Raw genomic sequence first — 72089 nt, forward strand, 5'->3', positions numbered from 1 at the left:
TTGGACCAGTCAATTTGTAAACCTCATCCTGGAGTCTTTCATGTATCAAGATGAAAAACTGCCCACAAGAACAAGAGAGAAAAAAATTGAATTATTATAAGAAGAGGCCAAACCCTAAAACATATCAGCAATACAAATAAGCAGGAAGCATATACATACATACATCATACTACTTCAGGTATGTATATCTGAAGCATACCTGGAGAGGGTTTATGGGGTTCTACTACTCCCTGAGCTAGGACCCAAGTGAGAGAAGAGGCAGAACAATTTTGAGGGGGAGATGGCAGATAAATGTAAAACAGAACCAAGACTTAAACATTCATTAACCCTTGCACTGTGCATAGTTATGTGGTAGATTGATAATGCAATTTTTTTTAATTACTAATATTTTAATGTTTTTTTAAAGGAAATACAATTCATGCTCTCTTCCGTATACTCTATAGGACTAAGTTCACTGTGCAAAATCTAAAATTCAACCTGTCACAAATGACATTTACCAGCAGAACTTGAAAGTAAAGTAATTTCACCATAATTGCAATTTACTGTCACATCCCAGCCACTTAACATGTATGAACTGTGTTGGCGTTTCTCCTTTCTCAGTAGTTGATTACGTATTATTTTTTTTTCAATTGCAACGGGTGGCTTCTTCCTTGCTACATCACAACAATTTTGCTTCTAATCTGCTACTCTTAATATTAATTTTCTTGTTAAACATTTGAAATAGTCCACAGACTGCATAGTGGAACAACATTGGGCACAAGTATACTGTCCACTGTGACAACACAGGTCAGCCAAATACCACCTTCAGTCATACAGATTTAAAAAAAAAAAAAAACACTTGGCATTACTGGAGACAACAGAGCTAGTTTGCATAGCAGATACAGATGTAAAACAGGGACTTTAGAGGCCATTCATAAGACTGAGTGTTTGCCAGTCGAATGTTTGTAAGTAAAGGACTAGTGTATTTGTATTCATGACAGAAGACGGATAGGAAACTTAACACTCGGTGTGAGGTCATCGTCATGTGTTGAACATCTAGTAAAATGGGATCAATTGATAATTCATGTTTTATGTCAGTATTTGAATACTGATGTTGCCAATATTGTTCCAATAGCTCAATGGTGACTCCCACTAGTCATGGGAGGCCCCTAAAATAATTTGGAGTTCGATGTAATTCAGCTCCTGGTCTCCCATGGTATGATACAGAAGGCACACAGTAACCATAATTCAGCAGCTGCAATGTCAGGATCTCCATGATGATACAAGAATTTGATCAACTATGAACCATTTATTTACCAGAGCCAATATAACAGTGAACTGAGGGCCAGCTCAGAAATGGTGTTGCACCCAAAGAGTTAAGATCCCACCCGAGTGTGGCCAAGAATTCATCAGGTTACTGTAATATTTATATCGTTCCAATATTGTTAAAGCACACAGTACTTAGTTATAAGCTCACTAAATCAACATACCTGTGCATTAGTGGGCATATTTCCTGCTGCAGTCACTGGCATGGATACTGGACCTTGATGCATCATTAAATCTGCAATCATGAGCGTAGGTTTGAATATTTTAAGTTCTTGTGTTGTAAACTACCAAACTCTGTAACACTAAATCTCTCGACATGTAATTTTATGAACCAATTATTTGGGCAACATTTAATTCCCTACCTGCAAATTTTCCTTTGTTTCTCAGCTATGCCATCCGATGGCAAATGAACAGACTTAATACGAATATGTATATAATATGGAAAATTTAAGAATTTGGCTCATGTCGAAATGCTCAGTTATACTAGAAAAATTTATGAAACAGGTTTGTGAAGAACATTAACAGAGTCAACAGAAATATGCACATATGTTCTTTGAACAAGAACACTGCCAGGATAATCCCTCCAAAATAATTACTATACAAATTAAACTGTTCACCTAACTACTTGAAAGAGGTATGCCAGTTTCACAGAAAATTTGTCAGGAGAATATATCGGTGACTAGGCAATAGCTACTACAATCTTATGATATGACATACCCTAAGTAATCTACAGCTGCCTCACATACAACATGTGTGCACCACATTACACATCATTCAGTGCAAGGAGAGGATATCTGAAAGTATGGTAATAATGTACTTATAATCTACTGACCACATTTACCCATAGAAACTTGCCTTGACAAAACTTAATACAGTAGTCACACAGTTTCACAAAAACCAAGAGTGCTTAACTAATTTATTTAATTAATTTATTATATATATATATATATATATATATATATACAGTATATATATACAGTATATATATACAGTATATATATACAGTATATATATACAGTATATATATACAGTATATATATACAGTATATATATACAGTATATATATACAGTATATATATACAGTATATATATACAGTATATATATACAGTATATATATATATATATATATACAGTATATATATACAGTATATATATACAGTATATATATATATATATATATATATATATATATATATATATATAAATATTTATAATTATAATTATAAAAAAAATAAAAGCCTGGAGCATGTTTCTATCTGATGAAAAAGTTCATGCTCACTGTCCTAATTATTTTTTATTATAATGATCCATACCAATCAACTCCCATGAGTGATTACAGTCACATCCAATATATATTTTGTACTTATAAACTTTAAGGTTACAGGAATAAATGAAATGAGCTGACCCTTGGTCGGTCTAAGTACCGACACTACTCATTCATGCCAAAGCAGAATACTCAACCTGTAGAACCAGAGGGCAGGCAGATGACTGTTTTCACTTATGGCATACATTTGTTTGAATTCCAAGGAATGTCATTTGGACTAAGGACTGTCTCCTCCACTTTCCAGTCAATTGTTAATTTAAGTCCTGTCCTTGGTAAACATGCCTTGGCTTACCTTCATGATAATATAGTCTACCAAAAGCATACAGGATCACCTTAGGTATTTACAATAGTAAGGCCAGATTCAAATTAAATGCTCAGAAATGTGTTTTTGCTTCTCAAAGTTTTAAATTCCTTGGTTTTCATCAAAGTAATGATGAAATTTGGCCAGATCATGAGACTTATCTTCCTATCAAAGAAAGGCCTTTGCCATGTTCAGTAGGATATATTTTTAAATTTAATGGGGCATGTGGTTACTTCAGACTGCACATTCCTAATTTAGCTGAGAATTCTGCACCACTGACTGCCTTGCCTCAAAAATACTAAGTTTGTTTGGACTCCCAACCATGAGGAAGCCTTTAGTAAAGTTAAAGTAATCTTAACCCAGTACCCTGTTTTGAGAGTCCCGCCTTCAATAAAGCTTAAAATTCACAGTTACACTTATAATATTGCTGTCGGTGCTCGTTTGATGTCCTGATGTCCACATCAGGGAGAATGTGGCCCATGCAATAGGTTATTTCAGCAGGAAGCTAAAATGTGCTAAGCGAAGGTATTTAATCACTGATAAGGAAGCTCTAGTAGTTGTGTCGGCTGTTACGTATTTTGAACCCTATATTTTCCAGAGCATTATTTAACACTTTACACTGACCACCAACCTCTTTGTTCCTTTCCTGAAAATGTACACAAGTGTAATAGGATGTCTCGGTGAGAAAACGAATTCAGATCATAGTTTTTAACTGCAGCAGCTCACCATGTTCCAGACACTGAGTTATAACGTTGCCCAGATTAGTGTTAATTTAAATATAGAAAATTTAGATAAGGATCAATTACGAGTGTTTCAGGTGAAGGAGCAGTCATGAGTAAAAGTCACTGACTATTTGGAAGGTAATGATCTCCTACTTATAAGAAAGTACAGTAATACACCAATTGCAGAACTCGAAGTTGTGGATGGAGTGTTGTACCAGATCATGGAAACTTCAAGAAAATCTGTGTACCAACTAGTTACTGCTGATGCTTTAAAAATATGCTGCTCTTAAATTGATGCACATTTCCTAAAGTGCAGGTCACCCGGACATTTATAGGTCTTGGAATGATTGATTGGCGTGCATATATTTCCTTGGTCTGCTGTCCCATACAGCAAAGTATGTGAAGCAGTGAAAGCATTGTCACGGCAGAAACGTAGTACTCAGATTGATGCCCAATCCCCAGCTGTCTCCAGATTCACGAGTCATTAGATTGTGCTGGGGCCGACTTAATTGATCTACACAATAGTTATACCGGGAATAGGTATGTATCAGTATTAGTGGACTATTTGTCCAGGTTCACAACACTTATTTCTCTAAAGAGAAAGGACCTGAAGACAGTGGTCAAAGCATTTCCTAACAAATTTGTGTCATTGGCCCACCCAAAGTACTGGCAACAGATTGTGGCTCAAAATTTATAAATAATTTAATGGTCCATGTATATCTACTACTGTTCCAAAGCAATTCTGCTTTAACAATCCCTTTTAATCCCCAAGCCAATGGTTTTATGGAACGTACGACCCGTCCTTATGAATCGTACGAATCAAGGATACCTTGGCCATTTTGCATAATACTACTGACCCAATGAGTTGGGTGTTTCGTTTTCCCTTTGTCCAATTGGCCATTAACACTGCCATCCATAAGAGTATTAACATTCAGCCTATGTTGTTGTTCACTAGACATTCTTCTAATTTCACTTCTGGCTTGATAAATATAGCAGTCATCAGATTCAATATGGGGAAGATTATCCCTCCTAAGTTTTAATAAAGGTGCAGATTGCTTGATATGCAGCTGCTGAAGCTTCTAAACAGACTTGGGAAAAGTATGCCTATTACTATGATAGGCATGTGAAGCCAGCGAAAATACACGAAGGTTTCATTGTGTTGTTATTATCTGAAGGCAAACCACCAGAGCCCTGTGGGATAGACGGAAAGGACCTTACAGGGTGATTCCGAAAACTGGTCCTGTAAATGTCTTTATAACTCATATATGACATGGAACAAAAGTTAACAAATTAAAGCTATTCTATCCTAAGGAAGAATTACACTTGCCCCAAGCTAATGTAAGTAGTAATGAAAGTGTTGAGGATATAGAGGGTGAAGATCCTGCGTTAGAGTTGAGTGGATATGTTTAACCTATATTTCAAGATCTAGAAGACTAGATCTCAAACTAGGTTTCACCCTTCCTAGATTTCCAACTTTCTGCTCTACATCTTTTTATTGCTGTGTATATTACAGTATTTTTATTATTTTAGTCCTTGTTCTACCTGCTACTGTAAATCCCCCTTGGAGGATGACTATCATAATTTTAACTATGTATGTACATTCCACTTACGTTGTCTTGACCTTCAACAGTGTTGGTACCTAACTTCGGACATGTCATAGTCTGGAGAATCTGCGGCGGATCAACATGTAGAACACGTTGCTGGTAGCACCAGAGCAGCCACACAGACACGTCGGACAGAATAGACCATAATTGGAGGTCAAGGAGAGGTACTGCAAGTCTTTGGAAAAGGACAGACATTAAGAAAAAGCAGAAAGAGAGACGAAGAAAACTAGTAATACTGCAGAGGTAACTACAAGTTGAAGAAACCAAGAAAAGGTATAGTAGTTGGCCATTATTGTAATGTACCACAGAATACTGAGATTCAAGAGCTAGGATGTTTACCTATTGAGTTCCCTTTTGGTTGTCTCGTAGACACTCAAGTAATTTGTCTGGGTTGACTTTGTTTCCCTGGAGACCATGGTAGTAGTCAAAATCAATAGGAGACTAGTTCAAGTAACATTTCATCTTGTGGCAGTAGTTTTCCCCTTAGCAGCAGTCATGCCTTGTCTTGCAATTCTAGTTAACAAGATATCTTAAAACTAATTCTGAAATCTTGGATCCAAAGAGGAAGACCCTCTTATTGTTGACCTGCATATATGCCTGTAATTCAAGACCTTGAGACCCTACAATCAAACATACCTCATCCACCAAGCATTTCAATGTTTTCCTGGTTTTACATCTTGTCTTGTTTTGTTTAGAACTGGTTTTATACATTTAATACTTATATTTTCTTCCTGATTTGTAATGACAATGTACTTGGAATTGTTTATTATATACTGCCACTATTATGTACTTCTTGAAGTAACAGTACACCCAGGTAAAATATACTACCAAACATGTGCAGAGGTGGCTGCTGAACTGGCAGCAGTTTTGAAAATGTATTTACAAGCTCATTACAAAGGTCCCTTCCTTACACAAATGCAGAGAGAAATCACATTGTGTAAAACCTCTATTTGGAATCTGCTTGATGCCTCGAGAACCCTTTGTGGATTCAGATGCAGGTTCGAATCCTCATGGTACCAAACTATTTTCTTCCGAGACAATGCAGTTTGGACAATAAGATGCAAGTCTTTTTTCCATTTAGTGCTCACGAGTTAAGTGTGTGGCGAAAATGCAAAGCAGCCATTTATAACACTCAACCAACAATCACCCGAATGGTAGTGAACTACAGTACAGTGTAAATGACAGGGTAGAAATCCGAGTGAGGAAGTTGCTATCAGAAGACCGGTAGATACTAATGGCCTCATTAGCAGTGATATGTGCGAGATCGTTTGAGAAAACACTAATATGGCTGAGGACTTTTATCTGCTAAAGATGAAGAGCCAGTAATGGATTTCAACCTTTACAGGATGGGAAGGGTTAGAGAGACTCGAGGGCTATGAGGGCACTGCTGGAGTCTACCACAATAACAAAAGACCCAAGCCATAAAAGTGCTTATCTCTGGAGGAAGATGGCAGTATAAGTGTTATCAGGAAAAATAACAGAAGTCAATGCCATCAGCAGACTCTGAGCCATCTATACACAAAGCAGTAGAGCGTGTTATTGAAAATATTCATAGAAGAAGCAGTTCATGACTATAGAAAGTTATAAGCCTTCACCACATGGGTTAAGGCCTTACAAACCTTCACAAGACCCTCCAAGGTTGCAAGGATGAACAGGTGGGGGGAACACTTAGCTGGGGTGGACCAAGAGAGAATCCTGTAAACACGCTATGCTGGCAGTAAAAAAACAAAAGGGAATAAAAAGCTGGCTCACAACAGGTGCAGCAGGTAAGGCACAACACAAATGGGAATAAGAATAATTACCTGTGTAATTACACCTATTCCCGTTTATGCCACGTGTTGAAGGAACCGTGTTTAGCATTGAAGGCATTATTTATCATGATGAGCATGCATGGATGGAACATCGGTTTCCACATATAAACTCTGGACTTGAGAATAGGAAAGGCAACAGACCTACAGTCCAGGACCAGGATGCACGCAGTAGTTACGCAAGTCCTTACGAACGTGTACATCTTACCTCAATCTTTGAGGACTTTGGTGGTTACATTTATTAAACAGTTTACAAGCATGAAACTTCCCAATCAACTGTTGTTATTGTTATAATCAGCCTCCTGGTGCTTTGGAGCTCATTACCGTTTAATAAAGTAATTGTAAACAAAGCAGCCAAATATCGAGAAAAGATGTACAGGTTCGTAAGTGCTTGCGTAACTGCTTCATGAATCTGGACCCAGGTTAGACAGTATTGCCTACACTTGATAATTTAAATCATATGAGGCCCACACTTATTTAAGTTAGCCAAACATTTGACTTAAACTTCATTCTTGGAATGTCATCAAATTAGGAACTTCGCAAATATTTTGTATTACAACCAATATAATTCATACAACTCTGTTTACCTGGCTATTCCTGCCATTTACTCTAAAATGATGCATATAACCTTTTAACCCAAGTTCCTATTTGGGTTAAAAAGTAAAAAATTTGAATGCAAATTTATTTGGGTTATTGGAATTCAGATTACCAAGCTTTTACAGTACTAGGGACAAAAGAGTGGAAAAAAAAAAAAAAAAAAAAAAAAAAAAAAAAAAAAAAAAAAAAAGTGCTCATCAATCAGTTCCACAGAAGGTATGTGACAGGACCTTTAGTAAGGAAAGGGCCTTAAAACACAAAGAATCACCAAGGTAAACAAGTGTCAAAAGATCAGCTATCAAAAGCTTCACACTATTACTTCACACCACTACAAAGATCAGCCATCGAGAGCTTCACTTCATGACATCTTGTTCAAAAACAAGAGGTCATATATTTAAATTAAACAAAGCTGCCAAAGAAATACAAGAAAATTCACTTGCGCAAACAATGGTAAACGGTTGGAACAATTTAGGTGAGAAGGTGGTAGAGGCCAAGACCGTCAGTAATTCAAAGCGTTATATGACAGTGCTGGGAAGAGAGGACACCATGAGCATAGGTCTCATCCTGTAACTACACTTAGGTAATTACTATATAACCAAGGTGACTCCCATAAAGCAACACAGGAGAATGAGAAATGATCTGATGTCTAGGAAAAGGCATAGCACAAGTCTTCACCGGAGGAAACCAGAGGCCATGCCTGGTAGACCAGGACAAACGGTTATCAATCACAAGCTGGAGACAGCACTGAACTAAAACAGGAGTCACCACCACTACAACAAATGGTGAGGTTGCCCATATAAAACACAAGGGTAAATTCCAGACAAGAGGGAGGGATGCCATTAAGGGCAACAAGAAAAAATATGAATGCATTTACCCTGGAAAATGCATTCACATTAGCGATAAGACAGAGAGAAGTCCCAAGGCTAACTTAAAACAAATGTCTGGAGAGAGCTTTGCAGGAATAATGGCAAATTGCTACAGAGATCTAAAGAATGCATTTTTTTATATATATTATATCTCCAAGCCATGTTGAACTCTTTTTCTCTAAATCAAAATGTACAGCCAGAACAATTATTAGTGGAAAAGACATGATGGATATACAGTATGCCTCCAAACCTATAAGATTCGTATGTGTTGCACACTTGCTAAAGCCAACTTGAGAGACAGACAATGCTTACATTCCAAAAATATTAAGATGAGTTAATCATTAACTTCAGTCAAGGAAGAGAAATGAGAGCTGGCCAGCCTGGAAGATAACCATGACTTTACAACTGCAGTAAAATGTAAACACGAGGTACATGCATGGAAGTTAGCACAAGATACATTAAGCTATAAAAGCAATGAAAGAGCAGTGGCCCAGCATGATACTAAACATTCCAGGAATGGTCAATACCACTTATCTGAAAATTAAAAGTGAGCCAAGGAGAGCAGTGTGTCTCGGATCATGCACCAGGCTTGTGGATGGGCTGGCTCTCTGGTTGGTTGGCCGAGACCCCAGGTTGCTTGGGCTGGCTGGCTGGCCGAGGCCCCAGGTTGCTTGGGCTGGCTGGTTGGCCAAGACCCCAGGTTGCTTGGGCTGGCTGGCTGGCTGGTTGGCCAAGACCCCAGGTTGTTTGGGCTGGCTGGCTGGCTAGTTGGTTGGTTGGTTGGTTGGTTGGCAGAGACCCCAGGTTGCTTGGGCTGGCTGGTTGGTTGGCAGAGACCCCAGGTTGCTTGGGCTGGCTGGTTGGTTGGTAGAGACCCCAGGTTGCTTGGGCTGGCTGGTTGGTTGGCAGAGACCCCAGGTTGCTTGGGCTGGCTGGCTGATTGGCCAAGACCCCCAGGTTGCTTGTACTGCCATCTGGCGGGGTGCAGGAATATGGCGAGAACTTCTCCACCGTAATGATTGCATGCATTATTTTTAAATATCAGGTCTTCAAATTTGCCCAAAGATGATGCGAGTTTTTATAGCACCATTTAGCTTTCTGGTGTCTTTGAACAGGCCAGATGCTGTTCTTGATCCCCACCCAAATAGGTGTTCATGGGTCTAGGGACCAAGGTTGTAGCATCACGGCACTGCTGAGAGAGCCCTCTTAGAAAAGAACGTACTGTAATTGGCTTTTGCAAAAATTCCTAGGGCATAATTTGCAACAGAGTTGCAAATGTGACATCAGGGAAGCACTGTAGAAATTTGCATATGGATATGTTTATAGTGGAACCTCAATTAACGAATTTAATCCGTTCCAACACCGAGCTCGTCTTTCGAAACAAATTTCCCCATTTAAAATAATGGAAATAAAATTAATCGATAAAAACATCAATATGACATAGTATTCGATTTTTTAAATAATGGAGCAGCCTACCTGACATACTGAACAAACCTTTATGACATTTTTATTTTTTCAAATTTGTTCAATTCTTTTTAGTTTTCATTATTTAATAGAAAAATGTTCATTCAATTTATGTCAGGTAGGCTGCTCCATTTTGTAAAAAAAAAAAAAAAAAAAAAAAAAAAAAAAAAAAATTGAATTTGAAAAAAAGTCATAAAGGTCCGTTCAGTGTTTGTCAGGTAGGATGCTCCACTATGACATTTTTTCCATGTTTCATATTTGTTCAATTTGGTTTGTATTTTTCATTTTTTGTCAATAATGGAGCAGCCTACCTGGCACACACTGAACGAACCTTTATGACATTTTCCTTTTTCAAATTTGTTATTTTTTTTTTTTATGCAAAAATGGAGCTGCCTACCTGACAATCACTAAATGAACCTTTATGACATTTTTCTCTTTTTTTTTCATATTTCAATTTTTATTTTTCATTTTTTTTTTTTTAGAAAATATAGCAGCCTACCTGACATTCACTGAACGAACCTTTCTGACATTTGTTCTTTCCAAATATTTTTTTTTCTAATTTTGTCTAAAACACAAAAATCAATGCTTTGCAGCATTACAGCAGTCACCCCTTTACATCCCAGCATCATTAGCATCTTTAAAACAAAAACAAAAATTTATTTGCATCGTCGAAGGTGTCCGAAAATTTACAAGAACCAGCGGGAATACTAGGAAGCACCATGTGCTTTTCTTGTTAATCGAGCAAAAGCTCGTCAATCGAGATAAATTTTCACCGAGTGGCGCGCTCATTATTCAAAATGCTCGTACATTGAGGCGCTCGTCACTCGAGTTTCCACTGTATTTGTTTTCTAGATTTAGTGCAATGTCTCCTCCCTTCAAGTTTGTTTTTTAAATTGCTCTAGAACCTGACAAGACTGTTACAGACATAGCCATAACAATGGTGATTTTCATTACACCATTCAAATAAGTCTTGAAAATTTCAAGCAGATATGCAAAAGCATTCTCCCATATCACACTAACACAAAAAAAAATAAATCTTGGTAGTAAACCAACCAGAAGATATCACTAATTTGAATACCTAACTGCTTATTAGGCATTTATGTCATTATCAATAGAAGAAGAGCAAAGATCAGGCAGACCATTGTTCTGCTATAAAACATCCTGCAATATGCCAAGCCATAAAAATATGACTCGCAAGACATTTCCTTATGTTAATGCTCATACATAATATAAATTCCCCATCAAATTACATAAAAAACCTATATGGAATATTTCATAATTTTTACCACTACTAACCTTGTCTGCTATCATTATTAAAGCTTGACAAGTTACATGGTACAGTACTCTCAACGTCTAAGGGTTTAAGAATACACAACGCACAAATATTAAAACATTTAAACAAGGTGAACATGCAGAGGCTCAGGGAGAGCTCTAGAGCGAGAACCTTACTTTAGCCAAGGAGCCAGTTTCTTAAAAGACCTCTATTAACAACAATTACCTTTTTTTACCTTTTCTTAGAATGTAGTTGCAGTGAAGAGATCAGGACATGCAAGGAGAGCAAGAGTAAGACTTGTAAGTGACAAGAATTATTTATTGCTGATAAAATCAGTATCAACACATGTCATTTTAAGCATTACAGCCACTTCAGAGGGTAATGTAAAACAATTGACTGTGTGTGTCTTTTCAACCCTGGCTGGACTACATATACAGGTATGGGGTTTTCCTGTACGTTGCACTTAATGGATATGCTGCAAAACCGAGCATTTGAAACAAGTAAAATAACTTGTGGAAAGACAGCCACAGTCAAGGACAACTGGAAACGAGACTCCATGAATGTTGCTAGAATTTTCAGAGTAAATGGTAGGAATTGATACCATACTCATTCATTTGGTAAATATAATTGACCTTGGCAGGGGGACGAGTTAACTCGGTACAATCTTTAGCACCAAAAAATTTGAAAACTTTAGCAGCCAGTTAATATAAAATATAATTTTTTACACGCACAAAGGATTACAGTATTGTAAATTCTTGTGTTGGAATACTACCTACAAAATGGGTTTGCGTGTTTTTTGGACTACATATTTGAATTTTTAGATTGTGGCCACTTGCAAACATTATACTTTGCCTGAAGATACCTACCATCAACAATTGAAAGGTCATGTGTTTGTGTGTATGTTGTTAAGGAACAAATTTACTTTATCAGCATATGAGACTAGAAAGTGAGGTCGTACTTAAGTAATATTCATGTAGATGTTTACTAAAGTGGAAATGATTAGTTCCGGTGATGCAGCGGTAACACACTCATCCTGCACTTCGTAAGCGATTTGGCCTATGTTTGTATCCTGGTGCTTTACCACTGCACCACAAGTTGTGCAGCATGCTGGCATCTAGCAGCTTTAACTAATACTCAGCTTGACTGTTTTCATGTAACCATATAATTCATTACAATGCTAGATAATTGTCATTTCCTCTCCAAACTGTCACAACATTTGCTTTGTATTATTTCAGATATGTAGTTAAAGGAGTCCAGTAAAGCTTGGATATAGCAGCTAAGTGTTTGAATTATTTTGCCACAAAATAATGTTGTACATATTTAAAAGTAAGCAATTATCAAAAAGAAAGGCACCAAACCGGGAAGGTTATGTAATACAAGGTTTGCCTGACATGCATCTTGCCCAGAGTGAGTGCCTACTGTACCATGCTTATTTCATCATTCTTTTACTTCCAAATATTGCATTCACTTTATCATACAATTCCATTCTAGCAATACACCCAGTACGAACTATTACCTATATTGATACCTAAGCATTTCATTGTCTTAAATTTTCCTAACTTATATTGTTCTCTTCCAAATACACAATTTTCAGTAGACTTCTTTACATTAATTACAGTACAAAATTATTAAATAAAAATATTGTATTTAATACATTGCCTTTCCCATCTTCCTCTACTTATAAATTTTAAAGGAATAATTGCCTGTGGTTAAACTGGCTTACTATTTGTGACCTAGTTTATGAGGTTCCAAGAGGTCCACAAACCTGAACCAGAATGGTGTCCACGGAGAGATGACAACAGATGGCCAGAAACTGCACTACAGTTTCTAGATCTCTTGTAGCTCTCCTGTCTCTAGTGAAATGTTGAACACACTAGTTAATGGGTAACACAAGAACTCTGCCGGTTCCTTCAGTAATCATGGTGACATCTTGTCTGGTACTACTACTTATGCTACATACAGTTCCTCCAGTTATCTTTTTTTTTCTCTTCTAATATAAATTCTGTACTTCGCCTAGTTGTACTCGCCGTGTTATGCTTGCGGGTGTTGGGCTCTGGATCTTTGGTCCCGCCTCTACTGTCAATCAACTGGTGTACAGATTCCCGAGCCTACTGGGCTCGATCATATCTACATTTCAAACTGTGTATGGAGTCTACCTCTACCATATCACTGCCTAATGTATTCCATGTGTTAACTGACACTGAAAAAGTAATTTCTAACATCCCTGTGGCTCATTTGGGTACTCGGTTTCCACTTGTGTCCCCTTGTTCGGGTACCACCCTTGTAGTGCAGTTTTTGGCCATCTGTTGTCATCTCTTAAATCTTAAATCTTAAATCTAACAACCATTTGTTCGACCATTCCTGCAGCTTGTCCAGGTCTTCTTGAAGCCTTAAGCTGTCCTCTGTCTTAATCCTACTCATAATTTTGGCGTCGTCAGCAAACATTGAGAGGAATGAGTCTATGCCCTCTGGGAGATCATTTATATATATCAGAAACAGGATAGGTCCGAGGACAGAGCCCTGTGGGACTCCACTGGTGACTTCATGCCAATCTGAGGTCTCGCCTCTCACTAACTCTCTGCTTCCTATTGCTTAGGTACCCCTTTATCCACTGGAGCGCCCTACCAGTTACTCCCGGTAGTGTATATACTACTGTGTGTAGTATATACACAGGAGTATGTTACTCCTGCGTGCCAACCAGGTATATAACCAGACCATGACAACAGTCAATCGATGGAGTCCTATGCCTACCAGGGACCACGAGCCAGAACCTGGGCCCCTCAGTGAGGCACAAGGAGCGAACAAGCATGCATTGAGGTGCTCCAAGTTGCCCACCCAAGGTAAACCTGAACGACCATAGTCAACTCCCTGCCACTCAAGTGTGCGGGTCCGACAACACATGCCATATGACCTTGCCAAGTTACAGAAAGACCTTGACAAACCTGGAGTGGACAAACTAATAGGTGCTAAAATTAAATCCTAACACATGTATGGTAATGAAGATGTGAAAGAAATAAAGGCGACAAGGAAGTATTTACACCATAAGGGGAAGGCAATGACAGAAATCAAAAGAAATATCTGACGGTGAATATAATTACAACACTAACACCAGGAAGCACAAAAATCGGGTAAATTCAGCTATACATTGGAAGCTGGCAAACATTAGAATACAATTTAAAAACTTGAATAAGGACTCTTATGCCAATCTCCACAGCCTATGTTAGATCAATAATGGAATATGCAGAACCAACCTGGAATTCACTTATTGTGAAAAAACTAAATTAAAGGAATGCAGAGGTATGCAACAAGATTAACGCAAGGAAATACTTGTATGGGTGGCTAAGAATTGGAATCCACTAAAGAGTTGAAGCCACCTCCAACTAGATGGTCCAATAAACAAGGTATTTTCACAATGTATATACAAGTAGTTTTCACCTTGAATATTTGGCACTTTGGGTAGACAAAGTGACCTGCATGAATTACAAAGATTTTAACCAAGTTGCATAACCAGCGTACTCTAACAACAGGTATGATGCTAGTCGCTATAATCACTGGATATGAAAACAAATCCTTCAGAGTACATTAGAAAAATACATTTATTAAATTGTTAAGCATTCTATTATTAACAAATATAATGTTTCTTAAACATAAATTAAAGGAATGCATCATTTAAAATAAATTATCCTGCTGAGCACAGCAGGTGTGAACAAAATGCAGCAACAACACTTAAATCACATATGACAAAAGAGCTAAGTACAGAAAATCTTTTGGCTAGTTTGGCTAAACAAATGTTAAGCCATTTTTAGCAACACTAGTGGTAATGATGACACCTAACAAAGTTTCAAATCATCCAGCTATCCAAAATGTTTATGGTTGTAATGCCATTTTTGTTAGTGATAACACATCTATGCAGCACAGCTGCCAGTGCCTCTTGCCCAAAATGGGCTTGGGTATAAAAATGCACTCAACATATAACATTTAATACTTTTCATACAGTATAATGACATTTATGCGATTGTTATAATACTTCCTGTGACCCTTTGATTAATTTATGCTCGAGATGAATACTATAGCTAATTGGTGTACTTTTCTACTGCTATGGGAGAGGAGAGGGGAACAATACAAGTACTTCATAGACAGGAAATACAAATTTTGGACAAAATGTAAAGTTTTAGTGTTGAAATGTACACAAGATTTTATGACTTGCCACCCATGACACTCCAGATAGACCAGAGATATACCCAGAGAGTAAATAAATAGCCAATCTCTTAAAATGAACATACTGAAATAAAAAAGCTCCTAGACAGGTCTTCCATTAAAGAAAAAAAATTATCCTGGACCCTTAAGAATTTATTACAGGTCAATAATTCACAAAGTGAATTACATTTAACAACAGTACAATAAAAATCACTGTATACAAGTCTGGAGGCATAGGAAAAGTTGCCATGCACACAACCCACCAACGTCTTGTTGCCACTCCATTCTCTCTCATACACAGTACAGTATAATTACTACCAACCACACAGATGAAAATGAGCTAAATCTGCATACAAAATATCAAGGCAAGTTGTCTTAACAAAATGTTGTGGTACATTATTAAAGTTCAGCAAACAAAGTGAATGTTGTGGGGAGGGGGGTCCTAGATATTGCACTAAGAGAAGCACTTGTTCAGCTTCAATGCCAACTGTGCAGCAAGAAGCTGACACTTTTTGTCTTTATCTTCTTTCAAAGTTATTGCTAACCACTGCTGCAAGTCAAGTAACTCTCCTGGAACACATGACAACAATACAGAATTGGGTACACACCCCAAGCCTGCACCAAGGGCTTCTAAACATGACGCACGAACTTCAGAGTCACTATGTGTGCGTAATAACCATGTCAGCTCCAAGAGACATGCAGCCATCTTCAGAGTCATTTCACACTGCCCAGTTACCTTAACAATCACACCAAGGGTCCTCAAAAGTTCACACAGAAGAGAGCGATCGGTGTCCATCAAATCAAGATATGGTCGTGGCTCAGTAAGGCCATGCACAAGTGGAAAGAAAAAGCAACCAGCAACATTTTTCATTTCATTAACTTTCAAAACATTATGTTTATCTTTACTAGTAGTTACAAGATTACCATGTAGAAATGATGATGTAGATGAATCATCACCTGATAATTCAATTGCAGCTCTATGAAGAGAATGTATAATATCTATCCTCTTTTTCATATTATAGTTCCTTTCGTAAAATTCCCCACCAAGGTATAGTGCACACTTGCTAGGGTGCGAGACAGTCAGAGCAATGAGAGTTCTTAAACGATTTTCTTCAAAATCTTGAGTACTATAATTATCTTCTAAACTAAGGACTACCTTTGCCAACTCTACAGAGAGTTCAGAATCCATCCTCTTTGATTCCCGCCGTACAATCTTCTCCGATACCTCTAGAGCTGCTGCCACCTTTTCTGCCTCGCCTTCAATTAGTATAGTCTAGCACTTCTTGAGGATATGATGGTAGCCTAACTTTTGTCTTGGGAGTATCATGCGACATATCATATGGTTGAAATTCATCATCGTCACTGTCCAGTACTTCAGAACTATTTGACCCCATTTGTTCACTGCAAAAATCTGTATTTACTAAACATTGTTTTTTCTTTTCTATATTTTCAGTTTTCAAAGCTTCATCTTTTTCTTGGGAAATGGTGTTTGAACTCTTGGGTATCATACCCAAATCTTGTAACTCCAACTTAAAGTCCTCCAGCCACCATTTATTTTCACAAATGCTGTCAATCATACCATCATCCACTTTTGCTACATCATCTGAAGTTTCACATACATTATCCTTTTTTTTGTGACATACTAAACTCTTTAAGTCAAGGGTAAGTTTATCATCTTCGTATTCAAATTTGAGTTGTGGGGCATCTGAACATAGGACTCTTGTTAACTCTTCAGCTGTAACCATTCCCACTAGCTTCATCTGATGATTTGGGCTGTCAAGGTGATGACCAACTCCATGAAGCATCTTTTCAATAACTTTATCTCTACAATGGTCAATATCTGTTGCAGTGAAATGAGCAAGACAAACCATAAGACCTCTCGTAATGTTTGTGTGATATTCAAATGATCCATGAGCCATGATGCTCTTATCACACCAAGTATCTAACAACTTTTGAAAAGTAGCTCTAAGAACCTTGTGGCTACTCTCTGAAGCTGCCAAATACCCAATAATGGTAGGAACCGATACATAATTTGAAATCTGTCTGGTAATAAGAAACTTTTCCGTAAGAAGGTATCTTGTCTTCGGACAAATTATGCCCGAATCACCCAGCAGCACATACAGAGTATTGTGGTCAACTTCCATCTTTAACAAGGTTGCAATGACTCTTTCTTTGGCCATTGGCGAGATATGTTGGAATAGTCTGTGTGTGATTCTCACAACTACGTGGTTTTTGCTCGACCACCTTTTCACCCAGTGGACAAAAGGAGTGAGCACAGCTTGTGCATCACTAACATAACACAACTGACCAAGAAGTTTACCAATGGCCTCAATGTTACTAGGAATATGATGGATGAGCCCATCAGCTATAAAATATATAGCCTGCAGAATGTGATAGGCCACAACTTTGCCATATATTCTTGGTATAAAGGTTTTGGGAATTTTGTTCTGGAGTTTATTTGCAACTTTTTCTGGCAAGGAAGTGAGAAGTCTAACAGTTTCCTCCCACACAGCTAATTGCCTTTCCTTTTTCACAAAGAGCGAGCACTGTCTCAGCAGACAGAATAAATAGGCATCTGATAATATCACTCTCTCCAACAAATCTCCTACAACTGTTGCTTTTTCCAAGTTTTTCTCATTTAGTATGATCAGTAATGCACCAACACTTTCTTCTAGATAACAAGTTTCCAAAAAGTTGTAAAACAATTTCTTGCATTCATAATTTTTCTTAAGGACTCCATTATTCAAAAAATTTTGTACTACCATGGCAACATTTGTGGCACAGATATATTTATAAAACACCTGTGCCTGTTGACTAGGTTGGTCCAAACCTGCATACTGCTGTGGGGTCAATTCTCCAGGTAGGAAGTTAATAACTGTCTCCAGAGAAGCCACAATCAAAGAGGGATTTGGGTCAGATTTTGCCAGCTCCTCTTCCAGGCATCTTAAAATAGTTTTCTGCCTACCAAGGATAGGTTTTACATCTTGAATCTTAACCTCATCTTCTCCACTTATTACTTCTTCCTCAGTCTTTGTAATCCTTTTTTCGTTTATCTTCTCTCACATTATCAAGGTTGCTTTCCTGGCTTCTTGATGCTGAAAATTGAAAAAGCTCTATTTTGGCTAGTAAATTTTAAATTATTAAACTATTCATGCCAGTAACCACAAGCTAATATAAATAGGGTACTTCTAAGTTTAAATATCTTCAGCACGAAAACGTTTAGGAGGAAACGGTCAAATTCTAATACAAAATACTCAAACCCCATCATTGTGTGTGAGCATGATGCAACACCAAGAGTCACAACCTTGTCTCCAACCTCAGTTTTCAAGATGTAATCTATGGCTTTGTTAGAATGAACCATTTATACATCAAAATTATTGCAAATTGCATTGTAATGTCTTAATATATTTAAATGAATAAATAAATACCGTACCAGTAAAGTTACTGCCAATATTTTTTAACACTTACAAATCTCCCTCCAATCCCTGCACCACCTCCATTCTATTTCCATACCCTCTCCCATCCTTGCCCCCCCCCCCTCCTATCCCTGCACATCCCTCTCCCATTCTCGCACACCCCCCTCCTTCCCTCCCTCCCCATACGTACGTACGTACGCACGCACGCAAGCACTCACACGCACTCTCTCACTCTCATGCTTCCACACCCCTTTCCTCCTATCCCTGCATTACTTGAGTATGCAGCAATCCCATGGAACCCACACCTTGAGAAGCATAAACAAATTTGAGACAGTTCACAGATTTGTAACTAGATTAGTTTCAAAACTAAGAGGCCTTTAGCTATGAGGACAGGTTGAGAGAATTCACCCTCGCAACCTTAGAGAGAAGAAACAGATAGGATATGACAACTAAATACAAGATTTTGAAGGGAATAAACAGAAGTGGATAAAGGATAGAGGATGTTCTTGTTTCCTGTACGGGTGGCTGGCAAGTGGAATGCACTGAAGAGGTTGTTGAAGCCAATTCCATTCATAACACAGACAAAGTATGATAAAAATGTTAATGTTGAGAGATAATTAGTACACTAGGTATAAACAGCTAGGTGGTGGGGCATAAAAAGCTAACTCTCACATTCCTGTAGTCACTGATACCTCACCTTTTACAGAGGATACCTAATATGTAATACAAGCAAGCAGAAGGGCGCACACAAGTTAAAGTAAGCATACTCCTCTCTTTTTTCCTATCCATGTATACCCCCTCCTTTACTTTCACCAACCATCCCCATCCCTTCCTTCTCCCCATACACTCATTTCCTGCATGGTAATAATACCATATTGGTTTGGTTGTGAAACTTGCCCATTTGTCAAGGTAAATCTCTAAAAGCATATATACAATACAAAGAGATGGGTACACAGATTCATCGAAATACATAAGATTGATAAATACCTCTCATGGGCAAATTCATTCAGAGACAGACTTTCTGCCTGTATGTATGACCAATTGCAAGTCTGCTACACAACAAAAAAGGCAGGGGAATAGGTGAAGAAAAAACAAAGGAATCACAGAGATGGTCACCAGCCAGGAATACCACGAATCATCATGGAAAACAACAACAACCTTCCCACCGTCTGCAAGCTTTGTGCCAATGCTTACTTGTGAGCCTTCCTTGCTTTATTACAAGTTTGGAAGAAAATATCACTTAACTGAATCTGCCAGTTTAGAAGACACAGAGGGATCACGGTACTGTATTGGCAAAATAAACAAATCTTTCTATTGCCTCGTTACAATTACTGTACAGTACTTAAATCTTGGATAAAACAAAACAGTGGTTACATGGATATACAAACATTCCAAGCTGCCATTAGCATCTTTATCTCATATACTAACTCACTCTGTGCTGGTTTTACACATGCACAGCCAAGTGGGACACTCCCATGTTGGAATATTTTCCCCACTTATAGCAGTGACTATGGGAAATCTGGCTTATGAACTTCTACTAAGTTCTACTACATTTCCTTTTACGAAGTTGGGGACTGTAAATTCCTATAACTGTCTGCATCCTTAAACAAAAATTTATATACGTGCCCTCCAAAGTTTTCCATGCAAATAAGTATCTTCATATAATATGAAGAAAATGAGAAACGATCGCAGTCATGTAGTCAACAATGATTTGTCTCGTGTTTGTGGCACTTATACAAGTGGTGGACAACGCTGACTACTCTTGTTCATTCACTATCAAGAAGTGATAGTAATGAGATATCTAATGTTCTTCACTTTTATCTTGCCCTTCTTAGGCCTAACTTAAATTATGCAGTTCAGTTTTGGTCTCAATAATATATAACAAATAAAAGTATTTATATCATGCCCAGAGAAGGATGACAGTTAATTCTGATAATTAGGAACCTTCCCATTGGAAAATTAAGCAAAAGCTTAATTTCCATTTTCTAAAAAAACAAAAAAATAATAAAGAACATCACTGCAATATATAAACAAATGAAATGTGGATATAGAAAAGGTACTATATTTACAACTCACAATAGATGACAAAACAGATGAAAAATTTAATAACCTAAAATTTAGGTCAAAACTGGGTCAAAACTGGCTTAAGAGGATTTGGATTTATGGAAGAGGTTACCAGGCAAGATAACCTGTGTGTGAGTGTTGGACTGCTTCAAGCTAAGGTTGCATAATCTTCACACTTCACACTGGGTGGGGATGTGGTTGGATACAAACAGGAGCTACTATCCAATTCATATATTCTCAGATGTAAGCATTTGCCACGAAGAATAATGCATTTCAAACCATTAATAAATATTTGTATTTGTTAAAATACAAAATATGTTTTGCTTTCAATGTCTTGATTTACAAAACATTAGCAAGGAAGACCCCATGTCCCTGCATCATCTTTGACATGAATATTTAGACTTAAAGCCTGAATAAATTACCTTACAAATAAAGACAAATACTGCATAGAGAAACAAGTGTGTTAATGACAAAACAAGAATTATTTTTAAAGTTGTCTTTACTAATCAAGGTATTAGTGGTGTGGGGTTATGGAAAGATAATAATCTGGGTGGAGGTCCTTTGTGAGGGATGCTGGATGCTGTTACTTAATAGGATCTTTGTATTCTATTGTCAGACATATCCTAAATTTTGATATTTAAACAGTGCAATTTATATTTGGGTAAATGCAGTAATAAGTGATGACCAAAACATGAGGTAAATATCATCCATGTTACCACCTAACATGGTATTTAATTTTTTAAAATCAAATACTGTACCAAGATAACACCTATAATATTTGCTGAAGATAACTACTTGGATATATTATTCTCACAGTAAGTGAACTAAAGACTTGACCTATTAGCATAAAATTCAAACTTAGCCTGCATAGTATTATATTATGATCATTATAATATTTGATAATAATACTATATGGGGGAAGCTAAAATTACAGCACCAGTGAAGTCAAAAGCGTGGGAGACAAGGCAAATAATAAGGGCAACAGTGATAAATGCTGTTAGATCAAAGCAGGTAGTGAACAGCATCAAACAAGAAATAGAAAGGGGTGCAATTAGTTATCATTAACAACCTGACAGAACCAGGTGGTGGTCCACATGGAAGGAGAGATAAGATCAAAACTGAGAAGATGCAAGGAATCCTCATCAAAGTATTTGCTGAGGATTCCTAATATTTGGGAATTTTAAATAGTGAAATAGATTGGTCAACAAAGGATTCTCATGGTGATGAAGATATTGGAGGGGAGACGGGATGGGCAAGACTTGTGAACACTACACACACTTCCTGTGGCACCATAACACTGTAGAACAAGCGGCAGGAACAGAATAAAGAGCACGAAATATAGAAGAAGGGACCACAGGAGGGTTAGCTCTTATCTGTAAGATGGGAGACTGAAATGGAAGGAAAATCAGCAAATGAAATGAAATTCATGACAGAAATAGAAAGAAGCAACAGAATAGTTCATTTCTTTCAGGAGGGAAGTGAATGAAAGGAGAATGCAAGCCGATGGTTCAACAGTGTAAGGAGAAAAAGGAGAAGGCAAGAAAGGAATGGAAAAGTATAGGAACATAGATACAGAGGCAAATAGGGAAGACACTAAATAGGGGCCAGAAATGAGAATACCAGAATCAGGAGAGCAGCAGTTAAAAAATGGCACTGCAGCAAAAGCAAAGAGCTGCACGAAGCTGTTGCACACACAGAGGTAAACAATGGTACAAGACTGTAATTACACTGAGGACAGGGAGGTACATTCTTCGAGAATGACAAAGAAGTGCACGAAATCATTATGAGTTTCCAGAGGTCTATAAACCAGAGCCAGATTGATGTCCAAGGAGAGGTGACAACAGACAGCCAGAAATAACACTAGGCTATCAAGTTAATGAAGAAGAAGAGGTAAAAAGATACCTGGAGAAACTGGATGCAGCAAAAGTAGTAGGACCAGACCAAACATCACCATGGTTACTGAAGGAAGCGGCAGGGATCTTGTGTTACTCATTGACATACTGTAAATTTATAGCTCTTGAAATAGAACATTCTTTGTATCTAGCTGACATTGTAATTTTAAGGTATGAAGGATAGAAGAAATTATTAATGTAATAATCTGTTGAGGTCTGATAAAGAAAGACCTGTTCTGCACTCTGTAATCCTTATGGTGCTACCACTCACAGGATGAGTATGGGGTGCACAATAAACTTGCCGCCTCTGGTGGCAACAATCAATCATTAACTAGTGTTCAACATTACACTTGAGATGGGAGAGCTACTGGAAAAACACAAATGTAGTTCCAATATTCAGGAAAGGAGAGACAGACAAACATGAAACACCAAATTCTGGATCAGTGTCATTAACATGCATTCCATCCAAAATACTGGAGAAAGTCACCAAGAAAACAATTGTAGAACATTTGGAGAGAGCAAATTTTATAAAAGTCACAACATTGCTTCAGAGAGGGGAAATTATACTTTATAAACTTGATTGAATTTTATGACAGGGTTACCCAAGATAAAGCAATAGATAGAAGGATGCATAGACCATATCTTTGTAGACTGCCAGAATGCTTTTGTCAAAATTTCACACAAAAAACTAGTAAACAAGATGGAGAGAGAAGTGTGGATAACAGGAAAGGAACTGGAATGGGTACGCGAGTACTTGACGGACATGAAACAAAGGATCACAATAAGAGAAGATAGGTCAGGATGGAGAGAAGAGGAAAGTGGTGCTCCACAGGGCTCTGTCTCAAGACCATTGCTCTTTTCAATTTATGTAAATGAACAAATGTTATGTAAATGACATCACAGACGGAATGAACTCGTATGTCAATGTTTGCAGAATATGCAAAGTTAATGAGGATAGTAAGAATTTAGGAGGACTACAGAATACTGCAAAAAGACCTTGATGAACTTCAAGAGTGTACAGATAAATGGCTGCTGGAATTCAATTCAAATAAATGTAAAGCACTGTAATGAAAAGGGGTATTGGGATAGGATACCTGCACTTAACTATAAGGGGAAGGCAATTACAAGAAACAATAAGAGAAAAACACCTGGTAGTAGACATAATACCAATGTTAACACCAGAAGCTCATATGAACAACATAACATCAGTAACATATGGCAAGTTAGTAAACATAAGAATGTCATTTAAAAATCTAAATAAGGAGGCTTTCTAGTCTAGACACATTGTCTATGTGAGACTACTACTTGAGTATGCAGCACCAGCATGAAACCCACACTTTGTAAGCACAAAAAGAAACTTGAGAAAGTTCAGATGTTTGCAACTAGATTAGTACCAGAACTGAGAGAGGTTTGACTATGAGGACAAGTTGAGGAACTTTCCCTCTCAACCTTAGGAGAGAAGAAATAGAAGGCATATGGTCACTACATGCAAGATCCTGAGAGGAAAAGACAAAGTGGACAAAGGAAGCCTATTTAAATTAAGAGGAGGTAGGACAAAGGAATGTCAGTGGAAGCCGGATATGCAATCAGGTCGAAATATAAGGAAGCTCCCGTTTCCTCTATGAGTGGTCGGCAAGTGGAATGCACTGTAGGAAGAGGCCGTCGAAGCCAAAAATATGATGAAAATGTTGACAGAGGTAATTAGCACTCCAAATATAAACGGCTAAGAGAAAAGGCATAAGGAGCTAAATCTCATTCCCTGCAATCGCTGGTAGGTAACAGGTATATCAAGGTCACAAAAATCTAAAATAGGCAGCAAAAAATATGGGAAAACTTCAATGAGCAAGCCGTAACAATCTGATTTAGCGTTAAATAAAATATAATTAGCTTTTTCAATTTGTCCAATACTTAACACACCAGTAAATAAAGACAAAGCATAAAAAGCATATCCAACAAAAGCAGTCACTTAGAAAAAAATCAAATAATAACTTACAAATGAACTTACTTGGCATAGCTGGCGTCATGGGGGCAGCAGCTGTTGGCGAGAGTGTAAGTCCTGCAAGCCCGCCTACAAATGCTCCCATATCAGTGTTAGTAGCACCAGTTGAGGGAATCATAGCTGCTGATGGGGTAGAGTGGGTGGAAGATGTGGCAGGTCCTAAAATACCTTGCAAAAGGTCCATGTTATTACTGGAGGGAACACTTGCTGCCCCAGATACTGCAGGGGTAGTTGAGGAAGAAGCACAGGCAGCTGGAGTGGGGGTCATTCCCATCAGTAAGGAAGCATTTGAGGAGCCACCTACGGGAACGGGAGAGACGCTAATTATGCCGAGAATCTACACAACTGATAGCACTAGTATACCTCTTTAGCAGGTTAAGTTGTACTTCTGTAGAAACTAATTATGCTGTGGTCAGACTGTGGGTTGGTTAAGTATCAACCCATAGTATATACTCCATATATACTCCATATATACGAGTATATACTCCACAATGCATCAAAGAACAAAATATAATTTATCTAATTAGTCAAAACTTCAAATATGAAATTAACAGTAGCTATGGATAATTATTTGTCATGCATTTATTTGACTGACAGAGACTAAACTGTGCACTGTGTAGTCACACTCAGTAGTGTCATTTCAAATGGAATATGGAGTTTGCAGGTTATCTTCAGTTTAATATATCCATTATATGCACTACTCTCACCAACAACATTACTTAGAGCACCACACATAGTGCAGTGAGAGCAGTTTAGCAGCAAACTGATGTGCCCTGATAAGCCGTCTCATAATGGTCACCACTTCACTAGGCTATTCTTTCCCTTAAATTCAATACCGACATAAGAGTCTTACCAGTAGCAACTGTTCTTGCCGATTCATGAGGAAACGAGGAAAAGTCTGCAAAATCATCATTCCTGAAAAGGAGAAAAGAAATCGATTATCAGATGCAAAATACTGATTTGACTAAATAGAAAGACCCTCATTTTCATCAACATCACTAGCTAATCAACATAAGCCCCAGAAGACAGTCGAGTAGATATTTCAGCATAAATGTTTGTGATAACTGATCTTAAAAGGGTATAATATTCCTTTACTATATGCCCACATTAAGGGCATTAAACATTTTACAAAATTATTGTAGTAGAACTTAATTTCTTTGATCAAAGAAGACACCAAAAAAGTTAAAAAAGTAGGTAGTTTTATATAAAAGATTTGCATTCATCATTAAATGGAACAAGGCTAGTATGTATTCCGAATGGAATGTCATTTAACATATCTACTGATAGTAAGCTTTTAAACTAATGAAGCACAAGCTAATGTACTTACCCTGAAGCCTCTGCTGCATTATTTGTAAAAGCAACACTAAAGTCACCAAAATCAGCCTTGTTGTTTAAACTGCCAGCTTCACCTGCTCTGGGATCAAAATCATCTTCAGCACCGCTTGGGGAGGTTTTGGCTGGACTAGATGTACCATTGCTGGTCGCATTTCCAAACAAGTCGTCCAATAGGTCATTACTTTGTGATTGTGTTGCAGGTGCTTGTGACTACAAAGCAAACAGTATGACTTGTCACAAATAGGATATTTACTACCATGTACATTGCATGTCATAATTGCTGAGGACCATCAAAGAATACTGATATAAACATTATACAGTATAACTAGAGACTACTGAACATTTAATGATATAACTTAGACTAATAGTTTGTATGTCCACCCGATTTAAGGACATCTTTTTTAGCGTTCAGCCAGTTATAAAGACCGACTTTGAGGCCAGCATCTGGAGCTTCATATACAGGTCTGGTAGTCACTAAAACCATAGGCTGGTATTTGGTTTGTTTTGGCATCAGTACACCCTCACATGGTAAATGGCCACTGACCTCGACCATTACATGTTGTTAATTAAATCTTAAATATTTTTAAAATTACTGTACACATTTTAGTAAAGCAAATTACAAATTATTAAGAAAATTATTAAGAAACAATTGTTATTAAGAAAAATTCTATAATTAGTCTTGCCAAACAGAAAATTATTAGAATATGGAAATAGGCAACAGACTAGGTAATGATGATCAAAGAAATTAGATTTATCACTGGAAAAATCCATGCCAAATATAATAATACTGGTAACAGAGTCCCGGATTTTCGAAATGCAGATTACAAGTACAGTAGTTACAACAGGAGCTCAAAGACAAAGTTACAAAGAATGCATAAAAAACTGCCTCGTCCAAGATATAATGTTTTTAGGTCCCGAATCGTTTCCTCTGAACCCTTTTCCACCAGGACAGAACCCTTTTCCACCAGGACACACTCACTTAGCAATGAACTCATATAATCTTGCCTTGCTGCGTTTTAATATTTGATATGGCAACAGTACCAATTAAAAACCCTTTTGCTAGCCTCTCAACTCCCCACCCCAGCTACAATCAAATGTCATATCAAATCAGCCTTCTTGCTCATCGGAAGAAATTGGCTCCACCGTGACACTTCCTTTAACTTCAACCCAGTGTCAGATACACTAATTCCGTCTTTTATTGCCTCAGTTACCCCAGCCTGCTGTTCAACCTTGTAAATCAACTTTTTGTTGAAGAAAGTGGCTTTTTCGGCAGTCTAGGAACATTTAATCCACCCATCCTTGATATTTCAGGCATCATCAGAATGGTGGAGGGAGGGAGGGAGGGAGAATGAGGGAGGGGAATTGTGGAGGGAGGGGAGGGAGGGAGAGGAATGGTGGAGGGAGGGGAGGGAGGGAGAGGAATGGTGGAGGGAGGGAGAGGATGGTGGAAGGTGAGGATGTTTACCTATCACTGACTACGGGAAAGTGAGGTCTAGCTATTTATGCCCCACCTACTAGCATTTGTGCATGTATGACTATTAATTTTCAAGATAATTTTTATTATTGGAGATTATTAAAACCACAATACAGTCAAAATAGTTTAAATATCTGCCACCAGGGGCTAAATAATTCAAATAAGAGTAGGGGTCTTCCTTGTACAGTACTATTATTTGTGTCTTGAAAATTTTAAACCAATTCACAAATCATTTCCCACAACCCAGTAATGGCTCATTATTCCGAGTTTGAAGAACACTGCTAAAAGACACCCCCCAATTAGGGACATCTATTTCTTAGGGAAATTTGGACTCAATTTAGTATGCACCTGTGATTGTGAAGCATCCTTCCCAAAAGTTGCAGCTGCTCCTAAATCCACCATCTTTGAGGGTTTAGAAGATTTTTTGGCAGGAGGAGCTGTTGAGGCTTTGGTGATGGATGTGATGGGGGTGGCAGTGACTGATGTTCTGCCAGATTTGGGACTCATCTCCTCATCACGATATTCATTTACAGGATCTGCAGTATCTTCCACTTCATCACCACTGCAAGTTTTAATGTAATACATACATCATCACTAACAATGTTAAATAATAATAATAATAATAATAATAATAGTAATAATAATAATAATTTATGATCTTCAATCCTATTCCTCACCATTAATTACTTTTTATTTTTATAAACAAATGCTATACAGTATTTATAATTGACTGTCAATGGATGGAACCTTTGTGAAGACTAAGTAAAAAAAAAATCATTGAGGGTCAAAGTAGATAACTGGACCTTTTTTTTTTTTTAACCTTCATGTGAAAATCTGAGCTATGAATTTTCACGACTACTCTCTGATGAACACACACAATTCCCATGTATCTTGTACGAAGATAAAAAGTACAGGAAGAAGAAAGGTAATAAAATTATCAGAAATGAAATAAAATACGAGGAAAGTAAGAGAAAATGACACTAGTAGTAGTAGTACAGTAATTTCAAAACAGTAACAAGTTTTATATAACTCCAGAATTGTTTATAGAATTGCAGACATCTTCAACCTATATAAGCTGCAAAATATTTTAAGAACATTTAATAAAGCAAAAAAAATTAAAAATTAAAATATGTTTAACTAGAGCTGCAAGTCAAAAATAATAACAAAATTATTAAATGTTTATTTAACAAGAGCTGCAAAAAAGCCACACCTTTCCCAACTGCTTATGTTTCTTCCTCTACTTAAATGTATATCGGCATTTCTTTGCATAACACTAGAATCACCTTTGAGTATAGGATAACACTTCTTTGGTCACGCCAAGTCTTAATTTCTGGACTTGCCCCTAAGTATTGTATCTTTTCAGTGCACAAAGCTCTTGTACCACAGAGACAAGACACTACCAGGCCCCTGGACTTGCACAGATATACTGAAAACCAAGATCAGAATTCTGATACACTCATCGAGGTATATCTGGTACAGTGGGGCCTCGACTTACGATGGTAATCCTTTCCCAGAGATGGATCGTAAGTCAAAATATCCTAAGTCGAAGCTATTTTTCCCATAAGAAATAGAGGGAATTGAATTAATCCATTCTCCACCCATCCAAAATATTAACTTACAAATACATTTTATACTGAATACAATGTTTTTTCTAACTACAATACAGTGCATATGTTTATCTTACCTTTATGGAGGACTCATGATGTGTATGGAAGATGGTGAGGAGGGGGGAGGAGCAGAGGTGTTACTGTTTGGAAGGAGAGTCCCCCTTCCATTATAACATCAGGCAGTGATGACTTCCCTGGGGGTACACTCTCTCTTACGTTTTGCCTGCATACCACTAGGACCTGGTTGTGATTCACTGCTCGTTTGTCTCACTTAAAACGTTTCCAGAGATTTTTGTTTTTCCATGCGTTTTAATTTTTGTAGCGAGACATCACAGTGTCATTAAAAAGGTTAAGGCAACGACCTACTGCACCGTGATTTGGGCGAGTCGTTTCAGCAAAAGTTTGCAATTCTTCCCACATAAGTTATGCCCACAAAATGTCAAGTCATCAGACATAATTATTCACAGATCCATTACATGTAATTTCCTTCTATAAGTAGATCTGATTGTCTTGCATCCTGTATATATTTCATTTAGTTTCTTTATTTCTACTACACACAAGTACCTGGAATTTATCACTGTTGAACATCATGTTATTTTCTGTTTGATAAAACTTTATTGATATTGGGTTGTAGTTTTTCAGTGTCTTCTACATTAGTAACTTTCATGCTGACTTTTGTTATCACCTATAAAGGATGACACGAAGCCATGACTTGCACTTCTGTCTCTACCAGATAAGAGAATGAAAAAACAGTGATGCAAGGACTGTGCCCTGGTTTTAAATCTGTATTCAGAGTGCGCAAGGAGGAGATACATAATAATTTACACTTGGAAAATACTAGAAGGACTGGTTCCAAATCTGCACTCCGAAATCACACCCAACAATACCAGAAGGCATGGCAGGACGTGCAAAAGAGCCCCACTGAAAAGCAGAGATGCAATAGGTATGCTGAGACAACTCTATCAACATCAAAGGTCCAAGACTGTTCAACACACCCCGTCTACACATATGGGGCATAACTGGCTGGTCTCGTTGTAGTGTTAAAAAAAAAAAAAAAAAAAAAAACGAACGTGATAAAACACCTTCTAAGGATACCTGATCAACCATGCTGTGACTTTTATGTAAGACTGCGAGCAGCATCGAACAGCCTGATTAACCAGACCACCAACCAGAAGGCCTGGTCAGAGACTGGACCATGGGGACATTGATCCCGAGAATCGTCATCAAGTATTGGTATAGAGCTTTTCACTGTGCTTGGACTTTATTTGACTGTTATTCTTTGCACTTTGTTTGGTAAAAAAATTTAAATCCACTTCCCTATTTTACCTGTTAATTTCTACTGATCTCATTCTATGGGTTATCACTCTATGCTCACATTTATCAAATTTTTTGCAAAGTCCGTGCATACATCAGCATTTTGTTTTTCTTCAAGTGCTTCGGCGATTTTCTCTTGGGGATCACCGTGAAAACTGTGATCAACCCAAAACTGAGAAAACCACCCAGAGGGTACAGACAACACAAAGCTACAATTTACAGGAAATGAAAGGCAAACTAAATTTGGTCATGGGTAAACCAACCCCATTTTCAATTCACCCTTAAGCCACCGAGTAACAACTCAGGCCACCCAAAGGTTACGACTGACTTACACACGCCACAATGCTCATGCTATTTTGTGTGTAAAAGGTGACTGCTGAAAATGAATGTGGATAAATAGAAAATAATAGTGGAGAGTGAAGGTAAGTAAAAATAAAGGCAAATGAAGTAATGAAAACTGAGGAATCTGTACAAGTACAAGATGGAGCCGAGTGGTTGGGGCAATAAAAAGCCTTGGGTAGGAAAAAGGATGTAAGAAGAGATACAGAGAGATAACTGCACAGGTGGTACCAACATTTCAAATAAGTACAAAATTGGTATTGTACAGGCATAAAAAATAAAGTTATTGAACTAAAGACGAGCAATTCAAAGAGTGTGTGGTGTTCAGGGTATGGAAAAAAAAAAAATTAGGAGGAATGCCAAGAATAATAAAACACAGACCAAGTTTATGTAGGGCACAAAAAAACAGTCTGAATCAAGGAGTGAAAGCAATTTGTTGAATGTGTGACTTTTTCTATACAACTTACAAGTACTTTAAATCTAGTCCAGGAAGCAGAAATGCTGCTGTTGATTTTCTGGAGTTCAGTGGTGGTGGTTCTCAGTGATGATGTCGAGCAAGGAGGGGTATGGAGAATGGATGGGTGTCATTTGGAATATCTTTTAGCATTTCTCTATGCGGCTCTCTTATCCTCTCTGGGCAAATGACTCTTGCCAAATGATGGAAGACATGGTGACAAAGATGGTGGTAATTACAATGAAGAGTGAATGAAAACAAAAATAAAGTACAATTATAAAAGTGCCCTGCCACATCATTCTCAGGACAGTAGTTTAATTTACCTACTTGAAACAAATGTGCATTGCATTCAACATTCAATACTATATATCTCCTAAAATGATATTAGGAATTTCAAAATGCCTACAAGTCATACTGATCCATTTCCACTGATATAATAAAAGACACACACCTGGCATTAGGTGAATCTTCAAAGCGTGATGATCCTAATTCAGATTCATCTTGTTTTCTTCGACTGCTTCCCCAATTGTCCCAATCACCTGTAATTACCACATATATTGTAATTCTCATTTTCAAAAAATGACAATAAAAACATTTCCCTTGGCTAGCTGATCTTCATGTGAATGTTATAGGTTGTTACTGTATTAAGAAATAGCACCACTTTGCTGTTCACTGGCAGGAGCATAAGAATTAAGGGAACTGCAGAATGTCTTTTGGCCCATGCATGTCACCTTGTATTTATGTACAGTATATCTAACTAAATCAAGGAACTACAGGATTACTGGCCTTCACAACTGTACAGGGCACACACACACACACATCAACAAGCTCTAGGAAAACCCAATGCTCTTAGTATTGTAAAACAGGTTGATGACCGAGTGGTGTTCCAGGAAACAAAAGTATAATTAACTTTAAATTCAGACAAATCACAATAACGTGACATATATATCAATGAGAAACTCAACAGGAGCTTTGAGGCAACTCGAACCCACGACCGAGAGAATTCTAGTTGCTGACGCTAACCACTGCACAGCCCGACTTGGTATACAAGGGGAAAGTATATCAGATTAAAATAACTCGATTCAAGGCTATAGTGACCTTTACATTAGCGAGGCCATAACAAATTTTTAATTTCTCCTATAGTATTTTGGCTATCTTAAATTACAATATAGTACATCTTTAGCCATCAGGGACTGCCAGTCTTCAGATCAATGACAGCAAAAATGTCATAATTTAATACATATAAATTAGGGCATTTCCATTAAAAAGCATTTGTAATTTTTTATGAAGAAGGAAAACTAAATAAAATAATTTGAACAGAAAAGTCACATCACACTTTTGTTAATTTCATGTAACAAGATTTCCGTACATACAGGCATTGAATTGGCAATTTTGGCCAACAAATTTGCACTTGTAAGGCAGGGCTATATATTTTGAATTTTCCACCTAACCTTCCACTTGCGTTACTTTGGTGTCGCCAAAGTAACTTTACTGTATTTAGTTCTCACATTTTATTGTCTTTCACATAATTTCTTAGTAAAATATCTTCTTAGTTATCTTTATTACAGTCACACTTTACCAAGGCATATATGGAACTTGACCATCTAAAGCTGCCATAAATAAATAAATGAAAATGTATTTATTCTTGATATTTCAAACCCAATACCCTCTCTCTCTCTCTCTCTCTCCCCCCCCCATTCATCATAACTTCAGTATACTTTCACCTACTTTGATTAGAGCCACGGAATCCCATGGAGTCCGAGGAAACACCAACATATTTGTCCTTGTTCTTCTTGGCCTTCTTGCGCTCCTCCCGCAACCTGTTGTCATCTTGAATGAAGTCAATTAGATCCTTTGCCTTCACCCTGAAAGGAAGCAAGAAAAATCAATACTACTAAAGACCAATAAAAATGTAACAACATGATCACTTATTCAACAAAAGCAATTTATCAACTCCAGAGGTTTGTTGCCTCTGGAATCTTTCCTTATTAAGGATGCCTTATAGTACAGAGTTAGAGCTATTGCCTCAACGGTTTGAGTCTCCTAGTGCCCAAGTGAATGAAATGTTATATATAAATATTATGTTATTTATATATAACATAATATTTATATATATGTTATATATATACATACACACACACACATACAGTGGAACCTCATGTGATGAGCGCCTCAATTTATAAGCATTTTGAATAACGAGCATGCCGATCGCCGACAATTTGTCTCGATTAACGAGAAAACTACATGGTGCATTCCTGCTGGTTCTCGCACATATTCGGACGCCTCCGACGATGCAAAAAAAAATATTTTTTTGTTTCTTTAAAGATGCTAATGATGTTGGGATGTAAAGGGGTGACTGCTGTGATGTTGCAAAGCATTGATTTATTTTTGTAGAAGATAAAATTAAAATTTTGAAAAACAAATGTCAAAAAGATTCGTTCGGTGTTTGTCAGGTAGGCTGCTCCATGTTTCAAAAAAGAAAAAAAAAAACGGACAAATGCCATAAAGGTTCATTCAGCGTTTGTTGGGTAGGCTGCTCCATTATTAATAAATAAATGAAAAATTCAAAACAAATTGAACACGTTTGAAACAAAGAAAGATTGTCACTATGGAGCATCCTACCCGACAAACACTGAACGAAACTTAATGGCATTTGTCCGTTTTTCAATTTTTTTCAATTTTTTTTTTTATTTTTATTATTTTTTTTTCAACCCTTGGGCCGCTAAGGGTCATTTTGCCTTTAACACACACAGGCACAACAAAAAAAATCCAAAAATTCTTTCGTTTTATGAAAGTGTTTATTTGTGTTCCCTGTTCACGGAATAAAAAATAAATTGTAGGTGGCATATTTTGGGCGTAATAGGGCAGGGAAGTCTGACAAAAAAAGAGACATTGACAGAGCAATCGCTAGACGAGGTCTGCTCCGCCTGAGCTTAGTGATTCAATTATTATGTTCATAAAACAAACAAATAGTTTTGCTGTTATTACACTATATACACATGTTATATATATGTATCAGCATGTTTTGTTCACCATAACGAACCATTAAGTTGGTATTGTGATGTTGTCTACATAATGATCTACCAGTTGGTATACAGAATTATATGAACATGTTTGCTGATTATGGTAAGATAATAGGAAGGATAAGAAACTTAGATGATTGTCATGCCCTTCAAGAAGACCTGGACAAAATAAGTATATGGAGCACCACTTTGCAAATGGAATTTAATGTGAATAAATGCCATGTTATGGAATGTGGAATAGGAGAACATAGACCCCACACAACCTATATATTATGTGAGAAATCTCTAAAAAATTCTGATAAAGAAAGATCTAGGGATGGTTCTAGATAGAAAACTATCACTTGAGGACCACATAAAGAACGTTGTGCGAGGAGCCTATGCCACGCTTTCCAACTTCAGAATTGCTTTTAAATACATGGATGGCGATATACTAAAGAAATTGTTCACAACTTTTGTTAGGCCAAAGCTAGAATATGCAGCGGTTGTGTGGTGCCCATATCTTAAGAAGCACATCAACAAACTGGAAAAGGTGCAAAGACATGCTTTTAAGTGGCTCCCAGAATTAAAGGGCAAGAGCTACGAGGAGAGGTTAGAGGCATTAAATATGCCAAAACTAGAAGACAAGAAAAAGAGGTGATATGATCACTACGTACAAAATAGTAACAGGAATTGATAAAATGGATAGGGAAGATTTCCTGAGACCTGGAACTTCAAGAACAAGAAGTCATAGATTTAAACTAACTAAACAAAGATGTCGAAGAAATACAAGAAAATTCACTTTCACAGAGTGGTAGACGGTTGGAACAAGTTAAGTGATAAGGTGGTGTAGGCGAAAACTGTCCGTAGCTTCAAAGCGTTATATGACAGAGTGCTGGGTAGATGGGACACCACGAGCGTAGCTCTCATCCTGTAACTACACTTAGGTAATTACTTACACACACAGTATATAATATTACAGTACATATATAATATACATTTATTGCTTGCTTGCTTGCTTTCTTTCTATAATAGCCGTACCTAATAGTTACCCCTAACTATTATAGTTATGGGTAACTATTATATTTTTTTATTATTTCACACCACCAGGCATCTCCCACAAGTAGACCACCCATATGCCAGTGGGAGGATATTATATTATTTTGATTAGAGACAGATACTGAAAAGATAGATACAGAGATATGCCTGCAGAGTGAGTGGGTCAACCAGAGCAAAGACAGACAGGAAAAGAAACAGGCAACACACACACAGACAGACAGAGAAAGAGAGAGAAGGAAGGAGAAGGGGAATACAGTATTTGAAGAGAGGGAAGGAGAGAGGGGGAGGAGAAGACTGGGAGAAAGTGGAATGGAGAACAGTTAACACTTTCGCGCTCTCAGCGCTCAAAAAAAAAAATACCCCAGATGCTTTCGGCACTTCGCGCACCTACGCGGTAAGACCGAAAAAGTGTACACTCTTTTGACTGTCCTGACAATAATTGAAGGTGCACGTATTTAAATTTGGTATCACTGTGTTCGCAATGAAATTGTCTATAAGAGCATACCTATAAAATGCCGCCCAAGCATAAGGAGTATCAACACCAACTAAAAAACTATGTAGATCACTCGCCGAGAGCGCCAAACAGCAACAAAATGTTTCCACTCTCTTAATGGTTGCGAAGCCTACAGTTGTCCTACATCGCTAATTTTGGTATCATTGGAATCTCAATAAAATTCTCTACACGGACATATGCATATGAATGTTTAATATAGGTAATTGCCCACCCGCAAGAGTGTGTGAAGTGGAGAGTAGTTAGCCGCGAGCGCACTAGCGAAAACACAGGGGGGAAATCATGCTTGGAAAGTTTATACGTTTCCTGACCCTACTTTTCTATGTACGTATTTCTTTTTTTACCAATGTGTTCGCAATAAAATTTTCTATAAGATGAACTGTATAACATTTGTACAAAGCATGTGTAAGAGAAGCGCCAAATATAGAACCACGTCGCTCAGTATGCGTTCGCGGCAGAAACGAACGCATTGTTTTCGTTCGTTTGATGTTTGTCATGTTTATACTTGTTGAAACATTTTATAATTTGTATGACAGTGATCGCAGTAAAATTCCCTACACAGACATATACATAACACATACAAATATTTCCCACGTGTTGGATATATCAACGGCTAAAGGGAACCCACTGCCACACGCTCGCCACACCCCCAAACATACTTTGTGTATTTTTTTTTTTACTCATAGAAGTTTATGTGATATAATATTCATTCTGGTACCAAAAAATTTGCAAATAAATTCTCTACAAAACAAACGTATCCCCATCCATTTCGGTTAAAAAATGGAATTTATAGAAATATTTTTTCGATTGACGAGAAAAGTAGGCAGTTATGCGGAATCGTAAGAAAAACCAGTGACGAGTTATCTCTAATCGAAAGCGCGAAAGTGTTAAGAGGTTTGATTGGGGGAGAGTAGGGGGAGAAAGATGTAGAGGGTGGGAAAGGAGTGAGAGGAAGAAGTTGGTGAGGGGAAAGATGGGAAAAAGAGAGGAGGAATAAGTAAAGTTAGGTAGCCTCCTTACCCCCCCCCCCTTTAGTATGTTACATACATAGACAAGATTATAAGGAATGTCAAAGTAAGTGTGTCAAGAAGGGTATGAACCTAGTACTGTATGTATATAAAGATGACATACAGGAGGATTACATAAAATAAAATTTATGCCGAGATTTACGTAAACAAATTAAAAATTTTACCTTAAATTAATGTGGGTAAAAGTATAGTTATGGAAGTGAAGGGAAAGAAATTCTGTTCTAGATAAAGCTAAATGGTGAAGTGCTGGAAGTGGTTGATCATATTCAATTTGTGCATTAAATGTTAAGAAGAGGGAAGGACATTTGAATGAATTTAACCGCCAGCTAACACCCACTGCTGGATTTGACAGCCAGGATTTAAAATCTTGTGTGGTACTTTAAAATTTCCCCAACTGTGTTGGGCAGTATATATATAACTAGCAAGGTCAACCCCCTGGCTGTGTCATGCAGTGGAAGGGTTAAGCTAGGATCTGCAGCAAAATTTAGAGCAGGTCAGAACCACCTTCCATACTCCCACCTCATTCTATGGGGCCTAACATACTTTATGGAACAAACCAAAAATAAATTAATGACAAATGGAAACACCATGTTAAACTTCTACAATGCTACAATATTATCTCCGACTCACCTAATGTTCAATCCTTGATCTTTGCCATGCTCATCTATGTACTTAAAGTTTTCTAGTGTCCTTAGATCATAAATATGTTCTCGAGCAGATGTGACTACCCTCTCAGAGCCATTACGAACTAGGTAATTGAGAAGCAGTAGAGACTTGTAAGTGCGTCGCCATGCTGCTCGGTTTTCTTGCAGCATGCGCTTCCACAGCATGCCCATAACTTCGGGAAACTGTTCATAATAAAATGTTGACTGTGCTAACTCTTGCATCTGGGGTCCTAGTAAAAAGATACATACGCATTAGTGATCAGATACGTAAATTTGTGTAGAATACAATTATTTGTTAATACGGTATTATGACTATCAGTACTGTATTTGTAAAACTACTGATATTTCGTAAGTGCTACTTGCCACTGGCAAAAACCAAGAAATTTACACAAAAGGCCTTTATATATTTAATAGCCTTGATGTCAATGTACATTATAATATGTTCAGAAAGACTGAACATTAAAATGTAGTAATGGAAGTTCTTAATCAAATTTGTTTTCTATAATATTATTTTTTAGTTATTCCCTTTTAATTTATGTATCCCATGGTTTACTATAAGCGCTATCACTGGTACTCTGTCCAATTCCTGATTACATCCCACCCTACCCATAACTTCAGGGATCTGTCTTGGCTCACCTTTCCCCCCACCTGTGGCATTGGGGAACTGGCTTACCACTTCCCACCTATAGTTCTCGGATCGGGTTAGGCTCAGCTCCTCACTACCCATTGCTTTGGGGGACGTTTGGTTTGTCACCCCCTGCCCCTAGCCTTGGGGACCTGGCTTGCTCCACTTAACTTTGCTGACCAAGCTTGGCTTCCCCTCAACTATAACTGTTAGAACCTGGCTTGCATACACAGCATTTGGGAACCTGGCTCTCCCACTCTTTTCCTGCCAACCTGTCGCTTTGGGAAACTGGTGGCTTCCCCCTCGTGTTTTAGGACCTGCCTCAGCCTTGCTCAGTTCTGAAATTGGCACTTCTTATTGCAAATTCAATTTAACCAAAGCAAATCCATTTAAGCATTACTGTGTATGTCAATGCCCTCGTACACAGCCGCATTTGCCTATTCTCCTGTAAACATTATCACGATATGCTATGCCAATATCAAATAATACATTGGGTTTTCTTGATCTTCTCCCAGTTGTCACACACTGAACCACATTTTTCCTTTTGATTTCTCACAAACATTTTGCATTAATGGATTTGGGATTACATTCCTACATCCAGCAGCTTTAATGCATGCAAAAGTATTTATTAAACATAGTAACATTTTATTGAGAAGTGGAAGTTTTAAGTTTCTGGAACCAAAATCTTATTTTTTGTTTTCACATAAAATTTAGCACATCCAGTGCAAGATTTTTCCAGCAACAAAACCCTTGTGCAAACAAGGAGGAGGAGGAACAGAAGATACTATTTATCAAATATATTTTTCAGTTACAGTATATGGATGAAAATTAAGCGGGCCTTAAAAGTTATTACAAGTACAATACCATAATACGGTACTACTATATAGCAGCACAGAAAGTGACCCCTTCTACTACTACTTCAGGATTCTCCTCTTTGACAACATACAGTCTGCACCACCACCTGGCTGTCTGCTACACTCTCCATAGCCCATATTAATATCACCTTCAGTATAAATTCTGTTTCTCAGTTTTATTTTTTCCATTGTTGTGCCTTTTCATCATTGCTTGCCTTTTTTTTTGGGGGGGGGCGCTTCTAAATTTTTGTATGACCTCCTTCCCAAAAGGTTGTTCAATCAGCCTGCCCTCTCCTGTTGCCACGATGGGAAGAAAATTGTGTACTAAAACATTTAAACCTAACCTAGCTCAGTAATCCAAGCAGTGAAAATGTGAATGTTTGTTACCCAATATAATTCATAGTGCATCATATTTTCTGTTAGGGCATTTGATGTCAAAATGTGATGTGATGAAGAATTACAAAATAAATAATGTAGCTGCAAATTACTATAAACTTAATCAGGTAATAGTCAATTTTAATTTATTATGCCTATTTGATATATTTTTTATTCATTCCCAACAAGTAATAAAATTTTGTTTGAATAAGCTGGTCACAAAATTATTTACAAAACATGTTAAAAAAAAAAGAAAAAAAAAGAGAATTTACATTTTTGTGAAGTGTACAAAATAAAGTTCACTGATAAGGGTTCACATGTGTTCTCTCATATCAGATTAGATAAGTAGCCTACTACAGCAATGTTGATGAGTATTCTGACTATAATAAAACAATAATATATGACAACAGCCAACATGCTGAGCAACACTCGATGCAATCATTCACTACTGATGAAACAAATTATTTTATCCAAAATATATCTAATGTAAAGCAAGATTCATTTTACCATTCATTGAAAAAGAATTATTTAATGAATGGCAAGCAAAAGCTATAAAAAATGAACCACCACACACAAACAAGAAAATGGGTACAATATAGGAAGAAGCCTAACCCTCTTACAGCATACAGCACTGTAAGCAAGCAAGAAACAAATACACAGCAGTGAAGAGAGAGGCAAAAAGGAACTTTGAGAAAGGGGTAGTGGACAAATGTAAGAGATTTGTAAAACAGCCTTTTCTATAAATTCATTAAAAGCAAGCTGCATGTAAAGGATAAAATCTGGAGATTAAGAATGGGGAACAGGTTCCCAGAAAATGGAAAAAGAAATGTGTGAAACATTAAATGGACAGTTCCAAAGTGTATTTGTGCAAAATGAGGTTCAGAGAACCAGACAACACCAATTCTAGAAAACACCACAGAGGGCATAGAAGGCGAGACAAAGTGGAAAAATTTACTCATGGGCGCTAGGAAGAAATAAAGCTGTTGGACCAGATTGAGTGTGTCCCTTGGGTGCTGAGAGAATGTGCAACTGAGCTAAGCATTCCAGTTCAATTGATATTCCAAAAATCATTGTGCACAGGAACCTCAGCAGACATATGGAAATAGGCAAACATAGTTCCAATCAACAAAAATGATGGCAGAGAAGACCCTCTAAATTATAGACCCGTATCATTAACAAGCGTGGTTGTCAAAACACTAGAAAAAATAGTTAAAACCAAATGGGTAGAACACCTGGAGAGTAATACAGTACCTTAATAATTACCCTTAACATTTATTATGTACAACATTAAACAATCTGAAAGACCCACCCTTGCCGTGAATACTCCCCAACAGCTTAGCTCATGGGACGTACGAGAACCAAGTGTCCACAAACTCTTAAATATTAACTAGCCAAAGGATAACTATAAGGCCACTAATTGATGTTAACTGATGCTGCCGCCACTCAGTTATAGTAAGTAATTAGGCTAATTAGGTAGTTAGGTAGGCAATAATGAATTGAGAGAGCCTGGTGTTGGAGACCTCAATCTACCCAGTTTAAGATGGAGAATGGCAAATAATAATATCATAGCAGGAAGCCAACCTGGAAATAATCAACTGCAGTCAGAGAGCTGTTGAGATTGTGACAAATTCTCACTCAACCAACAAATTACAGAACCAACTAGGAACAAAAACACCACACCTGATCTTCACAAACAATGATGAACTAATCAGTGACATTACAATCTCAGATACTACATACTCAGACCACAAGGACACTGAAGTGCAAACTAACATTAATAATAGTAGTAGGTTCAAGTGAGAAGGGGTTATTCAATCAATTCAATTTCAACAATAAGAGGATCGACTGGGAAAAAATCAACATAGACTTTACAAACATTCAATGGGAGACTGCCTTAAGGAACAAAACTCCTACACAGGAGATAACTAAAATGACAGCTAAAGCATACAAGATCTGCTTGAAGCACATGCCTGTGAGGAGGGTCAGAAAGAGGTCCACTCTAGAAAGAGAACACAGATGACTGTACAGAAGGAAAAATAATAACGGAAATGCTTAAGCAGACACGATTATCACAAGAATGGAAAATAAACCTAAACAGGGAGATAGAAGAAATAGAGCAAACACTGAGGTGATGATACCAGTCTGAGGAAATGGAATTGGAACAGAAAGCTATACAAGAGATAAAGAAAAATACAAAAATATTTTTTCACACATGCAAAATAAAAATAAAAAACCTCCGCCAGTATTGGACTTAAAATTACAATCAAAAGTACATACAGTACACAGAAGACAACAAAGAAATTAGTGAAATTCTAAGAAGCCAAAGCCAGTATGAGGCTATGTTTAGCACACCAATAAACAACATGAAAGATGAAGAGCCAGACAGCCGCTTTATGAATGACATCCATCTTGCAGATAATATAACGGATATTAACATGAACTCGGAAGACTATGAAAGATAAATTGATAACATGCCCATGCACTCAGCCCCTGGTCCCGACTCGTGGAATTCAATACGTAACATATAACATATAAGTTAACTCTGTAACCCCCTTCCCCCTAACCAAACCCTGGTTTGTGTTGGAGGTGCCTAGGGTAGTGAGAAGTGGGGGGTCCTACAGGGTTTGGTATCTGAACAGTTACTGTTCCCAATTTATGTAAACAGCCTCCCATATCGAGTAGGACTGGACATGACAGTTTGTACACTTTGTTAAATTTATTTGAGGACCGCATATTGGTACATGAAAGCCTAGGACAAATGGCTACTAGAGTTTAACCTCAATTAAATTAAAATAATGAGGCTGTGGAAGAATAAGTCAAATATAACATGGATATAACAAACATTAACACCAAGTACCACATAAGATATGAGCAACTAGGACAAGCTAAGAAAACTAACAAAGAGAGAGAAGAACAAGCAGCAATATGATCACAACATATCCTCCTATGGCTACTTGTTACCCAAATATGACAAATTATAAGAGAATTTTTTCTTAATACTGTATTTGCATGAAGATAGTCTGCTAAGCTAAATTATTTAGTCAAGACAAGAATAACAACCTATCCCCATCCCACCTTCATGGAGTGGGAAATTTTGGCTCTCAAGGAAACAGGCGAGCAATACAGGAAATTCATCAAATCTTTCACACTACATTGCTGTATGTGGTGTGACAATCTTGACACTATTAAATGTTAAACGAATCACAGTTTAATAAATATATTTTAGTTTGTACCTGTTGGCCCCCAAGCTTCATCATTTGTGGCTTCACGAACTTTGGCTTCCACCTCTGTGTAGTTCATCACCATGTTGGTGCTGGAGATAAAATAAGTAAATAAATTAGCAGTTAAGAACTGACATATTTGTGGAATTTAGGCTACAGGCCAAGATTTAGGGTAGGGGTTATTCAGCTAAATGTTAAGTTATACCCACTATCATTATTTAAAGTGAGACACCCACATACTGTACTACAATGCCAACAAAATGTTAGAATTCACACAATATATCAATACAAGTTATCAGCCAAAAGCAGCATTATTTAACCTGGCTGACCAATAGTTACCCTGTCAGCCTGAGCCTAACACTAATTATAATCAAGTCACTAGAGGAAAAGTAAATATTAAAGTGTAATATTTACCCATAGTCTCACAAGCACCTTCTTGTCATATGTCAATAAGAGATATAATACTGTATACAAAATTACAAAAACTGAAAAATAATTAACATTTATCAAAAAGGATGTGATGTAAAATATTAAACTTTAATATATTAATGTATTATACTGTACATTTACATGTCAGTATTTCCATGGTTTAAGATTTGTGTAATTTTCAGACATAAGCAATTATTGTAGCCAATGTTCACTTTCAATATATGACCTTCTGCCATACAAAGGGTCACAAACAATTAATTGAACAAAATTAATTTGTAAAAATCTTAATAAATACAGCAATGTTAGAAACCTAGCAAAACATTAGTTTATAACCATGTTCATTGTCCCTATGGAACCAACTGCAACTGCTGTCATTCCATGGAGCAAGAAACAATATTTAGCCAAATTTACTTTCCACCAAAGAAATGCCTCATGAAAAGCAATGTGACCTGTAAAAGCTCCCACTTTGGTGTAGTTCTCCATCCACCTCCCCATACTCAACCCAACTACACACCCATCCAACCCACCACACACAAAATAGGTAAATGCTGATGTTGAGACATTAGCAGTGCATTGTTCAAAACCTGATGTGTGCTGAAATGTTTTGCACAATGTAGACAGCAATTTTTTTTTATGGGGGTGGGGGCAGTGTTACAGTATACATGATCATGCATTTCATTCAATAATAAACAAATCAAATACAAATTCTCTCGAAAGCATTTGTTTTGCTTCAATCTGCTAATTATATTTATAGAACAATACTGAAACCTATAATGTATACAGTATAATTTTCACACAAGTCATTATGTACAAAACATCACATCTTAATGTTGAAAAATTGTGGAAATACTGTACATGCAAGATGGTAATGTGTGGGGGAAGATGGGGGAATTAGGGTGGGGGTGGGGGGGAGGCTACAGTATTCTTGATGTACTTTGAGCTACCACACTGGGTGACTTTTTTATCACTGATGCCTACACAGTCTAACCTCATATTTTAAAGCCCAGACGCACAATCGCAAGCGCCACCCCAGGTGAACATGCACACAATGGTAAAAGATGCACAGAAAGCATGTATGGTAGTTGCAACTATTGCAACTATTCTGCAATGTGCAGTGATGGTAACATATCTTACTATTACAATCATTACATCATAAAGCTTCTTAAGATTCTCAAAACTAACATACTGTATACTCTTTTGTATCCATGTCTCGTGTAGTTGCATAATATGAGCACAGCCAGGCCAAGTGTAGATTGATTTTCTATAGTACTGTATACATAAAACTAGTAATTCCCTCTCCCTATGTACACTACAAGGCAAAACATTTCCTCTGGGGGCTCTACTTCTGGTATAGTGTGCTTTACTGCATAACTAACAGAGGTACACATAATCTGATTGGGTATGCAATAAACTCTTGTGATGCAACATGTGAGCTTGTTAAAACCCTGCATCTAGTCACACTATTTGAGGGTTAGAACTGGGAAAGAGTGGTGCAAGGGTTGGATTGTTGTAATTACCTATGTGTAGTTACAGCATGAGCTATGCTCGTGGTGTCCCGTCTCCCTAGCACTCTGTCATATAATGCCTTGAAATTACTGACGATTTTGGCTTCCACCCACCTTCTCGCCTAACTTGTTCCAATCATTCTACCATTCAGTTTACAAAAGTGAATTTTCTTATATTTCTCCGGCAGCTTTGTTTCGTTAGTTTAAATCTATGACCTCTTGTTCTTGACGTTCCGTGTCTCAGGAATTCTTCCCTATCAATTTTATCGATTCCTGTTACTATTTTGTAGATAGTAATCATAGGCCTCTTTTTCTTCTATATTCTAGTTTTTATATGTTTAATGCCTCTAACCTTTCTTTGTAGCTCTTGTCCTTCAGTTCTGGGAGCCACTTAGTAGCATGTCTTTACACCTTTTCCAGTTTGTTGATGTTCTTCTTAAGGGGCACCATACTACCGCTGCATATTCCAGCTTTGGTCTAACAAAAGTCATGAACAATTTCTTTATTATTTCTCCATCCATGTATTTAAAAGCAATTCTGAAGTTAGAAAGTGTAGCATAGGCTCCTTGCACAATGTTCTTAATGTGGTCCTCAGGTGACAGTTTTCTATCTAGAACCACCCTTAGATCTCTTTCTTTGTCAGAATTTTTTAAAAATTTCTCACATAATTTATAGGTTGTGTGGGGTCTATGTTCTCCAATTCCACATTCCATAACATGGCATTTATTCACATTAAATTCCATTTGCCAAGTGGTGCTCCATATACTTATTTTGTCCAGGTTTTCTTGAAGGGCATGACAATCGTCTTAGTTTCTTATCGTCCCTATTATCTTAGGGATAATAACCCAACACAACCATCTCTTTCCTGTAAAATCTCTGTGGCTCAATCATAGAGACTGAGTAAATTCATTACACAGGATCTTCCAGATTGAAAACCATACTGGCTGTCTGATATTATATTGTTTTTCTCCAAGGTGTTCTTCCTACTTAGCTATAATTATTTTTTCCAATATTTTGACTACTGTATTACGCTTGTAAATGATACAGATCTAAATTGAGGGGGGTCTTTCCTGATGCGACTTTTGTAGATTGGAACTATGTTAGCTTTTTTTCCACACATCTGCTATGACTCCTGTACACAGGGATGTCTGAAAAGTCAGTTGAAGTGGAATGTTGAGTTCAAGTGCACATTCTCTCAGAACCCGTGGTGAAACACCATCTAGTCCAACTGCTTTGTTCTTACTTAGCTCCTTTGTGTTAAAGATGTGTACATGCATACCTAATACTAGTACATATCAAGTTATACCCAAACAACAGTTACCGGTAATTTTATAAAAAACAATAACAATTTCAACGTAATTGAATATTTGTTTGGCAGAGGTTAGCAGATGTTTGCATATTACAGTAAAATGCTAAAAAATGGCAACAAGTAATTTACTGTAAATATATAGCTACAATCAAACAAATAACCCTGGAACAGTTTACTTTCCTTGGTAATCTTAGTTTTGCTGCCTTATTGCATTTCCTTTTTCTTTTGATGAACTTCACATACAGAACCATGCTCGTTCTCTATTGTGCCTTCTATAAGATCTTACTGTGTCTTGAGGAGCCCTGTATTTTATTTAAGTTCATTTCCACAATACCCTGGTTGATACTTGGTTGATATCTGGTTGATGGGGGTTCTGGGAGTTGTTCTACTCCCCAAGCCCGGCCCGAGGCCAGGCTTGACTTGTGAGAGTTTGGTCCACCAGGCTGTTGCTTGGAGCGGCCCGCAGGCCCACATACCCACCACAGCCCGGTTGGTCCGGCACTCCTTGGAGGAGGAGTAGTACTGTACCCAAGTACAGTACCTGGAACTTATTGCTGTTAAATATGTTATTTACCAGTACAATTGAAGACTATTAGTATCAGCATGTAGTCTTTCAATGTGTTTTACAAAAGTAATTTTCAGGCTGATTTTTGTATCATCTGCAAAGTATGGCAAAGCTGTAACTTACTTTTGTCTACATGAGTCACAATAATGTGGCTGAAGATATGATGAGTGAGGGGGAAGGGGCAGTGTGATGTCAGAAGGGAGGGGGGGGGAAGTGCATGGCTGAGGAGAGGTGCATAGATATGGTGAGGAGAGGTGCATAGATATGGTGAGGGGGGATGCATGGATATGGGGGGACAGTGCATGGATATGGGGGGACAGTGCATGGATATGGGGGGGAGTGCATGGATATGGGGGGGAGTGCATGGATATGGGGGGGCAGTGCAAGGATATGGGGGGTAGTGCAAGGATATGGGGGGTAGTGCAAGGATATGGGAGGTAGTGCAAGGATATGGGGGGTAGTGCAAGGATATGGGGGGTAGTGCAAGGATATGGGGGGTAGTGCAAGGATATGGGGGGTAGTGCAAGGATATGGGGGGTAGTGCATATATATTGGGAGGGGTAGTGCATGGATGAGGGGTGGGGGCAGTACGTGGGGATGGGGTGGGGGTGGGGGGGGCGAGTGAGTAGAGACGGGGTAGTGTGTATTCATGACATGGATACATGGTCAACCCAGGCAACGACAGATACCCCCCATGTAGTAAGATCTGTAGAAATCCTTAAAAATTGTACACTTCTATAGTTTCATTAGAACTTTATCTGGATTCGCTCTGACAATGATGGGTGGAGCTGCACAACAGGAAATTCACAATATAAAAGCAGGGGGTGGCCAAGCATCATAAAACAGCATAGTGCAACATTGCCCCACACTGTGGTCAACTCATCCTCGACAAACACCATAGTTTTCAATGCACATTCTATTTAAGTATTCAGCAAAACATATTATTTAACCTATGCCAGATTTATAGTCATGTCTAACTAGCATTTTGTTGAGTTTTCATATACAGTACAGTACTATATATAGCGACGGGAGAGGCTACGTCATCTGGGGGTGACAGGAGGGGCTATGCCACCTGGGGCCAACGGGAGGGGGGGCTACGCCACCCGGGGGAGACGGGGGGCGCTACGCCACCCGGGGGCGACCCGGGGGGGGGACTACGCCACCCGGGGGCGACCGGGGGGGGGGGGGGGACTACGCCACCCGGGGGCGACCGGGGGGGACTACGCCACCCGGGGGCGACCGGGGGGGGGGACTACGCCACCCGGGGGCGACCGGGGGGACTACGCCACCCGGGGGACGACCGGGGGGACTACGCCACCTGGGGCGACGGGGACTACGCCACCTGGGGCGAGGGGCTACGCCACCTGGGGTGACGGGGCGAGGGACTACGCCACCTGGGGTGACGGGGCGAGGGAACTACGCCACCTGGGGTGACGGGGCGAGGGAACTACGCCACCTGGGGTGACGGGGCGAGGGACTACGCCACCTGGGGTGACGGGGCGAGGGACTACGCCACCTGGGGTGACGGGGCGAGGGACTACGCCACCTGGGGTGACGGGGCGAGGGACTACGCCACCTGGGGTGACGGGGCGAGGGACTACGCCACCTGGGGTGACGGGGCGAGGGACTACGCCACCTGGGGTGACGGGGCGAGGGACTACGCCACCTGGGGTGACGGGGCGAGGGACTACGCCACCTGGGGTGACGGGGCGACGGGGACTACGCCACCTGGGGTGACGAGGCGAGGGACTACGCCACCTGGGGTGGTGGGGACTACGCCACCTGGGGTGACGGGGACTACGCCACCTGGAGTGACGGGGCGAGGGACTACGCCACCTGGGGTGACGGGGCGAGGGACTACGCCACCTGGGGTGAGGGACTATGCCACCTGGGGGTGACGGGGCGAGGGACCACGCCACCTGGGGGTGACGGGGCGAGGGACTACGCCACCTGGGGTGACGGGGCGAGGGACTACGCCACCTGGGGGTGACGGGGCGAGGGACCACGCCACCTGGGGGTGACGGGGCGAGGGACCACGCCACCTGGGGGTGACGGGGCGAGGGACCACGCCACCTGGGGGTGACGGGGCGAGGGACCACGCCACCTGGGGTGACGGGGCGAGGGACTACGCCACCTGGGGTGACGGGGGCGAGGGACTACGCCACCTGGGGTGACGGGGCGAGGGACTACGCCACCTGGGGTGACGGGGCGAGGGACTACGCCACCTGGGGGTGACGGGGTGAGGGACTACGCCACCTGGGGTGACGGGGCGAGGGACCACGCCACCTTGGGACTACGCCACCTGGGGGTGACGGGGCGAGGGACCACGCCACCTGGGGGTGACGGGGCGAGGGACCACACCACCTGGGGTGACGGGGCGAGGAACTACGCCACCTGGGGTGACAGGGCGAGGGACTACGCCACCTGGGGTGACAGGGCGAGGGACTACGCCACCTGGGGTGACGGGGACTACGCCACCTGGGGTGACGGGGACTACGCCACCTGGGGGTGGACGGGGCGAGGGACTACGCCACCTGGGGTGACGGGGCGAGGGACTACGCCACCTGGGGTGACGGGGCGAGGGACTACGCCACCTGGGGTGACGGGGCGAGGGACTACGCCACCTGGGGTGACGGGGCGAGGGACTACGCCACCTGGGGTGACGGGGCGAGGGACTACGCCACCTGGGGGTGACGGGGCGAGGGACTACGCCACCTGGGGTGACGGGGCGAGGGACTACGCCACCTGGGGTGACGGGGCGAGGGACTACGCCACCTGGGGTGACGGGGCGAGGCAGTGTACCTGCTCACCTCACGTCGTTGTGGTAATCAGCTGAGAGAACCAAACACAATACTCACACTTTCTCGGTAAGTTCCCTGACTTTCCACATGTTGATCATGACGAGTGAGGCAGTGAGCGCCTGGCGTCCCTCACACGGCGGCCTCGGCAGCCTCGCTCCAACACCACACACCAAAATCTGTGACAAAGTCCACCCACAAAAACACTTTCACCTCAACATGGCTCCCAACACACGTCACAATGTCGGCTTAAGCAAAAACAAAACCAGTCTTGCTCCTCCTTCTCGAGATGGAGCCTCAAGTCTTACTTCATATGAGCTTTATAATATACTACAGGTAAAGATATGCTACATTTTTATCAGGGCAAACAAAAAAAACATGGCATAGAGGCATGTCCGGAGGACAGAATCGCACCGCAGCGGGAAGTTTGAATCCGGGCCCGAGCCCTAGCTCGCTGACCCCAGCACCCCGACCCCAGGACCACGACCCCAGGACCCTGACCCCAGGATAACAACCGTAGGATCCAGCCCCCAGAACCCCGTCCCCGGGACCACAACCCTATTACCACACCCAGACCTCAGGATTCACACCCCAGCATCTAGGGCCGCTCACATTTATTGGCTCCTCTTAATATGTAAATAGCTAATAAGAATGTTCTAAGATCAATTATAAATAACTTAATTGGTGTTCAGAGCAATAGTTCCAGAATCCCATTTGTATGGATTTGTATGGATATTGATCCAGACCCCTTCTTCAAAAAGTCAGAAATAACACGAACAAGGATCAACGGTTTCAAGCTCAACAAGTCACAATGCTGCACAGAAAACAGGAGATTCTTTTTCACTCATAGAGTTATAAACCCATGGAACCGCCTAGCTGCCGAAGCTCCAAATGGGAAAAAACAGCGGAATTTCAACTTAGTGCCATATAGTCATAATGGCTCCGCGCTTACCTTCCCAACATCGTCCTTACTGCTGTATTTCAAAATCCAGCTCAGCATAATCATCCTAGGACATATAGGGGGGGGGTCCTTCGACAAGCCGCCGGCTTCCTGCTCTCTTCGAGGCCACTAGAAACAGTAGACCCCAGTTATATTCAGGTAAATATCTCACATAGGTGTTGTCAAATATATATGATGATACAGATGAGGCAGCTAAAGCTGCGTGCATGCATTATAATCATCCTAAAATTGAACTAGACCAGACCAGGCATTACAGTCTGTTGTCAAAACCAAACTATAGGACTGACAGAAGAGCAGTAACTGACACTCGAGCAGAAAAAAACTAGTACTATGATTCATTTAGAACACCAAATATTGACATTGTAATTATTCAAAGAGAGATGAAAATTATTGAAACCCACATAAAGGTCTATAATGATGACTTTCTAGATTACCCAGGAGAATATTATCAAGGAATGAGAGAAGAACTGCGAAAACACCTCCTGGAGGGAGCTAATAGGTGACCATGGCATGGAAGCATCATGGCAAAATTTCAAGGTCATCACTGAACTCATGCAAAAAATGTGCCAAAAAAGAGGAAGAGAAGAAAGGGAACTAAATGGATGACACAGGAAGTAAAAAGAACTTTGATAACTAAGCGGAACCTCAGGAGAAGGTTTATGTCCAAGATGAACATCATTGATTGTGAGATATATAAAACGGTACTAAACTCAGCCATCCAGGGGGGGGGGGAGACATCTCCCGTCACGCAGGGTGCAGTCGCACCTCCACAGATCTCCAGTATCAGTTCTTGATACTGGTAATGGCTCAGAAGGGCCACCACTTACGGGCTATTCATGCTCGTGCCACCTTTTGAGTGGCTTAATCTTTATCAATCATCAGCCATCCAGGAAATCAGATCAGCCAAAAGAAACTACGAATTAAAATTTGCCAAAGTCCAAATTCTATAGCTATAAAGAAGAGAAACCAAAACTAAGGACTCGATAGAACCCTTAAAAGATGAGGCTAACCAAGTTGTAATGGATGATGAAAGAGTAGCATACACTGAATGAATACTTTACATTAGTGTTCTCACTATAAAGATTAGATGACATCCCATTACCCACACAAATGTTTAAAGGAGGTGAAGAGAACGAATTAAGAGATATACTCATAACTTGCGACATAATCAGGACATTGTGACATTGACAAACTAAAAGATGGATGGAATTAAATCCAAAGTCGTAAAGAAACCAGGCAGATGAACTATGCCAATCACTGAAACTCCTTATCTGAGAATATCTGAACCAAAGAATAGTTCCCCTAGATTGGAAATATGCAAATGTCACCCCTATTTTCAAGAAAGGCAGAAAGAGCTCAGCAGAAAACTACCACCCGATAAGCTTGACATCACAACACATCTGCAAGCTCATGGAGAGAATCCTAAGGGATGGAATCATTCACCATATCTTAGTGAACAATCATGTAAAATCAACGGAACATGGGTTTGTTAAATATAGATCCTACCTTACAAATCTGCTCACATTTCTGGAAACGATAACTAACAACCAAAAGACTTCCGGTACATGTTGTATACATGGATTTTGCTAACTTTGGATAAGATACCACATGGAAGACTGACAAGGAAATGCCAGGCTCATGGAATAAATGGTAGATACTAGAATGGATCAAAGGAAACAAAGGGCTGTGCTAAATTAATTTATTTATTTATTGATTGATTTACAAGAAGGTACATTGGGGATTAAGAGAATACATAGCAATGAAGATTATACATTCTTGTAAAGTCACTAGCACGCATAGCGTTTCGGGTAGGTCCTTAATCTAACAGATAATTTTAAGTGGGTAATTTCCAGCAAAATTGACAAATATTTACAGGTACATTGTAAGAAAATCTGACACAATACACAGATATTTGATTAATACACAATAATGACAAAGATTAATATAGGTACATTAGGGTAAAATAGGGTTATCAAATGGTTCATTGCAGCACAATTTGAAGATCATTTCAAGGAATAATGCAGTAAAATATGCACTCAATATAACAACCATGATGTAAGGTGATAGCAATGATGACGAAGATTGTATGACTTAGATGCATATATTGGGGGATTGGGTTGCACTAAATACAGCACGAGTATAAAGCACTAGGTAGGAAACTATGAAGATGAAATTTGGTACTTTATGGTTTTATTTTTGAATAAGGCAAAAATTGGACAGCTTTTCAATTCGTTAGGGAGTGAGTTCCATAAATAAAGTTCCTTTATTTGCATATAGTGTTTACATATTAAATTTGACTCTGGGGATATCAAAGAGATATTTATTTCTGGTATGGTGATTATGGGTTCTATTACATGTGTTCAGGAAGAGTTTTAGAACATGGTTTGCATTTTAGAACAGGGTTTGAATTTAAGAACAGGGATTTGGGTTTTGCAAATGTAAATGGCACAAGAGAATGTGTGGAGTGAGTTTATGTTTAGCATATTTAGGGATTGGGAAGGAATCTGATGACCAAACTACAACTCAGAAGATGGAGAAGCGACGACGTTTCGACGACTTGATAATGAACTGAACACGACGTGATAATGGTCCAGGACGGACCGAAAAGTCGTCGCTTCTCCATCTTGAGTTTTAACTCATATTTACGGCTACAGAGCAATGTTATTTCTTTGTGCAACGCCTGTTTTGGCAGTAGCTTTACCAGCAACTAGGTTATTACAGTCAGCTCGTTACATTCTTTATGGTGGCGAGTGCTATGCTGGCTGGCTTGTGTTGGCCAGTCTGGCATATGCCACTGTTGGTTCTTTGTTGGGGGACCCATGGGAACAGGCTCGGTGTGTTATCACCCCCCCCCCCCAGGTCTTTCTCTCTATTTGGCTCTTGCAGGTTTTTCACCTCCCAGGTGGTACCTTGCTTCCAGCTTCCTGCTCCCTTCGCCTATTTTCTTTACCTTGCACTTTCCTGCGTTGATCTTTAGCAGCCCTTCTTCTAGACCTTTCCTCCAGTTTGCCCAGGTCTTAGTAGCGAATGTTTGCGATTGCGATTTTCTCCATCTTGAGTTTTGGTCTGGTCACCATTTCTTCAGCCGCGGTGTGCAGGGCAAACATAGCAATTGTGACACTAGCTCTCCACATATGTCAGTTGCTTAATTTAGAAACTGTACTTGTGGTCGATCTCGAACCCATTGATGATGTGACGACTTATACTGAATTTTGTAACTAGCTCATCAAGATTGTAACTTGCTTAGCTAAATGAATTGTGGGATTCAGTCCCTCTGTAACCCTTTCTACTACCGCCCACAAGATGATTGATGAAGATTAAGCCACCCAAAAGGTGGCACGGACATGAATAGCCTGTAAGTGGTGGCCCTTTTGAGCCATTACCAGTATCAAGAGCTGATACTGGAGATCTGTGGAGGTGCGACTGCACACTGCGTGACGGGAAATGTCTCCCCCACAAGATGGAAATAGTATGCATAATAAATGAACTAAACTAACACGTTATTGTAACTCGTCTTTGCAAACAGAAGGAATCTGACTGAAGAATTCCACTGAATCCTTTAAGGGTTCCGAGACTTCAACCCGAAGCCCAATCAGGGTTTTACTAGATGCCCTAGACCACTACACCACGCCACGGACACTGCTTGAAAGAAAGCAGATGAAATTTCTGGGGAAGAAAAACATATGATGAGCGGTTCGCATCGCGCCGCGCGCAACAAGTGGGGCAGCTTAAACGTGGCCAGTGGAGGTCAAGACCTCTGTTCACCTTCAGTCGGGTTTAAATACTTGTAGTAAGTATATTATGTCAGTATTATACTTGCTCCAAACTCTCATTAACTTATGTGCAAATAATGAGATGGTTTTGTTAATACTACCTAGTCCACAAATTACGAATTCATACCTCTTCCCTAATTTCCGGCTTGGTGCCTTCTATTGATAATTACTTACTTATCCTTCCCTAATTACAGTTAACACTTCTTCTCTACCTGTTAGAGAATGGTGAGGTGTGGACCGATTAAATAAGCAATCGATAAGCAAATAAATCAAAACAGCACAGTTCCTGTGCCAGGTAAGTTACGGGCTCACCATAGCCCGTGCTACTTAATGGAACTTGGAACTTGTTCCAAGTAGCTGAATCTATAACAACAAATAAGCAATTTTACGTGCTACTCATGCCCATGAGGTGCCCATGACACCTCATGGGTAGCTTAATCTTCATCAATCAAATAAGCAAAAAAGTACATGGAAAGCCATCTATAACATCCTAGGGCCTAAACAACAGTCACATAACAATCGGATAAAACTCTCCAAAGATGGTGACACACTTGAATCAATCCTAGATATTGCAACTGAATTAAATAGTTTTTTCATAAATTTTTTCATCAGCTAATCTTGCCAGAAAAATCCTAGATCTCCAAAATCCCAAACACATTTTACTACTTATCTCACAGGCAGCTATCCTAACTATACTCCGTTTACTAGTCAGCCCAACAGACATTATATCAACAATTTAATCACTTATTTACAGTCTATTTATAGAATAGAATATTCTATTCAGAATATTCAGATTCAGAATATTTATTTATTCAATTTACAGTCTCCGTGGTGTAGTGGTAAGACACTCGCCTGGCGTTCCGCGAGCGCTATGTCATGAGTTCGTATCCTGGCCGGGGAGGATTTACTGGGCGTAAATCCTTAACTGTAGCCTCTGTTTAACGCAACAGTAAAATGTGTACTTGGATGAAAAAACGATTCTTCGCGGCAGGGGATCGTATTCCAGGGACCTGCCCGAAACGCTACGCGTACTAGTGGCTGTACAAGAATGTATATATATCTTGTATATATCTAAAAAAAAAAAAAAAAAAAAAAAAAAAAAAAAAAAAAAAAAAAACTTAAACCAAAAGTGGGAACATTAATTAAATAGCATCTATGATACTGTATATAAGAGTGCTGCCCCTGCTCTAGCACTACTCATAGCTCTGCTATTCAGCAAATCTCTAGTGTCATACTTTTCCTGATACCTTAAAAAACAAGAATGAGGCCAGTTCATAAAGGAGGCAAAGACAGCTGACATAAACAATTACAGACCAATATCAAATCTACCTGTACTTTCAAAAATATTTGAAAAAATTATTTACAAACAGCTCTATTCTTACTTTGTAAAACACAACATATTAAGTCTCTACCAGTTTGGCTTCCATTCCCAAAAGAGTACCTATGATGCCATTATTATCGCCTGCCTGATTATTATTACGCATTATTATTAACACCTGGTTATTGTATGTACTAGCTCTATCTTTAAATCAAACATTATGTTTGTAAGTCATCTTCACTGTATGTACCTTTACCTGAATAAAAAATATAATCTAATTAGTCTGCTTAATATAATCTACACAGCTCTTGACAAAAACGAGTTCCCATTTGACCTCTTCACTAACCTGAGAAAGGCCTTTGATACTTAAACCATAACTACCTCAGTGGGAGCCGGTGGCTGAGGAGGGAACCAGTGGCTGAGCGGACAGAACACTGGACGTGTGATCCTGTGGTCCCGGGTTCGATCCTGGGCGCCGGCAAGAAACAATGGGCAGTTTCTTTCCCCCTGATGCTCCTGTTACCTAGCAGTAAATGGTACCTGGGAGTTAGTCAGCTGTCACGGGCTGCTTCCTGGGGGTGAAGGCCTGGTCGAGGACCGGGCAGCGGGGACACTAAAGCCTCGAAATCATCTCAAGATAACCTCTTACTTAAATTTCACTACTATGGTATCCGAGGCCTTGCTCTGGACTATATTCGTTCCTATCTCAGTGACAGACACCATTATTCAAATTTTTTATTCAGGTAAATGTACATGCATAGATGAAGAGTTACAAACATAATGTTGGATTATGTTTGGATATGTAATTTGATAATAATATATGTAATATATTATAATATGTATAATATATTATCTATGGATATGTAACCATCTTGTTCCTAAATGCTGGAACTGAGTTCTAGCACTGATGTATAATTCTTCAGCTATCCTATAACACTGACTTATACTCATCTGCCACACACAGTACTGTGGCAATAACCAGTTTATCTGTAGCCAACTTTCAAGTTGAAATGGAGTGAGGGGTAACTGATAGATGGAAATCTGCAAAAAATTAAAAATAAAAATTGGATAAAAATACATTTGGTTGCAATAAAATTTATTCTTTGAATCATTTACAAGTTATTTATTGATGTTGCAATAAAATGAGATGTCTATAAAATTACTTAATATTTAAAGCTAATAAAATGTATCTTTACTTCTACATTAAATATCAACTGCTAACTTAATTTGTGCAGGAGATTATCACAAGTTTTTGTGAAAAATTGCAATATACTCAGCAGTCTTGAGATAAAGAGATGCATTTAATGGGCTTTCTTCTACAACTTGGGGACGGCTGCATGCACAACGCTACCCAAGTATTTTAACAATGGACTGCCTTCTGGCTTGAATAAATTACAAGAGAACTAAGATCATTTATATATATAAAAAAAGATTGTCTCATGGCTACATTATAACACAGTAGGTGCCAATCCTGGGTTTGAGCCCTTGTCATACTGTTGGAGAAAGGGCTAATACACACTGCCTTTGCATTATTACTCAAGAGATTAACTAACCACAGTAGTGATTATCTAGGAATATATACCTTAATCTTCAACACATTGTAATACTATACTGTATATTACAATCTACACAAATAATATGAGAATTAATACATGCCACTTTAAAGTGCATTATGGTACTGCAATTGATGATTTGTGTCAAACTTCACATTCAAAATACAATAATGGAACCAAGATTCAGATTTACTTATAATAGTACTGTATATAAAAAAAAATTAGTTTGAGGTGAGATTGGCATCAATATTTCTAATGAATAACACTGATCCTTCTTAAATATCTTCTAACAATGTGACTTCTTAAACCTTCACAAACTGGTCCAGCTTCAGCATAAGGAACATCATGAGCGTAGCTCTTATCCTGTAACTACACTTCGGTGATTACAAGCTGCATGGTGAACCTTGCGGGCAGGGTCTCTATTCTCACATAAACCTTGACTGTACTAAACAATAGGTGTTGGTCACCTCTGCAGCCTTCAATATCGTGTGTAACGTAATGGAAGATCACTGGAGTAACTGATAATGTTTTATTATGTACAATATATAGCTACTGTAACTAGTTATATCTCCTCTCTGCTTTATGAACTAATAAAAAGATTCAGGATTAGGATTATCAGGATTACTTTTGTATACAAAGTAATACAATAAACATTAAGCATTTACTAATATCTAATTGCTAATGCCATAATAAAAAATTAAACTCCATATGAGCTAGAACTATCAGTACATTGTCTTAAAAATATTAGGTAGTTTGGTCACATGCAGTAAATAAAAATTATGAATTCTTAAACCAAGTACAGTACTGCATACAATATATATTATGTTTAACTGAACTTATATTATTACTAAAGAAAAGACAAATAAAAGTAAATAAAAATTACTAAGGTGTTACAATTTTTCTAATAATAATTTTCATCACAAAGAAATTGCTGAAATTACCTAAAGAAATACTGTATACCACATACTGTAGTATATTAATTACTTCTGCAGTTTAAAGATTATTTATTTACTTAGGATCAATCTATTTTTTTTTTATACAAAGTGAAATAATATAGCAATAACTTCAAGTTCCATATTATGATTTATCTCAACACTACAAAAACATACCTGCTACAGAAAAACTTTAAATTTCATTATAATATATATATATATATATATATATATATATATATATATATATATATATATATATATATATATATATATATAAATATATAAATAAAATGCACAGACTTACTTATAAACCACAAGTTTGAAATATATAACTTTTTAGACACTTAACCCACCAGGGGACTCGAACACTGGTCATCAAGAGTGGCAGTTACGCACTGTATCCACTACACCATACTTCAGAGCCCTTAAAGAGGTAGGAATTCTGGGGGTATTTAACCAACCAGAACTCCATTCCTCTCCAGGCAATGAGATAGTGTGGGACCTCTTGTGTTCTTTCATCAAGCCCTGTTATGTGGGAGAACTCAGTGCCAAATGTTTAATGCACAGACTTGCTTATAAACCTTAGCTTAGCTAAGGTTTATAAGCAAGCTTATAAACCAGCTTGCTTAGCTTAGCTTAGAATAGTAAAAAAGGATTAAGCGGTCAGAGAATAAGGATGAAAGATTAAAGAAAAAACTCATGAACACACAATATATGAATATAATATTGTAATGAGACATTGTAACCCTCCCTATCAGAGTTTTTTCTTAAACTGTTGTGCAATATTATAACTTAAAAATGGATCAAGTTTGTACATAGCAGTACTAACATTAAGAAGATTTGGACACTGACTACAGTGTGTGTGAATACACACAACCTGCTGTACCAGGGGAGTTTTTTATTAAATTGAACTTTATCGTACTATTAGTGAACAATTTGTATTTGTACAGCAGGTTGTGTGTATTCAATTCCCTGCAATGATTGTGATTCTGTGTACCTTGGACAAACAGGAAAGTTCTTACAATTGCAGTTGACACAACATGCTTACAGTATTAGAACCGCTAAAACGTCTAGTGCATTGTATCTGCACACGAGTTCATGTGATCACACTATTAACTGGAATGGGGCGAAAAGCATTACCAATTGTGGTAGTTTCATGGAACGGAATTTGATTGAGTTCGCTCTAATTAGTGTTAAAATCTTCTTAATGTTAGTACTGGTATGTACAAACTTGATCCATTTTTAAGTTATAATATTGCACAACAGTTTAAGAAAAAACTCTGATAGGGAGGCTTACAATGTCTCATTACAATATTATATTCATATATTGTGTGTTCATGAGGTTTTTCTTTAATCTTTCATCCTTATTCTCTGACCGCTTAATCCTTTTTGACTATTCTAAGCTAAGCTAAACCTGTTTCTGGTTAATTCTTTCCCTAGAGATGGGTTGGTCAGGTTCCAGGTGTTGGCCTGTACCCTCCCTCTCTCTCCTCTAGTCAGTCTGGTGTTGACAACGGCTTTAATCAGGCCGAAACGTTCATCTTCCTTTCACATTTCTCTGTGGATTTTCCGCATATATATATATATATATATAAATGATCAGCGTTTTGTGATCATATGTGTGTGTGTGTGTGTGTATATATATATATATATATATATATATATATATATATATATATATATATATATATATATATCTATCTGGCAATAACACATATAAGACAACTCCACTTTGGTTGTAGTCTTGAGAGTGTAAATTTATAAAAGCATGAGAGCTTCTAGGAGAATGGTGCTCATAAAATAAAATTTAGATTGCAATTAAATTAAACTTATGTTTTCAACAACTGCAGCACTGTATAATAAAACAAATCCACTTCTACATATAACTTAAAAAATTCATCATCGAACATGAAACCTCTTTAATAATGAGTAAAGAGGAATCATAAAGTATTTGTATCAAATATAATTCAGATTAATCTATTAATGACCATTTTGATTCATTATCTTGTTGTCAGCCTTCATATAGCAAACAAGATTAAGATGCATAAACTTACTTGGTCCAGTTCTCTTTAGTGTAGATATCTAAACCTCCCGTACGGTATAATCTTCCTATGTTAATTTCATATACTGTATATAAAATATCTACAATATGAGTATTACAGTTTTAATGTTCACCTTATCCTTTCATTGTGTTAAACAAAATTAAATGATACTTTCCTTAAAAATATATTTATTTGTAGTTTGTGCATTAATCTTTACTTTAACATGCATTGATGGTTGACATCATTAATTTGTAAACAAAATTATGCTTTTACACTTGTGTATCTAATTCAGTGCTATACAGCAGTCTTTTATAGACTTACACTAAAATATCACTTTGTTACACTACTCATATTATATGGGACTGTATTCCTGTTTTTGATGCAATATTTACAAATCTGTCTTGCATTCACTTAATTAAGATTTTTGTCAGCTTCTAACAGAGGTACACCTTATTAGACAAAGTTTGTCAATAATTTTCAAAATATTTCAAATCAGAAACATTTAAGTAATTATGAAAAGAAGTTGCCAAGCCTGGAAGACTATTTAACACTATCTGTGGCATGCAACAGTATAAAATTCCTATACAGTATAGTAAAAAGATAGTACCAGAGCAAAAACTTAAGCTGAGTGATATCAAGGAACAAAATGATACACAGGGGCTTTGGGAAAATGAGATCTCTGATCATAAAAATTAGTACATTTACAAGGTGGTGTATGACTAAGTGGGTCAATGAAGCTCTGACAGTATGGTACAGGTCTTTGTTTCATTAAGTGGTCATCAATGAATCAAATGTGACAAACTAACCAGATGGGTTTCCCACCTGTAACTGTGGTAGGAGGAAGACATGGGAATAGGTCACATTAAATAGAACGCAGTTTGTTCTCTAACACCTAATAATCTATTCCTCCAACAGTTGTGGATTGCATGATGAAAAGTAGGGTAGAAATCCGGGTAAGCAATCCATTTCTTGAAGATGGGATAGGCATGGTTCCTTAAGCAGCGACATCAGCAAGGGCATTACCCCAAAAATGTAAAACTCAATTCATTCATTATTTAAAGCTATGCCTCAGTATACCATATGAATATACAGTACTGTAGTATTATTTTCTCATTATTATTATTATATTATGGCTGAGGACTCACAAATTTTGACTGTCTTAGATTGTCTTAAATTTAGATTGCAATTAAATTAAACTTATGTTTTCAACAACTGCAGCACTGTATAATAAAACAAATCCACTTCTACATATAACTTTAAAAATTAATCATCAAACATGAAACCTCTTTAATAATGAGTAAAGAGGAATCATAAAGTATTTGTATCAAATATAATTCAGATTAATCTATTAATGACCATTTTGATTCATTATCTTTTTGTCAGCCTTCATATAGCAAACAAGATTAAGATGCATAAGAGGGAATCCATAATTGCAAGGATTTGTATCGGATACAAGTATCTGTTGAGATCTAAGATGAAAACAACAACTAAGTGACAAATTTGCAGAATTTACAGCATAAATGAGGGATATCATCTGGACCATTACCTGAGAGATTGTATCCACCTATGAGACATTAGATGTGTAGTACAGTATAATACATATTGAGTTAGGTAAGTAATTACTGTCATATACAGATACAGTACTCAAAAGAATCCTCCACTTTGTACCTATGAGATAGCATAAACTTGAGGGTTATAAGATGTTAATTCCTTGTTTGACGGTCTGTTCACTTGAGGCAGTTAAGTCCGTCCCAGCTGCATCTGTGTATAAGTGATGACATGAACAACCCAATGGGTTGAACATGTTGCTGTAGTGTTATGTTCACTCACAGGATGAATGACACTGCCCAATAAAGTAGCCCTCTGGGGCAAAATTAAATATAGGTATGATCAGGACAAATATTGTAGTAGCTAATGCCATCAGCAGTCTTTCACTCCCCTGTAAACAGAACTGTAGTGTGTGAATGGCAATGAATATGTTCAAGTAAAAGGAGTCTCTTGACTGCAGGAAGTACAAGTCTTCACCATTACTGGGACTTCCCTTCCCAACACAAGCTAGGAACAATAAAAAAGGACACACTGCAGCCGTGTACTGAGAGTGAATCTTGCAAACAGGCTATCCTTGCAGTAAAATAAAACAGGTTATCCTTGCAGTGAATAAATTATTATTATTATTTTAAAATAATCCAACAGGAATGCCAATATGGGTAACAGTCAAGATGCAGTACAAGTGTGAATGCGAGTGTTGGAGGCATTGTACAAAGTATCAAAGGTAATACTGATCGTAGCAGTATTGTAGTGATGGAACTCCATTGTATACATTTAAGCTCTGGATTAGGGAAGAAATCGGATATAGTAATAGTATTATAATAAAGTTACCTGCTGTAAGTCTCAACAAAATCTTTCAAAGGTTGCTTCTTCATCATATGACAAAATTTGTAACTAAAGCCAACTAACATACACTAACTAGCTTAAGACAAATTGGCTAGCAAGTTACTTCACAAACATTCTTTGATTAGAAATAATTGTACATGTACTTAGCTCTATACTGTAATATTCATTATAAATGAATACAATTTAATAAATAATGAGAAAATTAATACCGTTAATGTCTGACATTACAAGTGTAACACACACAATCAGTAGCTCTTATGTGACACTCCTTCAGGATATGAGACTCCTTCAGGATATGAGACTCCTTCAGGATATGACACTCCTTCAGGGTATGATACACTCAGAATATGATACTCCCTCAGGGTATGACACTCCAAAGTGCTGCAAATCCATACCCTTTTCCATTTTAAATTGACATAAAGCAATAATTTATTCAAACTCCATGCATTATATAGTTTAATAATTGATTATATATAGAGGTATAACAAACTCACAGGTACTGCTAAATCTGGTCATGAAAGTTGTGTTGGTCAGCCCATCACCCCGGCTCTATTTACTACTAGATGGAGTGGAGCAGGTATGACAAGCCTCGTAAGATATGACAAGATACACTACATATTTCTCATATTGAGACATGCAATGGTACAAAACATGTTCAGAATAACAAGTACAAAAAAAGTAAATTATGTTGGCATATTACTACTGTACTATACGATATTTATATTCCATAAATATACCCATTAGTATACTGTAGTAATAATGTAAACTTAAATTTTTGTTATATATTTGTCACTAAATTTATTACTTGGTCATGATTGATTGCTTCACCCTGTATCTTATAATTCACAGCAAATTTTGGGTTAGCTTTAAGACCTGCTTGAAATACTGTGCATGTTTGTAGCATTGCAAGAATGCACCACTTAATCACCAAAATATGTACGTACTTTAAAACTGTACCTTCTTATTTATATATAAATACTGTAAAAAAATAACTGATATTAGCACATTTCTACTACAATCCAGAATAATTATGAAGAAATGTAATAGCAAGTTGTAGATCTTGACTCATCATAATACCAATTCACCTACATTACTGCTCACTACAGTATATTTAATAACAAATCTTACAAGGTATTAAGACTAAACCTAATCTTAGAACAGTCTACAGAACTAAATAAATGTCATTAGTTTCTTTGGCTATAAAAGATGCAATCTTCCGTGAAACCAGACCTTAGAATATTTCCAAGTTATGACTCATTGAGAACACACTCCTATGCTGATTGTAGTTCTCATTTTTTAGATATTTACAGGTTTTTAGTTTTATTATATTAATAACTAATTTAAAAACAAGTGTGCAGCTCTTTTTTTTATCCTTTGGTACCTCTTAAATAATTCTGATAAAATTAAAGGAAAGATGTGAAATATATTCTTCATATAGGAGAGCCATCCTCACTTTGGGCAGGGTGGAGTTTCCATTTCCAATGGATCAAGTGAATTGCCATTGTGCCTTCTCTACATCCTCATATTTCAGCTCCTCGTCTTCACTTCTCTTCAAAGTGCTAAACAGTTATATACTGTACTGGCTTAATGCTTTCTCCTCATAATTACATTACTGTACTAGTAAATTTGTGATAATGTATAAAATTTAAAATATATTTTTTTATATATCAGTATTTTATTATGAACAGGTCAGTCATAATGTACATTATAAGAACTTTCATATATGAAAATACAAAATTATATTAATCACAAACCTTGTTTTAACACTGGGCCTCGTCAGATTGACCTTTGCTGAGTCATATATTCATCTTAATTAGAAGTGTGTGGCAAGAATGATTACTGTACTGACATTAACACACAAGTGGCAAGTTATATCTCCCTGCATATACAGGTACACAAAATACATTAAATGCAATAATAATAATAGAGGAAAACTCTCCTCAGGAAGAATGAGAAGATTCCTCTTCCTAACTTAGTCACTAGAGAATAATCAACAGGTATATTCCAGTAAAGGTTAATTAAACCAAGCATTTTAGCTGAATTATTATACTAGGGGATACAAGGGGCTTAAACATCAAGTCAGAAGGAAGTTCTGACTAAAAAGTGGTTTGCTATTACCAGTATATTTGTCGTCTTAAATCCATACATTAATTGGTCACTGCAACACTTATCAGGTTTACCAATTGATTTCCTTATTTTGTTTGAATACTGAATAATTATTACAACATTTTATTTTCAGCAATCACACCCTGGTGGTAGCATTCAACATTGCTCACCAGTCACACCCTATGTGATTATAAGCCTCCACCACTGCGATCCACAGTGATCTTCTTTCTCTGGTCTTCTTCTGCCATCTCTGCCAAGTGAGCCAAGCGGGAGTGTGTGATGGAGCCGGCTTTGATGGCAGCCATCATCTGCACCAAGAAAACAATCAGTGAACTAACACTTTACACACACACAAATAATTTGAATACTCTTTTCAAAACATAAAAATGATGTCTAAAAATATAGTTCATTACTGGTTACCTCTTAAGTCTTATAAGATTTTAATGTAGCATTAAATAATTAAGATAATACTAGCAATTATGTAATTGCATATTTAATGATGGTAACAATGTACAGTATACTTAATAACTAACATCAAATATTTCCTGTGGGATTTATCAACAAAATAATGTTTTGTGTGTAATTACCAACACTTGTGGTGCCCAAGTTATTAATGTTTAAGAGTCACTGATTTATACAGGGGAGTGATGTTCAGGGATGTCATTGACTTATACTGGAGAGAGTAACATTCAGGGATGTTACCGACTTATACTGGGAAGAGCACACAAAAAGAAAATGTAGGGCAAGATAATAAAAATTCAAGAGATGGATCAGTTATAAATAATACAATGAGTCTAAAATAAAAGGGAGTTTTAAAGGTCTCAAAGACTTTTACAGTCATGTTAGTCATTCTATACTTTATAAAAGTATCATAAAAATAAAAAGGTAAACCTGATACAGGAATACTGAACATGTTCAATGAGGAAACACACACACACACATCTTATTCATGTACTGTGTGTGTAATTACACACACAGTATGTGAATGAGAACTCATTTCTGCAACTCTATAACAACTTACAGGCCTTGCACAAAGAAATCACATTAACATGACATATCAATGAAAAAAAAAAACAGTAGGATCAATGAGGAGGATTTGAGTCTGCACTCTGGATACTCCCATGCATATGCCTTAGACCACTACACCATGACATGGTCAAAAGCAATGCAACCTGGGATTCAACTGAATCCTCTAGGGGTCCTTAGGCTTCCTTCTCATTGATACATCACATTAATGCAATTTCTTTTCTCATTTAAATAGAAGCATTAGAGGTGGAACTCCAAGACCACATCCAGAGTGCATGGGGCAATACGTGAAACCCTGATTAGGCTTCAGTAGAACCCCTTCAGAACTCCTAAAGGGTTCCGTTGAATCCCAGTTGCATTGCTTTCGACCATGTTGTGATATAGGAGTGTAAGGTGTGTGCATAGGAGTACCCAGAGTGCAGGTTCAAATCCTCCTCATTGCTCCTACTGATTTTCTAATTTGAGGCCTCCTTGTGCAACACTAGAAGGAAGAAGTTTAAGTTCTTGATGAGAATGTTTCCCATTAATAGGGTACAAGCACACATAAATTTTCATACATTAAAACTAAGTATAAACAAAGTATTCAAGAAGGTGTAGCATAGCTCATCCTTAACAATAATGAATATAGGATCTTACCACTGAAACATTAGAATAAACATAACTAATAATTACGATATGTGTCGTTTAGACTAGAGAATTAAACTAGAATTTGCTTGGAAAATTAAGTCTTGATTGAACAAATCCACAAGGGCCGTGACGAGGATTCGAACCTGCGTCCGAGAGTATCCCAGACGCTGCCTTAATGCTGCCCATTAATGCTTCACTGCCCAGACGAAGGCAGCGTCTGGGATGCTCTTGGACGCAGGTTCGAATCCTCGTCAGGGACCTTGTGGATTTGTTCATTTGATGCATCACGCAATTGTGATTTTTGTGTGCAAGTCTTGAATGTAACAAAACATCCTTTTCTGGTATGACCTCAGTAGCTTCCCAAGTTTAACTCTGAAACTACCAACCTTAGCTCAACATGCCACACCTCCCAGACTCATCACTTATGGAAGTCTGGACCAGAATCTAGCTCACTCTACAAGGCAATCAGAGATCAACCCGGAACTGGGAAAACCCCACCAGAAAAAGACAAAATACAAGTGAGTGCTTCAAAGAAATTAGGCTCCTCTAGGTAATCAAAGCAGATTATTGTTGCCATGAAGTACCCTAACTGTAATAAACCTGACTGCCACTAAATGGTAGCCCAGGTCACCTGTGGTCTCAGCCAGCCTGTCTTCTCATTCAGAAGCTGCTTGTGTGAAATCTCATAACTCAATAAGTAAGGAGGTAACAGACAAGACTCGACTAGGGGCCCACCAGAAAATGGCGTTTCATTACAATTAATGTTTCATTTGTGAGTGACCATCTGCAGCTCACTGAGTTTACTCACATTGGGCCTTGATAGAGGAGGCCTAAATCCTATTACTGCGATGTAATTCGATGTAATTCTATTCTAAAGCGATGTTATCTGTAAGAGAATGGGTTGGATACACACCCACACAAGATATCTTGGTGAAAATCATAGTCAAGTGCTGATAACTGACATGGAAACAAGAGCTGTTGGTATCAGGTGGCAGAGTGAGGGGAGGAGCAAGCTGGTTAGGACCCAAAGTGATCTGGGTTGTCTTTTGGTGGCAGTCAGTTGTCTCAGTCAATGTATTTGCCCCATGGCAACAATTGTTTGCCTTATTTACTTGGGGTAAATAATTTATTTAAAAGAAGTTAACTACTGCTCTCTCAAACAACTGGCACTCACAGAGTAGCCAAAGCACATGCACACCCTGAGGCAGAGCCCCATGAGTGAAGGTAACCCAGGAGCAGATTCCTTAACTTTCTCAAGCAAGATAACCTGGGGTGAAGGCAGGGGAAATGGCATACACAATAGGAAGGTCAAAATACATTCATGTGAAACCTAAAAAAATAGAACACAAACACAAGCCACTGCACACAGACCAGAGTCCAAAGGAAAGCCAACACTTAGCTGAAGACTGAGCCTAAAACTGTGATATAACCAAAAGCACCAGGCATCTGAATAACTATAAAGATTACGTATCGCTGACAAGCGTGTGAATATTTGTGTCAAGGTTAGCAATGTTGTCCATGCCATTGATTGTTTAGCTGTGTTCTACCATCATGGTGCTTTTTCCTTCGGATTATTGTAGGTGATCGAGTACCATCCAAACTCCCCTTGCCTACATTGAGGGGGGGGGGGGGCTAGATTTTGGTACGGGGCTTCTGGTGGGCACTCATGAATCTTAAGAGATTGGTGTGATACTCAAGAATTGGAGCTTACTACCAGTTAGTGGGTAGCTTGGAGAGCCACCAAGGGACCCAAAAGAAGGCGTTTCTTGAATTTACCTGCCTTTCATTACTGTATAATCAATGCTGGATCTTTGTAGTAATTCAAGTTTTTATAGTATTACAGGTAAATTATTGAATTAGTCCCAATATCATTGGAAATTTTTTCCTACAGAACCATAATAAATTTGGAAGCTTTTCAAGCAAATACAATCAGAGAGAGAAATGTGTTCTGAACAGTAAAGTGTGTGGAGCTTCAATATCACGGATTGCCACTACCAATTGATCAGTCACCCAGTAGGAGTATCTAGCAGTATCTGCCAATCACAGCTCTTAATTGTCTTCTGATGACCTATAGAGGGCACCCCCTGTGTTGACAGGTTACTGACAATCCTTCATTAATGTTAAGTTAGAGGAAGCACAGGGAAGAAAAATAAGAGAGGAAAAAGAGGATTAGAGTTGTAGAACAAAAGACAGTTATGAAAATTACCTTTCATTGGCTTAAAAGTATATTTTCTGAGATATATATTCTGCCACACACCCTATATATAGTACTCCCAGCAGAAGAACAGGAGACTGGACACATACAGCTGCTACATTGAGGCCTAGTGAAGACACCAAACTAATCCCGAGTTTGCCTGTTTCCTGACCCGATGAGGTCAGGAAGCCAGCAACTTGTGAAAAGTCCTTCCATTGTTCCTGAAGTAATGATTTGACAATTACAGTTTTGGCAGGTAAGTGGTTCCATGGGTTTATAACCCTACTAGAGGTGGTGGTGGGGTGGGGGGTTGGGGGGGGGGTAACTAGCTGTGCCCAGGTCTCTCTTCCCCTATTCCCATCCCCCCTCTTTCCAAACCTTACCCTCTCTCATCTCATCTCTCTTTCCCTATCCCCCTTTTCTTCACATCTCAACTCTATCCAACTTTGTCCCTTCTCATCTCACTCCTTTCCTTTCTCTCTTCAACCCTCTCCACCTTTCTACCCTCTCCACCTGTCTTCCCACCATCTCTCATTCCCTCTTGTCAAATATTCCCCCCCTTCTCTCTTTTCCTTCTCTTCCTATCTCTGTTTTTGTATCTGTCTGTCTCTCTGATAAAACTAGTGAGTCTTCCACTGACATGTGGGTGGTCTGCCAATAGAAAGAGCTTAGCAGTGAAATGTTAAAAATATAATACTGTAGCTTCCTGTTTGCTTTGAGAAAGGGTTGGGGGATTGTGAAAGCCTTTGAAGCTGTGGGAGGATCATCTGTTTTATGCTACTATGACCAAAGTACGAACAGCATAAAATTGATGTTAATTTTCCTGAGATCAGTGAGTAAGGGTGTACTGTATATTACTATAAGAAAAAATTTATTTTGAAATTTTTGTTTTCAAAAGATTTAGCTAAGTGTAGCCTGTGGGCAGTACCAATAATCATCATAAAGGGTCAGAATGTGACCCTGACATGCTGTTCCCTCTTGAATTCTGGCATCCTCAACCAGCCTATGTCCATCCTGTACCGCACACCATTTCCCCTGCAAAGTTGGGAGAAAGCTGGTTTGCAGTACTACAGTGGTACCTCAGATAACGAATTTAATCCGTTCCGGCGCCATGATAGTCATGTGAAACGGACGTCATACAAAACGAATGTCCCCATTGACAATAATGGAAATCAAATTAATCCGTTCTACCACCGAAAAACATCAATATGATATTTGATGTTTTAAATAATGGAGCAGCTTACCTTACATTCACTGAACAAACCTTTACGACATTTTTCTTTCTTCAAATTTGTTTAATTTTTTTTTTTCATTTGTCATTTGAGGCGGTCGTCACTCGACGTTCTACTGTATTAATCCTGTGGCTCACAATCATTCCTGGAATGAGTCGACTACGTTCTGGGATGATTTTTGTCACTGGGTGTTAAACCTTCTCTACTGTAAATATGTCCTTTTGAAGGTGAGCTCTCCATACCTGGATACAGGTATGGGGATCCATACCTGTATAGGGGGCATACCAGTCCAATATGGGGGCATACCAGAGTTAACTATTTTCTTTTCCTTGAAATCAAAGGATCGTTTGAGTATACCTAAGGTTTGGTTTGCTTCTTTTACTATAGCACCCACAACCCCCCACCCTCTCCCTCAATGTGATCAGATCTCGAAAGTTTGTCCTGTTCTGGGCACAGGTACCCTAAAGTTTGAGCTCTCATGGTTTCATGAGGTGGAAAGAGCTGTTATGTGCATGTGTGTCAAGTACCCACCCAAGGTCAACTTGACTACCATGGGGCCAGTGCACCCGGGTTTGAGCTAACAAAACAAGCTTGGTGAGAAAGCTCAGTAAGAGTCTTGCTCAGCTGATCACTACTGGTGGTGATGAGTGATGTCATCAAAGCTCCACAGACTGTTTGAGACCTGATATATATACCGGCTGATAATTATCGACTTCAACAGTTCCTATACCTATTATGGCCCTATAATCTATTAGTAGGCATGACCAGAATTCCTACATAGAAAGTGGCAGAATACATTACTCACAAATATATAAATAGAATACTATTAATTAAATGGAATAAAAACTATAAACTAGAATGTAAAGTTCACGGGTACTCTACTAAAGTACAGTATTTTAATTAAAGGTTAAACCATGCAAAACAATTGAGGATTATTGTACACATGACTTGCTGTGATTATAATATTCACCTGTAGGTATTCATCAAACTCCACCTGCCCATTGAGATTAAGGTCGATTTCCTTCAGTATCTCGTGGAGAGTTTCTCCAGGAACTTCTTGATCTCTTGCCTGTAGTTAGAGAGCATCCCAACATGAACTTAAGACATTCAATCACTTGATGGATATGCTATATCTTAATACAGGCAACATGACTCCCATCACTTGTTGATAACCAATTTACTGAGAAGCATGTAAAGGAAAGTAGTTGGTAAGAAATGCCTTAAGATAGAAAGGTGATAAAACGGATGTAAATTTAGGTACAGTACAGTAATGGTAAGTTAGGAAGATATATTTTATCTCACTAATTACTTTTGCTTTTTGTAGTGTCCTTTGAAAATTCTGTGGAAATACAGTACCAGTACTGTACAGGTATCACTTAATAGATGCAACAGATTTGTTTGCATAAAGCTGTCCATAGATAAAAATTCCATAGAGCAAAAAATGTTCCCATAAGCACACATTATATAACTTGGTTTCCTATTGTCACGGGCAGGAATCCAATTAGTATTATTGGGGACCCCTAGGCCAACTATTGACCTGTGTCAGGAAGAAACCAATACATTTAACCAACTCCCAGGTACTTACAGTATTTACTATTATGTGAACAGAGACATCAGGTGAAAAGAAATGGGCCTAAACATTTCCCTTCTGCACACAAATTAAAACCAGGATCAACCTGATTTATAAAACCAGCAACCAGGAGGCCTGGTCAGAGACTGGGCCGTGGGGACACTGATCCCCAAAATCGTCAACAGATAGACAATGGATATTTTGACTGCGTACTGGCTCCAAGACAACATAATAAATAACACTTAGGAATGCAGCAAGCATTTTTTTTTTACCTGCAAAGATTGGTTCTCATTTGTTAAACCCTGGCATTAAACCCTAATGTGATTATCATCATTTGATGTTTAGCCATTATTGCTTGTTATTTATACCAATGATATGAATATGGTTATATCTAATACATTTATTTGAATATAATGGAGTTAACCAAGACCCACAAAAAAAGTTTTTTAATTGCTTAGGACTAGTGACCTGCGAGTATTATCAAATCATAATTTGGTCTTTCCCCCAATGGTACCCCCTCGGTAACTCCCAGAGTTACACACTGGTATACCTGTTACACCCCTCAGCCCCACATCTGGAGCATACTTGGAGAGGGTCTCAGGAGTTCTACTCCCCAAGCCTGGCCTGCAGCCAGGCTCGACTTGTGATAACTTGGTCCAACTGGCTGTTGCTTGGAGCGGCTCACAGACCCATATATCCACTAAAGCCTGGTTGGTCTGGCACTTCTTGCAAGAACTTGTCTAAGTGCTTCTTGAATACATCCACCTTTGTTCCGTCAATATTTCTAATGCTTGCTGGGAGGGTGTTGAACAGCTATGGACCCCTGATGTTCAGACAGTGCTCTCTGGTTGTGCCTATGGGACCTCTACTCCTCACTGGGTCTATTCTGCATTTCTGTTGTTAATCTACTACGCAAATTTGGGACCTGGCCTTCCAGTATCTTTCATGTATATATTATTTGATACCGTTTTGTGTTTTTTCCAGAGAGTACATTTTGAGACAGTCCCAATACTGTAATTTAAATGTTTTATCGTTTCTATACATGCTGTATAGGTTCTC

General features: G+C 38.4%; 2 protein-coding genes across 32 annotated transcripts in view; both read right to left on the reverse strand.

The window, feature by feature from the left end:
- Positions 1-15779: 15779 nt before the first annotated feature.
- On the reverse strand, positions 15780-49534 carry LOC123764976 (clathrin interactor lqfR). Its single transcript, XM_069332991.1, is given in 11 exon segments — positions 15780-16729; positions 16731-18520; positions 24840-25133; positions 25687-25748; positions 26161-26378; positions 27991-28204; positions 31808-31895; positions 33085-33221; positions 37584-37848; positions 42706-42785; positions 49360-49534. Coding segments are annotated over 11 exon segments (4002 nt in total). The 5' UTR covers positions 49401-49534; the 3' UTR covers positions 15780-15916.
- Positions 49535-63930: 14396 nt separating this feature from the next.
- Positions 63931-72089, reverse strand: part of Gpo1 (glycerophosphate oxidase 1) — a 60515-nt gene continuing 52356 nt past the window's right edge. For 16 of the 31 annotated variants that reach the window (XM_045753248.2, XM_045753240.2, XM_045753242.2 and 13 more), the window contains 3 exons: positions 70431-70529; positions 68241-68449; positions 64471-64689 (listed from right to left, as the gene is read on the reverse strand). In XM_045753248.2, coding sequence (XP_045609204.1) covers positions 68252-68449; positions 70431-70529 — 297 coding nt within the window. In that variant the 3' untranslated portion in view covers positions 64471-64689; positions 68241-68251. The other 15 variants (XM_069333313.1, XM_069333311.1, XM_069333312.1 and 12 more) reach the window with 6 other exon arrangements.

This window comes from Procambarus clarkii, chromosome 29, assembly GCF_040958095.1.
Source record: "Procambarus clarkii isolate CNS0578487 chromosome 29, FALCON_Pclarkii_2.0, whole genome shotgun sequence".
NCBI lineage: Eukaryota > Metazoa > Arthropoda > Malacostraca > Decapoda > Cambaridae > Procambarus > Procambarus clarkii.